At 39.2% G+C, this 70,549-nt stretch overlaps 1 protein-coding gene across 1 annotated transcript; it reads right to left on the minus strand.

Annotated features, from left to right (window-relative positions):
• Positions 1-3,150: 3,150 nt before the first annotated feature.
• Positions 3,151-53,685, minus strand: DSG2 (desmoglein 2). Its single transcript, XM_049620240.1, is given in 16 exon segments — positions 3,151-5,858; positions 7,724-8,062; positions 9,206-9,327; positions 11,078-11,305; positions 15,558-15,785; positions 16,087-16,229; positions 17,210-17,475; positions 23,169-23,357; positions 23,475-23,612; positions 25,553-25,719; positions 26,575-26,719; positions 26,863-27,024; positions 30,619-30,753; positions 32,444-32,479; positions 52,777-53,307; positions 53,309-53,685. Coding segments are annotated over 16 exon segments (4,026 nt in total). The 5' UTR covers positions 53,435-53,685; the 3' UTR covers positions 3,151-4,787.
• Between the last annotated feature and the right edge of the window lie 16,864 nt (positions 53,686-70,549).

The following is a 70,549-nucleotide window of genomic DNA, read 5'->3' on the forward strand; positions in this document are numbered from 1 at the left end:
TTAATAGAGGCACACCTTCCTCATCTCATTTTCTCTACTCGGCTCATGGGTTGGTGGAGTTCTGTAATCTGTGGAATAACGAGATATCCGTTTCCATTCACTAATGGACTTGATGCAGGTTTCAGAATATTCGTGCCAATAATGCACTGCAGCCAGTGGGGGGCAGGGGTGTGCAGGAAGGTGTGGGGGACAGGAAGCAATGATTGAAGTCCTCTCCATAAGCGTATGGGCGTGAAGGTCAGAGATCCATCGACATAGCAAGATCCACAGTGAAAGTTCAAGGTTTAAGTACCTTGTGGAGTAGAAGGATATTGGAAGGTCAACTGTGATAATTAAACATACATATTGCAATTTCTAGAAATATGTTGCCAAGAAACCCTTTCCACAATGAAAGAAATGGGCTAAATTTGTGCTGTCCAGTTGGTAGCCAGTTGCCACATGAAGCATAGCCCTAAAGTGTGAGGGTAAAAACAAACCTAAGAAAGAAAAGATTCTGTTTTTCTTGGTGCAAAAAGGGAGAGACTTTCCCTCCGCTCTCCTCTTTCTCAGAGTATTCACTTTAGAAAACTTACAATTGCTAATTCTTTCTCTGCCCCTTTCCGATACTATAGAAACCTTTTTAAAAATTTATTTTATTTTAGACAGGGAGGGGGAGCAGAGGGAGAGAGAGGGAGAGAGAGAACGTTCAGCATGTCGTCTGACGCGGGGCTTGATCCCACAGCCCTAGGATCAAGACTTGGGCCAAAATCGAGAGTCAGACCAGACGTGCAACAGACTGAGCCACCCAGGTGCCCCAGATACTATATAAATCTTTTAAAAACGAAACGAGCTTTTTGTCAGCTTTACAAGCAGCAATGTCTTTGTCTAAAACCTGGGAGCCTTCTCTCTGAACACCAAAGGTGCGAACATCAAGGAAGATAGCACCTCTATCTCCCTTTCTCCACGAGCATCTGGCTCTAGGCTGTCACTAGCTACCTGTCATAGAGATATTAGAAATCTTATTTGTTTGGATGCAGGCAATCAGCAATACGATGGCCACCCCAATCCAAGTGAATTTAAGATGAGCTGTATGTGACCAGTGATGCTGAAAGTTCTTGCTTGAAGACAAGTTCTCATTACCTTGTGAACATGCATGTAACGGGTTGTGACTGCCTGGCTATCTATGAGATTTCAGTTTCTTTGTGGGTTGCTTGTGATGCACCTCCCATTCTGGCATAATGCTTATTCAATAATAAAGCTGTTCTCTCTCTCTTCTACTCTTGTGGAGAATTTGTTTTGGTTGGCAGATTTTTTATTTAATGTCTATTTATTTATTTGAGAGAGCAAGAGAGAGCGAGAGCACAAGTGGGGGAGGGGCAGAGAGAGAGGGAGACACAGAATCTGAAGCAGGCTCCAGGCTTTGAGCTGTCAGTGCAGAGCCCGACATGGAGCTCGAACCCATGAACCGAGAGATCGTGACCTGAGCCGAAGTCGGATGCTTAACCGACTGAGCCACCCAGGTGCCCCTACTGGCAGGAGATATTTTTAATTGGATTTTCACAAGAGCAACTAGTTAAAAGATCAGTAGAAGGGCTACGGTGGAATCCTCCAATGTTCAACATGCAAAGGAAGGCAGGAAAGGAGCATAGAAACGAAAAAACCAGATAGGACCAAGAGAAAACAAATACCAAGATGGAAGGCTTAAGCTCGTCAATATTAAAAATTGAAGCAAGTAGACTTCCATTCATTCAAAGTGTTAAAATGGACAAAACAGCAAGACCCATGTCTATATTTATTTATAAGAAATACATTATAAAGTTGAAAGTAAAAAGTTAGAAGATATACCATGCATAAGAAAGACGGTGTGTCAATGTTAATGTTAGCAAAGCAGATTTTAAGACAAAGAATATAATCAAAGAGTGATGTTCCATAAAGATAAAAAAGGGTCAATTCTCTGAAGAGACACAATGCTAAATGTATTTATGTTATTAATGCAGGGAAAACAAGTTTAAAAATACAGGGAGCAAAACTAGAAAATATTAAATGAGGAATAAGTGAAGCCACAATCAGCCAGAGATTTTAATATCCGTCTCTCAGCAATTAATAGAAAAAGTAGACCAAAAAATCAGTAATGATAGAGGACTTGAATTACACTAAAATAGTGAAGCCAGGAAATTTTGGTATGTTAAAGAGGTAAGATTTATTTATTTTTTTTATTAAAAAAATTTTTTTTTAATGTTTATTTATTTTTGAAGAGAGAGCATGAGTCGGGGAGGAGCAGAATGGAAGACACAGAATCCAAAGCAGGGTCCAGGCTCTGAGCTGTCAGCACAGAGCCCAACGCGGGGCTCAAACCCACAAACCGTGAGATCATGACTTGAGCCAAAATCGGACACTTAACTGAGCCACCCAGATGCCCCAAAGAGGTAAGATTTAGTTATCTTAATATAGTTATTTGAAGCCCCTCATTTCTTGGTGTTACTTCATAAGCAACATTTTACTGAATACCTTTTGATGTGGTGGTGATGGGAATATGGTCTCTAGAGACTCATAAGATCAACCAAAAATTGCTCCCATGTGCCACTTGGGGTGGGAGCCCTGAGGTCACAGAAATGCAACATGGTCTTTATGCTTTAGGGTGTCTTGATGCACCAGTGTTGTGAAATATTTATTAATGTGACATTATAGTATACACAGAAACTCTGATCTTTTCCCTTGTAAACTGTAACAAGTAACTAAAACAGCTTTTTACCATTCATTGAATGGTCTCACCTCTTTGGGTTAGATGTGTAAGCATTCTTTGGCTGAGCCCAGTAGGTTCCCCAAATGTCACTTTGTGGGCAGAGGGCCAACTCCAGTCCCTTAGGAACAAGGTTGCCAGACTGGGCAAATAGAAAAGGGAGTGCCCGGCTAAAGTCGAATTTCAGGTAAACAACAGATCATTTTTTACTATGGGACACATTTACACTAAAATATACCTGAAATTAAAATTTACCTGGGCCTTCTGGAAATGATGCTCTTCTAAGGAGGCTGGCTGAGCTGAATGTAAGCAGTTCTAATTCAAGTGCCAAAGTCGAACAAACGCCTGCTTTCGGGGTGCTCTCTCCTCTAATGTACAATTATAGTCCTTGTAAAATATGATGGAACAGTAAAAAATATGGAAAAGGGTTGCTCAAAGGTCATCTTTTTATTTAAATATTTTATGATGATACACATACAAATATAATCTCCCAAGGAGCAAAGGTAAGACCTAATACAAATCACCGTTTCAGGTACAAAAAACCGTTTAGAAAATGTGATTATGCTGCATACAGGAGACAGGTTAGGTTTTCTAAGTCTGTCCGGGGAGGATGGTTAAGACCACCTTTGGTTTGTTTGGGATACATAGGTCATATTTACATTCCACGCAGTAATGATATTCCTGTTGCATACGTGGCAAAATATAACTACTAAGTCTGCAATGAAAAAAAAAGCTGCAAATACTAAGTAGAGAGTAAAAAATTTAGATCATGGAAGATTGACCTTCATCTTGGCCACAGACTTACGATATTTAAAAATATTTGTCTTTTACCCATACACAGTCAGTAGGAGCAAAACATATCAATCTTTTGTATAACATAATTCAAGTCAAAAATATTTCTGACTATATATGGCTATATATATACTTTGAAACCTTAAATGCTCTATTTCTTCAAGGAGCAATGAAAACACAACCTACTTAAAGGCCAAAATACCCAAATAACTTTTCACAATGAAAGGCGAGGATAACGTACAAATTCAGGCTTTGTTCAATAGTTCAACTGAATATTTAATATTCATGAAGTAAGTCATGACTGGCCAGTCAGTGACCTTGAGACATAGAATAAAATCATAATTTCAAACTCATAATTACTGATACCATAGGGTTTTCCAGTATTTTTCTTATAATTGTATATAAAAGAGAATGGTTTCCAAAATTTGGTTTAATTCCACAAATATTTATTTGGCACTCATGTTATGTACTAAGGATATATAGCAATCAAACGGGCAGGTTCTTATCACAGTGGAGAATCCAGTCTCGTGGTTAATTTAGCTGTACAAGATTAGAAGATAATGTATCCTGAGTTTTAAAAAAATAGTGTATTATTACTATAAAAAGTAGAGCGATTTTATATTTATGAATTTTGCCCTGGATCATTCAACTGAATTTGAAGTATTCATTATTTTCATGATTTTGGGGAGGCAAAGGGAAGCGATAATGCTATTTCTAAAGTCCTACTACACATATGCACAGAAATCTACGTGCGTTCTTTATCATGCCAACGTTCCATAATTCAGTCAGCCTAACAGATTAAAAGGCCCGGCTCCTAGTCTAGAAAGAAAACAAGCAAAACCAGTTGTCCAGGCTGTGCTCATATTTTTGGATAAACGTGTGGATAACCTGCCAGGTGCAGTAAAGCATGGAATAGAGAACGGCAGTGTGGACCGTGAATGCAAAGACTCCCAGTCAGTTTCAGGGATGGCTCTACTGGAGAGCTCATGCAGTGGACACTCTGTGTCAATGTGGCAAACTCTTAAAGCCAGATTTACTCTCTCTTTAACCTGCTTTCTGGCCATAACTGTCTGGACATAACTCATTAAAAGGCACTTAAGACACAGTCTCATCGTTATGCCCCCAGTGAGCCCTGGAGCATTTGTGAAGGACACACTTGGAGGCTGGGACAGCGAGGTCGGCTGTGTGCTAGTGACTGAGAAAAGTGTCAAGCCCCGTGTGTACGTGTCTTACGACCGGAGGCTCATCAAAAGAGAGGTCCGTTGGAAACAGGAAGTCAGTCACTGCTAGCTAAACTCTGGGTCAGACTGCGGTCGACAGGGGTTGAGGAGTAGGAATGCTGCAAGACGCTGTGCTTGGAGACTCTGGTGGAAGATGTGGTTACAGTAGAATTAGAATGACCAGACTCCTCTAAACTGAAATTTGGCAGAGGGCCAGGGCCTCTGGCTCCAGAAACCTCTGTCTTTCTGGCCATCACAGAGGTTTCAGCAGGAATCTGGTAACTGGATTGCAGCGTGGGGACAGCTGTTCGTACTCTTTCTGTCACTGTCACGTTCTGTCCTGCTGCCACACCAGGCACGGCCAGAGTGGGCTGCATGCCTGGGCTGGGGGCGAGGAAGCTCTCTCTCTCCCTCACCATCACATAATGTGCATCTGGCAGAGGCTGAGTGCCTTCCAGGGGACCAGGGATGCCCCCGTTAGGCTGTATTATTCTCTCGGTAACCACGACACTACCGTCATTAGCATAGTGCTGGTCTACCAAGGGAGGGGCTGGAGCATACACCCGCTCCGTCACGATGAGGGCCTGTGGCTGTCCAGGACCCAGGATCACGGTGCTTGGTGGCATCGTGGAGCCTGTGGCATAGGAAGTTTCTGTCACTACAACATTGCCAGAAGCCAATGGATCAGGGAGCAGTGTAGCTACCTTCTCACTCTGCCTAGAAGATACGGATCTTTCAGTGACTATTTCCTGAGTTACTTTCTCCGCATTTGCTTCATGCGAAGGTTTGGGAACTTGAAAGCTACTGCCCGAGGAGTAGGCATGCTCTGCGTGAATCCTAGTTTTCTCATCGAATGAATGTGAAGCTGCCTTCATACTTGATTCTCCCACAGGTTTTTGCCTCTGCTCAACTTTCCCATCCATGTCTATCTTTTGACCCAAGCAAACTTCGGCTAGTGTCCTGAATTTAAGCCCTAAATCATCTAGAAAGTGATCATCGAGCTCTCCTTCAATAAAACTGCAACAGCCGATGGAGCCGTGTAGAGATGCAGTGTCTTCCTGAGAATAAACCAGAAGGCAATCTTTGGCTATGTGAATGTCATCTTCCTCAGTATAAGAAGCAGCTTTCTAAAATAGAAATAAAAACAGAGGCACAAATTAGTGACACAACTTCACTTAAGAATGAGACTATATTCCTGCCCCAAAAGCGCAACCTGAGTCTAATTACAAGAAAACATCAGAGAAACACAAATTGGGCATTCTACAACACAACTGGCCTGTATTCTTAAAAAAATATTCATGTTCTGAAAGGTAAGAAAGGCAGGACTTCTGGATGGGGTCTTGGACAGGAAAAACAATGGCTATAAATGGCATTATTATGATCATTGGTAAAATCAAAATATGGAATATGTCACTGTTATGTCTCAAAATTTGTTCATTGTACTGTGTAAGAAAATGTGCATGTGTGTGTGTCATGTGCATGTGTGTGGGAGAGAGAAAGAGTGAGGGGGGTGGAGGGAGGAAGGGAGGGAGAGAAAAGCAAATAGCAAATGTGGGAAAGGGTTAATAATTGGGTAATCTGGGTTAAGAATATACAGGAGTTCAAAATTTCTACTGTTCATGAAAATTTTCTGGAAAGTTTGAAATGATTTCTGAATTAAAAACTGTTCACATACATACACAACGAAGACTGACTTGAGCAGGGTTAGAGTGGAGAGGGGAAACTATCCAAATGAAACCAACAGGGCACCAGAACGGAGCTCGGCAGCGAGACAGAAGGGGGATGAGAAGTGGTTCTCCTTGACCCTGACCACATCACCACCACCCTGTCAAGCTAATGGGGTGGGCAGGTGATCTGAAAGAAGGGAGGGTGGAGGGAGACAGGAAGTGGGAAAGCACTCCTGTAATTTGCAACCACGCAGAGAGGGGACAGAAATAAACTGGTCTCCACAGAAGCCCATCTCCTTCCTTGTCTCAAGTGTCCTTCAGATGCTCAGCACTCTGATTCTGCCCACTCCTGTGTGGGGCACAGGGACCTTGTTCTCAAGAAAGGTATCCAGCCTTGCTTCTGCTTTTTCTTTTTTTTAAATTCAGAATTTTAAGTGTTTATTTATTCTGAGAGAGAGATTTAGAGAGTGAGCAGAGGAGGGGCAGAGAAAGAGGGGGAGAGAGAGAATCTTAAGCAGGCTCCAAATTGTCAGCACAGAGCCGGATGTGGGGCTTGAACTCACCAACTGTGAGATCATGACCTGAGCTGACATCAAGAGTCAGATGCTTAACCGACTGACCCACCCAGGCGCTCCCCAAGCCCTGCTTCTAATTCCTAATTCCAGGCATGAGCTTTCTGACTGCATCCCATCATCTTTCTGGCAATTTTCCTCCTAATTTTTTTTTGTAAACTGCCTCAATAGTGAAGCTACATAGGCAAAATTTAAATGGACATAACAGACTGTGGTTTTTAGGTCACAGATTCCCTCTGCTCCTGGCGGGGTCAAGTCTGTCAAGTCTGCTCCTGCAGAGTTACTGAACTTTCTGACCCACTGACATCTGGCTTGGTCATGTGATTTGCTATGACCAATGAAATGTGAGCACAAAAAGGCAGCCGCTGTAGGATCCATCATTGCCTGGTTCCGTGTGACTCTTGCCTGTTTCCCAGATGGAGCTGCCCAGTGCCCTGGTACAATCTGCTCTCTCGGCATGCGGCTTGGAATGAAGACAACATGGAGAAGAGCAGAGCTGTGTCAACTGGCAAAGACACGAATGTGAGAAAAAAGCCTCTGCAAGAAGTCAGATTATGGGGTCGTTTGTTATCACTGAGTAACCGAGCTAACTCGTGCACTGGGCCACGTCACTCTTTCCTCACTGCCTAGAAACCTTTTCTTAAACGATGACAAAGTCCTATTTAGATCCAAGGCAATGATTACCCTAATAATACCACATTCACCTCTAAATGTCCCCTCCCCCACCTGGCATATATAAAAACCAACCCTTACCTCAGCGAAATAACTTCCTAAGAATTCCTCGCTCACTGCAACAGCAGCTGTTCGAGCTCCGGCCATGTCTCTGGAAGACCCCATGACTCTTGTGCTCCTTAAAGTTTCAGCACCCATGTCGGCTCCTGTTGTCCCTGTCACTTGGGCAACTGCAGCAGAAATGAAGTTTCTGTGTTCTTCCCACCTTCCATCCACCTCACACATCTCATGTTGCCCTTTGACGAAGGAAGCAGAGCTGCTTCCTTTCACGATGGTTTCTTTGGTTGTCATACCTCCTCCCACTCCACTGCCTGCTGCTACGCTCTCTCCATGATCTGCTGTCAGAAGCAGTGGCGCCACCTGTGGCAGCAAATACAGGTGGGAACTGAGAAGGATGGAGTGCAGTTGGTAGGAGGATCTGAGCCAAGTGGGCCTATCAAGGGAATAAGCTATTTCCACAGAGGCAAATTAGGAAAAATATTTTGGCTTGAGTAACTTCTATTTGAGCCTTCTGAAGATCTCCACTCCACCTTCTTGTTTTGTTAGCTGATTACAACCCAAGGAGGAAAAAAAATTATTTAAATATATTCTCAGCTCATTTACTCTATGGGCATCAACGGCATTTCAACTTTCCTCTAGAGTGTAATGTCTTCTTCAATGGTTATTAAACCTTTATTTGTTTATTTATTTATTTATTTATTTTCTAGCTGGAGATATACATGGCTGCTTCAAGGAAAATCTGTATTTCCAAGCCTCCATTGCTATTAGGAATAGTGACCTGACAAGTTCGGGTTAATATGATTTCAAGCAGAAATGGGGTATGCAACTTTTGGGAAATGTTTTTCAAGAGCAGTTTTCTGATCTGCTTGTTGGAATGTGGGGACAGCAGCTAGTGTCTGGAGCATGAAGGCCATATGGGAATGGAACTCATTCATGGAGGAACAACAAGAAAGGAGGCACCTGGGGCCAGTTGTACAGGAATCACCACATGGGACCTAGACTGCTCACATTTATATTTACGCCTCTGTTTTTCTGAGTTCTCTGGCACTTGATGCTAAATCATATCCTATTGAGCATGATGCTTATTGCAGATGGTGATGACAGACCCGGGGTGAAGTTGGGAGAGACAAGAGGAGAGGGGATTTGGCAACATTTTATAATTGTCACGGGGGTGGTGGGTTTACCTCTGCCAGCCCTATGCATCAAAGGGAATGGAAATGGAGAAGCACATCCTTCATTCCCTGCGTCATTACCCGACCTGACCCTGTTTCTAGATTTTCGGTAACATAGAACCTATCACAGTAGAGCAAAACCACTTCAACTCTGCCCCGGCAACAAGTGCAAAGTATGTTGTCATTTGAACCCTCTGTTTAACAAAGACATGTGAATGAAATCCATAATGGCCACTTTACTCTCTCATGACTTAAAATGTTAGAAACACCTCCCAAGGGCCCTTTAAAATCAGAAAAGAAGACATGTTCCATTGACATCTGATGATCTGACCTTGTCTTCGGGTGGCGCCCCTTCGTTATTCCAAGGATGCAGCATCTCTATAGTGCCCGGAATGGGGGTGAAGCCTTTGGCACCCTCTCCACAATGGCACATCAGCAGTAAAAGCGGTACAACTGGACAGAAACAAAATGCATCAGGACCAGGTTAGTCCCCAGATATTTCTAAACGTATCTTCAAATTTTGGAATTTGCATATCGCTTCTTAGAGTTCAGTCTTCACTTATGCACAGCCTTATTTTTGCATTTTTCTTTTCTTCACGCTGATCCAAAGTCCCCAAGACAAGCTTGTACCAAAGCCTAACAAGCAGGATGAGGAAGTATTGTAAATTCAGAGTCCTCATTCCTCACAAGCAGCCTATGTATTGTTGCTGGGTGGCATACCAAGTCTGGATTTGATAGCATATGAATCATCAAAACTAATTTAAAGATTTAAATCTCTTGTTGTTCTTTTAAACCGATTTTTTTTAATATGAGAAAATTCACTATCCCCCCAAAATATATTTGTTAAAAAGATCAAAAGCTCCCAGGGTAGGAAAATTTTAATATGTTCAAATATTCTAGAACACTGGAACTTCTATAATACTTCACCACTTTATCCTGGGGTAGAATTCAGCAGAAGGCATGACTCACTGAGGTTCAAATTAACATTTGAATTACCTGAGTATTATTTTCTAAAATGACTCTACATTAAAAACCCTTAAAATATATATAACATTTCATTTAGAATTCAGTAAAATTTCAGAGCTCCCTTCTTAAATTCTATTCCACTTCAGGGAGGAAGTGAAAGCCAATGTTGTCTTCTTGATCGATGTAGTAAAGAATTAACTACACCTGTAAGCAGTCCATCTCAAATTAGGTCTTATTGCCATTTCCATCTGGCAGCTTCCAAAGATGAACTGACTACTTCCTAGATTCCTTTTTGTGTTAAATAGTTGACAGCTCAGTAAATATAGCCACTGTGAGTAAAAAAATTGAAATTAGCCAGTGGCAAGCAACTCAATCATTTCAACAAATTTAACAAATGCTTATCAAGGGTCTATCATGCGCCGAGTACCACATTTGGTCCCGGGGAGTCTGAGATGAGAAGGCAATGCAAGGGTTCTCTGGGTAAAAAATGTAGTCCCAGCTCCAGTACCCACCTGCAGACTGGTGAGCTGAGACAAGTCACTTCTCGGTGACTATGTCTGTATTTTTACTCATAAAACAGAGACGATGGCATAAAAGCACACCGTAAACTGGCGAGTGCTGTGCATTTAATTGCACACCTACTACTGGCTTTGACAAGCTCCTCCCTCATCACTGAAATCGCTGAGGCTGCCTCGGAGGTGGTCCTCTGCCCTTGTTCAGTGGCCAAGTGGAGTGGTATTCCACACGACCCCAGGCTGCAGTACTTTGTTGTTTCGTGAAAGGAAACCTGAGGTCTTTGGAGGTCACGCAGGGAAGGCAGGACTGGTTGTCATTGCAGGGAAGCACGGAAGTGCTCAGAGGGTCTGGCTCCTGTTGGCGCAGGTGAAGGGGCAAGCAAAGCAGAGGGTATAAGGAGGTTGAGCCCTGACAAGTTGAATGTGCAAAGCAAGAACTGGTGGGAATAAGACGGATTTGTAAAATAACCTTTGTATCCATAATCCAAATTCACACAAGAGAGCTTGAGAGCCTACGATGTGCAAGGCACATCTGAAGAGGGCTAGAATAACCTTTGGTGAATTTATCAATGATCATTTATTGTTCCCCTAATCACCCTCACAAGTGTTCTAGTGTGGTTAAAGAATACGTGTAAAGAAATCAATGACCACTATGGTAAAAGAACACTGGGAGTGCATCGAAATTACTAGACGAACTAAAGAGTGGCTTTCAAAATACTTACGTAGCAACAGCAGAAGGGCAAAAATTATTAGCGCGATTGCTGCGGGTCCCAGGCCCACATAGGAGTCACGCAGAGCTTCCACACAATTGCTGCCGTCCAGACACTTACAAACTGTCAGTTTAAGGACCTGCTTTTCAGGGCAGACGAAGCCCTGACTATCTGAAATCAGGAACTGAATTTCACTTCTCCCGATCTTTTGCTCCTTTTGTTGCAGTAACACACTGGTACCTACAAGGGTAGGAGGCAAAAGGAAAGGAAAATGAGTGATTACCAAGGAAGGGGTGAGATTAAATCACAGAAACATTCTTTAACTGCTAATAATATTTAGCTCCAGTTAGAAGCTTTATTCTTGCTTAGCCTTTTTAAAAAAATTATTTAAAAAAATTTTAAGTTTATTTGTTTTGAGACAGAGAAAGCGCGAGTTGGGGAGGGACAGAGAGAGGGGGGGGAGAGAGAGAATTCCAAGCAGGCTCCACACTATCAGCATGGAGCCCAATGCCGGCTCGAACCCACGAACCATGAGATCATTACCTGAGCCGAGACTGGACATTTAACTGAGCCGCCCAGGTGCCCCATTGCTTAACTTTTCTATTGAATTCACACTGTTAAAATTAGTTAAAATTTGAATTGAATTTACACTTGTTAAAATTAGTCCAGATATTTCCAAGAGGAAGGTTAATAACAAAGGATTAGATGTGAATACATCTTTCTTTTATTACTTTAAACAATTGTGTGTGATGTCTACCAAATGCTAGGAACTGTTCTATGTACTGGGAATACAATAACAAACAAGTTAAAAGTTAAATGACATTTCCATTAAATGACCTTTATTTTACCATTTCTTAAAAAAACCTTATCAAGGCAATTATCAAACAGACAATAATAGAAGAGGGTAGTTAACCCTCATGGTACCCATCCCCAGCTTTAATAATTTTCAGCAATGGGCTAATCCCGTTTCATGTAGTTCCTTCCTTTTTATTCCTGACACTGTTATCACTATATATCCAAAATTTTGAAAAGTTTCAAATCTACAGAACAGTTCTAAGAATATTACAATAAATATCTATATACTCTTCATGACTTGTTTACATTCTATAACAATAGTTGGTCCATACACATTTTTCTGAGCTACTTGAAAGTAGGTTGCAGATATTATGATACATATCAGCATATACCTTCTAAGACCAAGGGACATTAGTGCTCTCAAAAAATTTGGTATTGATATAACCCACAGTCAAACATTTCAATTGTAATAATGCCCTTTATAGTTCTCTTTCTTTCTGTTTTTTTTCCCCCCTTGATCCTAGATTCAATAAAAAATTATGAACTGCTTTTAGTTATCATGCTAATCTCTATGAATAATCTAGATCAGTTCCACCTTTTTTTTTTTTTTTTGGCCTTCAAGACCCAGACATTTTTGAAGATGACTTATTTGAAAGGATGTTCCTCAGTTTGAATTTATTCGATTATTTCCTTATGACTGGATTCATTTTTCTCAAGAACATGACACAAAAAGTGCTGTATGAATGACCTTCTGTCATTTTTTAAAATGTGACTGATGATTATTTTCAAACTTTTCTTTCATATGAATAAAAATAATGACCAGTGTTCACATGAGTAAAAATAATGATCAGTTAGAAGAGCTCAAAAATTGTCCTGACATCTTCATAACACTTACTTAAAAAGAATATACTTGCAAGACATGTAAACCTGATTGAATACAAAGCTAAAAATGAAATGTTTAGGTTTTGTTTTGTTTTATTTTAATTATTTATTTTTGGAAATAAGAAATAGCTTCTCTTCATTTTGAGGTTAAATTTCATGGGATCTGATCTGCATAGCTAGAATATACTTATTAAATTATCCTCAAAGCTTTGGAGAAGTGAGAAAAGCATCTAATCGTTTAAAGGAACTTGAACTCAAGAAAAAAAAAAAAAATCCATGAAGACTTGGCCTGGAAGAATATAATTAAATTTGTGATTGGCTTTGAGGGGGCAAGTTGAGACGGGAGGAAAGTCACAAAGAGGACTTCTATTTTATCCATCATTATAAAAAAAGAGGTCTTATTCAAATATGAGAAACTGTTAATATTCCTTTCATTCTAAGTGGTAGGTACAAAGATGTGCCACATCGGTCTCTGGAATTTTCTGTACTTTAAAAATTTCCCAAATAAATAAAAATAGATAGGTACTGTTTATTATCATGACAGCTTGCCAATCATCTTATTTTGTAATCAAGGGGAAGAAAGCTTAGTTTATAGAATCCTCTCTCTCTAAACCATCTAGATATATAAAGTGTAAATCTCAGTGACTTCCTCTTATAACATTCCAACATGTATATCCTTAAGAATTTCATGTTCCTAAGACTACAAAAAATTCAAGAACCCATCAAATTCAAACATCTTGATATTTAGATAGAAAATTCATTTTTGTACCCAGAAAGACTCCAGAGGCAGATCACTTGGGTTCAAATCCTAGTTCCAGCTCTTAACTGTGACCTTGAGAATGTTAATAAAACTCTCTGCCCTTGTTTCTTCATCTGTGAAGAAACTTCATCTGTTCCAAACTACTAGGGTGGTTAACATTTGTTGAGTGTTTAGGACGGTGACTGGCATCTCCCAAACATCACGTGTTTCTTAAATAAAATAAATAAGACTTGGAAACCCAGCAAGTTCAATGTGAAACACATTTACACATCTTAGTCAAAGAAAGGCCAGCTCCAATCAAGCATTCAGCATAGGTGGGAGTCCCAGACTTTTGTGGGTACAGAATTAGACACTGTGAATAAGAAGACCAACCACTTGTTGGAGTTTGAAGCCTGTGATTTAATTACCATAAGAGGAATCATCTGGATGTCTGCCACCTTGGGCTCATGCTAGCTGCACTTGATCTTAAGAAGCATCAACTAATTAGGATGGTGACTGACTAAAAAAGTACTTCATCCTTAGAGGGGAGGCAAATTTAGTTAACCGAGGGCATAACTGTCTTTTGCCAGTGAATATATAAACCCCAAGAAGATTTAGAATTACGTATAGAATATTTATGCAATTTGAAGACATAGTTTTAATATTTGTGTATGATATGGAAATTATTTGTGTTTGTTACTGTGTTTTTATGTTGTTTGGAAAATTAGCCCTATTAATGCAACAGCTTTGTTAACTCCAATTTAAATGTGTGAATATGTTACAGTCATCGCTTTGTACCTGTAGGTTGAAATATCACTCGTTTGTTCTGTATTGAAACACTGAAGAGGATTTCTGGTTTAGGGTATTTATAAGTCAAATGTATTGGAACTTTAGAGTATATAGATCACATGAAGTAGATAATGCATTTTATTTGTTAATTCAGATCACTGAAATACATAGGAAAAAAATGAAATATACTTAATTTATAAATGTAGTCTGAGATGTTGAAGGTGTTTACTCTGTAAATTGGACCAAACATTATTCAAAGCCTCTTAAAACGATTGTAAAAATTTGTTAGATTTAAAATAACAATACACCTGTAAAGTAAGAAAAGCTTGGGTACTATATTTGACACTTTTCTAAAATGGCCACTAATTGTTTAAAACAAAATAGTCTTCTAGATAGTTTTTGGCATTCAAAACCACCCTGAAAAACACCCAAAAGCTCATGTCAACAAGGGGGTATGTCCAAGATATGGATATATGCACATGGCCATCTGGAATGGGGTGAGGGTCAGACAGACCCTTCTTTATCTTGTGTCCATCACTTACCAGCTTAATTCTAGTTAGGCCAAGATTCCTCAGCTGTAATCAGGGAATAACATTATAGATTAAAGGACTGAATGAGATAATGCATATGACAGGCCAGCAGAGTGCCTCGTGCATGTAAGTGATCCATAAATATTCTTTTAATGGAATTGTTATCATAGCTTAAGATTTTAGAAGACATCTACTCTGATGGCTGTGCCTAGACAGACGACGTACTCCTTAGCTTACGAGACAAAACAAGTACTTCAAGAGCAGTTTAGGGAATACCTAGCGATCTTTAAGACATCAAGTTATTTTTCGTCTCTCCCTCTTCTATTACTCCAAATCAAGTATTAACTATAGGCTGATGAAAGACACTATACCTGAGCTTCTGAACCTCATTTTATAAACTTCTTTAAAAAACTGTATTGGAGGGGCGCCTGGGTGGCTCAGTCAGCTGAGCCTCCAACTTTGGCTCAGGTCATGGTCTCATGGTCTGTGAGTTCGAGCCCCACGTCGGGCTCTGTACTGACAGCTCAGAACCTGGAGCCTGCTTCGGATTCGGATTCTGTGTCTCCCTCTCTCTCTGACTCTCCCCTGTTCACGCTCTGTCTCTCTCTGTCTCAAAAATAAATAAACATTAAAAAAAATTTAAAAAAATTGTATTGAAATATAATTTATGAAAAAAGAAAGCACAGTCTATATTTTAAAGATTTCAGAATTCTATCCTGTTTAATATTTAAATATGTAGTCTAGTGATTTTGCTTACTTTCTTGGTGCACTATTTGCCATTTTTCTGCCATCCCAGCTGGGTTGTCGATGATGGAGAAACTGAAAGGCTCACTGTTCTGGTGCCCATCCAGGTCCTCTGCAGTCACATTCACATACTGCACGTCCTCACAGATACTCTGCACTGGGTCAACCAGAGTGGGGCAATTGTCATTGATGTCTCCCACTGTGATAACAATGGTGCCAGTGATAGTTTTTCTTGGATAACCTGAAAAATAATAAAGAAGAAATATGGATATGCTGCCTATATTGTTGACAATGGATATAGTTTGAATTATCTTTCCGATTTGGTGAGAAGAAGGTACTAACAAATTACAGCACTTTCTATCCTAGATATGTTTTCATACTCAAATCAAGTCATGTTTTTTAATCCACTAAATAAGTAGAAATGTGAAGGTTTGTCCATTAGAGAGATCTGGTTTTCCTACAAGAACAAAATGAAGGTCTCTGATGTTAAAAAATATTATCTAAGTATCTATAACCAAGAAAAAAAATATTTAATAACTTACTTTCTGATATTGCCAAAATCTTTGCAGTGTATGTACCATTTTGGACATATCTGGATTCAAAATCAGGAATTTTTACAAGTTTAATTTCAGATGTAACAGAATCCACAGAGATCCAGTTGTCTATGTCTTCCAATTTGGCATATCTGTTATAACACAAACATAAAATTAATTTTCACTTCTGTATAAACATAATCTCTAACATCTACAACTCTTTCAAGTTTAATTTTTGGTTCATTATCTATGTTCTTGTTACAGGCATTAGTCTGAAATGCTTTGAACTGTTTGAAACTGTCCTAAAAGTCCCCTCTCTTTACTCTTTTAAATGTTCTTTTTTTGTTTGTTTGTTTTGAGAGAGAGAGAGAGAGAGAGAGAGAGAGAATGAGCAGATAAGGGGCAGAGAGAGAGGGAGACACAGAATCCGAAGCTGGCTCCAGGCTCTGAGCTGGCTCCAGGCACAGAGCCCGATGTGGGGCTAGAACTTGTGAACTGTGATGTGAGATCCATGACTTGAGCCAAAGTTGGATGCTTAACTGACTCAACCACCCAGGCGCCCCCACCTCTCTTTACTCTTTTCTGTGTATCACATTTATCTGGAACCTTCTGTATTTCTGTAACATACCCAAGACATATATGCAAGGGCGACCAATTCTTGCCTACAAACCCAGGAAGTTTGAAAGTTGTTTTGTAGTCTATCCTATAGCTTTTTTGGGGGGTAAACCTTTGGAGAATGACTTAGTCACCCAACAAGAACTGGTGGAGAAAATTTATTTGCTACTTTCTTACCTCTAAACTCTTTCAGGATGTAAGATTTAGACAGAATAAGACAGTAAGTTTCTTTCTTTCTTTGTTGCTTTTTAGCTTTCTCTAGCCAGAATTATTTTTGAGGTGAAGGACCCAGCCAGCCTCTGCCTCACACTCAGTTGGTGGAGGGAAGGTGGTCTGGGGTCGGGGGATATATCTCCCTGCTTCTCAGTTGCAGGTACAATTCTGGGAAATTCAATCTCCAGACCTTTGGGGAATTATAATGCTGGGAGGGAAGGAATGAAGTGTTCAAATTTCATTTTTGAAGACAGGAATTTAAAATAATTTAAAATAATGAAATATATTCATAACTATCTCTTACCTTACGTGGGCTACTTGTCCAGTGTCTTCGTCAAAAGCTTGAAATTTTCCAATTATTTGACTTAGGCTTGATTTATCCATGCTCTCACTAACATGAATGGAGATTGTGTTACTTTTAAAATGAATGCCTTCTTTCACATTTTTCACCTTTACTTTGATGGGAATGGATGTAGGCTTATATTGATTCTTAACTGACTTGTGAAAAGCTGCTTTATTAGTGACAATAATGCTGAAATCAAGACTCTTCGTTTCTTCATAATCTAATTCCTGGGAAGGCAACATCAAAGGGAATTCTTTTAAAAAAGAAAACAACTAGAACCTACATAAAACACACACACATACACACGCGTAGTTTTAATGTTAGATGTAACAACTTAACATATGGGGAAATGCAGCAGCACTCAGTATTCTAACTCATATTGATACCAAGCAATTAAAACCTCTGTCATTTTGGAAATTCACAGATGTTAAAGATTATTAGGGAGCATCCCCAATTCATTAAAAAATTTTTTTTTAACGTTTATTCATTTTTGAGAGACAGAGAGAGACAAAGCATGAGCGGGGAAGGGGCAGAGAGAGGGAGACACAGAATCTGAAACAGGCTCCAGGTTCTGAGCTGTCAGCACAGAGCCCGACGCGGGGCTCAAACTCACAAACTGCGAGATCCTGACCTGAGCCGAAGTTGGATGCCTAACTGACTGAGCCACCCAGGCGCCCCAGCCAATTTATTTTTTTAAAGTCCAAATTATTTATTTAAAAAAATTTTTTTTAAATATTTATTCATTTTTGAGGGGGGCGGGCAGACAGAGAGTGGGACAGAGGATCTGAAATGGGCTCTCGCTGACAGCAGTGAGCCTGATGTGGTACTCGAACTCATGAACCATGAGATCATGACGTGCACGGAAGTTGGACACTCAACTGACTGAGCCACCCAGGCGCCCCTAAATTCCAAATTATTTAAAATACACACACACACACATTTAACAATCTGAAGTCATTTTTTTACTGAAAGAAAGTTAATGGATGTTCAATATAATACTCCTTAAAATGTGTTCTATGGGTTTGTTTTGGTGAAAAGGGCCATATGCCTAATTGTAGCACTGCCAGCTGTCCCCCCAGTATAGAGACTTTCACTTCACATTAGCAGACAAAGAGCTGAGACTTCTGATTTAATTTTGCTAAACCCAAGGGTTTTCAAATTTATTTAAACAAACAACCTATCCACCCCTACCTTTTTAGCATAATGTCTATTACTACTTGGTTTGCTATTAATGCCATAAAAGATTAACCTTCCTCCAAATATTGTTCTTTGTGAATTGTGGAAATTATAAAGCACATTTGATAAAGTCAGTTTTTCACTGAATACATATATTTATGTTCCAATTTGCCCATTTTCTTTTTATAAACATTTGTATAGTATTCTGCTATTTAGATATACCTAATTTATGTAGCCATTTGATTACTAGGCATTTGGACTATATATAATTTTTAATATAATTAATACTGCTCTGAACATTTTTACACAAATTATTTTTCCTCTGTTGAGTTACATCCCATTACTAAAAGAAATGCCTAGTCATAGTTTATATAGGTCCTGTTGACTTTTATTTCTAGTGATCCTGACCATTCAGATGCATGGGCCATTTTTGCTTATTTCTTCAATGTAACATTAAATGTGTTACCTGTGGTTATAGCAAGTTCTGCAAAACTGCTCCCTTTATTTTTCAATGATTTATTAAGAAATCTGTTTTCCTTTCGGTAGGATTCTGGATGGATAACAACTTTTGGCCTCTTTTTAAAATGGGCCACTGTGGTGTTGAGACAAGGACTCAACAAAAATGAGTAGAAAAAATATACTCTTTGTGATTGTAGAATCCTTGTGAAAATTATTTTCTTTTTAAGTTGTTCTTGGACTTGACAGGCTTGTTTTGATGGCCTGATGTATGCTGGATGATAAATAAAATATTCCAGCCAGGGCCCCCTGGGTGACTCAGTTGGTTGAGTGGCCAACTCTTAATTTCTGCTCAGGTAGTGATCTCAAAGTTGTGGGATGGAGCCCTGAGTCGGGCTTCCTGCTGAACATGGAGGCTTCTTAAAATGATCTCTCTCGGGGTGCCTGGTGGTTCAGATCACTGAGTGTCAGACTCTTGATTTCAGCTCAGGTCATGATCTCGCAGTTCATGGGATTGACCCCCAAATCAGGCTCTGTGTTGACAGTGTGGAGCCTGCTTGGGATTCTCTCTCTGCCTGTCTCTCTCTCTCAAATAAGTAAACATTAAAAAAAAGATTCTATCTCTCTCCCTCTGCCTCTCTCCCTTGCTCGCATGCGCGCTCTCTCTCTCTCTCTGTCTCTCTAAAAATAAGATAAAATAAAATAAAATAAAATAAAATAAAATAAAAATATTCCAGCCAGATGTCATTAGTATTCAAAAGCCATGGAAGGCCACAGCAATGTTAAAAAAAAAATGAGGTAGGTACTAGGGCCATAAAAACTGTTTCATGGTGGTTGTTATAAATAGCCATAATACTCCACAGAGAATGAAAAACAATTTCAGCATTGTGAACAATGAATGAGGGCAAATACCTCTGTTTTTAAAACTGTCAACATATTTTACTATTTCTACTTTTGCTATTTTTAATAGCATTAAAGATTTTAAATATATTTGTTAATTTGCTAAAAGAGCTGTGGCTTTTTCTCATGTGATGATATATGATCTATATTTCCACAGTTTAAAGTACCTGTTGTCCTTTTGACAGCTTTACTGAGGTATAATTTACAAAGAATAAAATTCACCCATTGGAAGTGTACAACATGATTTTTAGCAAACCTGTATAGTTTTCCAAATGTCACTACCATCCAGTGTTAGAACACTTCCATCACCCCAAAAAGTTCCTTTTTGCCTGTTTGTAGTCAATCATCACTTGTATCTCTAGCCCTGAGCAACCACTGATCTTTCTATATCCATTGTTTTGCTTTTCTAGAAATTTCACGTAGATAAAATCATACAATATGTAGTATTTTGTGTCTGGTTTCTTTTTTTTTTAATTTTTAAAAATTAAATTTTTTTTTTTCAAGAGAGATAGCATGAGCTGGGGAGAGGGGCAGAGAATCTTTTGTTTTGTTTTGAGAGAGAGAGGGCACAAGTGAGCGAGGGGCAGAGAGACAGAGAATCCCACGAGGGGCAAAGAGAGAGACAGAGAGAGAGATTGAGAAGTGGGGCTCAAGCTCACCTGATGTGGGACTCGAACTGACGAACTATGAGATCATGACCTGAGCTGAAGTTGGACGCTCAACTGACTGAGCCACCCCAGTGCCCCTAGGGAGAGAGAATCTTAAGCAGGCTCCACACTCAGCATGGAGCTCAATGCAGGGACCCAACTCCACGACCTTGGGATCATGACCTGAGCTGAAATCAAGAGTCGAGGCTCAACCGAGTGAGCCACCCAGGCACCCTTGTGTCTGGCTTCATACACAAAGTATAACGATTTTGAGATTCATCCATGTTGTAGCATGTGTGAGTACTCCATTCCTTTTTCTTAACCAATGGTATTCCATTATATGGATATACTACATTTTATCTGCTCGCCAGCTGATGGGAATTTTTATTGTTACCAGCTTTTATTATGAATAAAAGCTGCTTGTAAGATTTGCATAGAAGTTTTGGTATGGATAGATTTCTTTCTTTCTGGACATACAAATGTTTTATTAGTCTCAAGTGTGCAGCATGGACGATTCTATGCATTATGCAATGTTCCCCATGATAAATGTAGTTACCACCTAACATCATACAAGGTATTACAATATATGCTTTTGTTTTTCCTGGGTGGATGCCTTGGACTTAATTTTTGCGTCACTGAGTAACTACTCTGTGTTTAACCTTTAACGGCCAAACTAGCTGTAGCACTTCGTTTTCCACCAGTCCGGATTCTGTATATTATTGCTGATGGTTGGTGTTGTCAGTCTTTTTGATTCTAGGAGGTGCATGGTGGCATCTCTGGTAGTTTTAATTTGCATCTTCCCTAATGACTAATGATGTTGAGTAATCCTTTCTGTGAATGTTTGCTGTTTGTATATCTTCTTTGTCTAACTTCCTTTGATGGAATCTGATTATTGCTCTCAAAATTTGGAAGCAATTCTTCTACAATTGAGACAGTAATTTATAATTTTCTCAATCTGCTGTTGTCACATTGATACTAATTTTACTAACATGTACTGATTATGTCCACTCGCCATTGACAATGGACTGAACGTAGCTAGCTAGCATCCTTCTGTCACTACATTTTTTTTTGAGCTTCCTCTTATGTTTTAAGAGGTGCCAGGGGTACACTTTTGTGCTGAAATCTAAAGATGTTTTAGAAACACTTTTCACAAAAATAGTCCTTTGTCATTACATTATTTACTCATGTGTTTGTACATTTTTCTATGCTAATTTATGAATGATTTTTTCAGTGAAAAATACATATTCGAGAACCAAAGAAAATACTAATTTTACTATTTTTTGCCATGCCTCCTTTGGTAGAAATAACTGTATCTCTTTTAGTGCTACCATGGTATGGTGAGAATACTTCTAGTACTTCTATCATTCATGACCATTCTATGACTATTCTATGACTAAGAAGTATGCTTACTTCTATATAAGCAGGCCAATCTATTTTTGTCTCTGATGCCATTATCCACTTCTTCCATAATCATAAGACATGTCTTCCCTTTAAACATGAGGTAATCTTGGGGTGCTTGGGTGGCAGAATCGGTTAAGTGTCTGACTTGATTTCAGCTCAGGCTGTGATCCCATGGTCGTGAGATCGAGCTCTGCATTGGGCTCTGCACCAGTGCACAGAGCCTGCTTAAGATTTTCTCTCTCTTTCCCTTGGCCCTTCCTTTGCTCACTCTCTCTTAAAAAATTATATTAAGTGTGAGGTAATTTTATTCTGGTTTCCTCTGCTTTACAAAGCAGTAGTCTCAGTGCATATAATAAATAGTGCACATAATTATTACCATGAAAATTCAAGTTAATTTTCTCTATTCTGTTATATATTTATTTTATCATTATTCCATGTATTTTTTGTAAAAGTTTAGAAACTTCCAGAATCAATTTTTGTCTGTGTGCGACTTAATGGAATAGTATTTTGAAAGCTGTAGCTTCGTATTTTATTTCAAAATCTGGTTAGGCAATTCTATCATAAGCCATTTAAAAATACATTGATATTCTTCCTTACTTATTCTATTAGATAAAAATCCATCTTACAATTTTTCTTTAAAAAATTATGTGGGGGTAATAAATTTCAAATGTATATCCACATGCTTAATAAGACGATTTTTCCTTCATTGATTCAATTCAGTAAGAAGTTAAATCACTGTGTTTCAAAATGTGACCTGCATACTACTTACATTAGAATCACAAGTGGATTTCTGTTATAAAAGGCAAGTTCCTGAGCTCTGCCATCATCAGACTTGATCATGGGGCCCATGAATCTGCATTTTGGGCACGTAGCTTTATAAGGTAACTCTTAGGCATATTTAAGTATGAGGGCGACTGAATTAGAGCTTTGTGAAGTTATTACAGCTTTTGTTTTTAGATATTATTAGTGAAGTCTGGTTTTATGTTAAGTTGATCAAATACACATAGTAAACTGGGGACACTTAGGAGAGGCAAGAGGTCATGATGTAAAGATGCTACAGTCAGGCATGGGCTGCAAGCAGGACGGGAAGTGTGCTGAGCAATAATGATGCTGGCATCATGTTGTCAGATTAGGATTCGAGTCCCCTTATTTGAATTTGGACTACAGTGTGACCAATTACTAATTACAGACCTTGGAAAAATAGGGAGGTCTCCAATCTCAAACAACTGTGGTGTTAGGTGAGTACATAAAGCGCTTTTAAATGTTCGGGGCTCAAAATACAATCGTTTCTTCCTCTGCATCAACTTTTCCCGTTCCAATTTTGAACACTAAGTACTTACCTTAATAAGGGTCACGATTCCTTCATTAGTTTGAGTATCGGTTTCTATGTGGAAATAACCCATTTCATTTCCTGATATGAATGTAAAATTTGCTAACCAATTATCAGAGCCTATTTCATCGGCATCAGACACTTTTATGCGTGTAACTTCTACATTGGCTTCATTTTCTTTAACTTCCACCCCTTCATTCTGCAAAACGCGAACACAGGGATTTTATTTTAATGTAGCACAAATGTAAGTGATATATTTTTAGTTAGGACTGAAATATCAGTATGTAGATACATTTGCTATAAAAAAAATAGTTACCATTGTATTTTTGACTACAGGTATATTGTCATTGACATCCAAAATACGAATCTGAACTTGAGCTTGTTTTACTGGTTTATCTGTTATTTGTCCATTGCTGTCTCTTGCTTCTACTGTCAAAGTATAGCTGCTGTGTTCCTGCAAGGCAATGAAAAATACCCGTCTGGGATGAAAATGAATCACTCCCAAATCTGTCTTTCTGGTCTTAGTTCATTTCATCATCAAGAGGAGGAACCACAGTATATTTTATTCATAAATAAGTTTTATGATCTAGTATTCATGTGAAGATGCTGTGTATTTGCTGTCAGAGCATTTCTAGAAGGCCGGAAAAGCCTAGAGAAGTTGTTGGTAGTCAAATTCTTAAATATGTCATTGGTGACATTATCAGGAAATGAGTTTCTCCTTCAAATAGTCTGTGCACAAAACAGTGCCATTCAAAATGTAGTTTGCTCTACGTGGAAGTAATGGTGGGACTATAGGAATTGGTTCCTTCTTTGTTTTAGCTAAAAATTAAGCAAGGAAAACCTAGTCCTCAAAAAACTTGGCCAGGGAGGACAAAATGTGGTTGACTTTGTCCAGACATTCTGAGAGGTACGATTGTTACGAGAACCTGTCCTAGAGAACGACGTCTCGGATGCTACTCCGAAGTGAGCCCTTATCTGCCACACGGTCCCCTTATGATGGCTCCATTCGGTGTAGCTAGAGTTTAAGAAAAAGCAGGAGGCAACCAGTGCCAATGCATGGGGGTTCTATGCAGGACAGAACTGTTCTATGTGACTGAGGCTCTAGGGCCAGTTGCTTGGATTCCAGTTCTGACTTTGTCATTTTCTGGTTGTGTTGGACATACACAATCCTTTTGACCCTTGGTTTCCTTTTGTGTAAAATGGGGATAATAGCTGGATCTGCCTCACAGGGTTTTTAGTTGGATTAAATGGATTAATCTATGTAAAAGGCTTAGGATAGCACCTGGCACATGGTAAATGCCCAATAAGTGACAGCCATTACCATTGGTTAAACTCGACATACTTCACAGATAGCAGCTTATTAAAAAATCAGAATAATTAAAAATAATACTTTTCCATTCTAATTTTATGTGAAAAAGTACAGAGTAGAATTGTAGGAGTAATAATATTATTTAATTTAATTTTACAGAGATCCTGTTAGCAATGTTGGACACAACTTCTCCCTCTCTGGACAGAATGGAATCATTTTCCCAAGTCATATAAAACATAATGACTGCACTTGGACAATGATTTATGTTTAATGACAGTACAGTGTTCTTAGGATCATCATTTTACTCATGCACACTGTTAAAACCTTCATGTATACAACATTTAAAAAGTCTTCTATTTCCTGTTTTCATCTAAAATTTTCCCTTTGGGTTAGAAAGAAAAAAGTGAACAGCCTGTCCAGGAATCCCACTGAAGTTTCCCTCCAATTTGGGAATTACAACAATTCATTTATTTACAAGTATTTCCATTATCCTAAGTAGGACTCCAATGTCAGTCTTTGTTCCTCCTTCTCTATCCGTATTAGCACAGAGGGCTAATTTCATTACAGAACCACAAATTACAGAACATGGCTTTAGGACGCTCTAGCAAACAGAATCCTGACTGGAGAGGCCCTAGAACATGCTGTCCTTATGTAGTTTTACATTTTCTAACAGCCAGGTTTTAAAAAGTTAAAAAAAAAAAAAGGTGATACTACCAATTTTAAATAAATTTTATTTAACCCATGGTATCTAAAATATCATGTCAGCATGCAATCAACAGAATATTACCAAGATGATATGTTACATTTTTTTCCATGCTAAGTCTTCCCAATCTGGTGACTTTTTTACATTTATAGCATATCTCAATTTGGATGGATCACATTTCAAGTGCTCAATGGCCACATATGGCTAATGACGACCATACTGGATTGCACATTCCTAGAAGAGGGTATTTATAGGAGTTGTTCTATAAATGAGGGAATACAAGAAAGTATGAAAATTACAAGAGGAGAGAAATAAAGAGAAAGGAAAACCTGAAAAGATAAAGAAGAATTTAAAAGATGAGCAACATAAAATACTAATTTACCTCTCTGTCCAAGGTAAAACTGGTCGTAAAAATCTCGCCTGTATCTTTATTTAGGTAGAACACCGGAGGATAAGCAGGCTCTTGAGATACAATTCTATAGGAAATTTTAGAATTCAGGGTATTGGGCTCATCTGCATCTGTTGCGCTGATTTTCATCACAAGTGTATCTGGCATTAGAAAAAAAAGTGTCTAAGATGAAACTAAACTGTAAGCATGCATATGTACGTTGTTATTTTCTTCATACCTTCAGCCTGTTCCCAAAAGGATTTCAAGTGCTTATCAAAATCACAGTTTACCAAAATCAAAAAATTTAATTGGATGAGAAAATAAGTGTGGATGGGGCACAGAATTAGGAAAGGTAAGAGGAGGGCGAGGTTGGCATCAGTACAGAGAATTCTTAGGGTGAAGTCCTGAACACTTGCTACAGGAAGGCTGCGGATTTGCTTATAATCGCTCTAATAATCAATACAAAGAAAGAAGAATGAACAGATACAAATACATGCTTACTAAAATACAAACAATTCAGGAGAAACGTAGCTATTCTTTATATTATGATCAAAGAGAAATGTCTCCCGCAAGTTTTCCCAGAGACCGCTGCATTGGACAATGCTGTCAATAAACCTGAGAAATAATATAAGTCAAAAGTCAGTGAACAACTGCCGGTGGGCCAGAGCTGCCAGCCACCTGTTTCTGTAAATACAACTTTATGGGAACACAGCCACACCCACCTGTTTACATGTTGTTTATGGCCGCTTTCTAGCTACAAGGCCGAACAGTTGCTACAGAGACCTAACCTGTCACATCGATCTGCCGTATCTGTTCTGACGGTAAAAAAAGACATCATGTAAAGCCTTTTGAACTCATCTCAGAAAAAGCAGTTCCAAACCTAGAGCGGCAGGTTTATTACTATCTGTCCTGTGGGTAGTACTTAGCCTCCATTAAGATACAGGATTTAGTGTTCAGTTACACAGTGGGGTTAAAGTGACTGGGGGTACTCAATCATAAAAATAACAAACTCTGACCTGCTGCACTCAACTCTTCAACAGACCCAACAAAGACGTCCTGCGTGAACACTGGTTCGTTGTCATTGACATCAAGAACTTTAATGCGCAGTTCTAATGGTTTCTCAAGGTTGTTTCCTTTTTCGTCCAAAGCATAACCAACGAGCTGAAATCATGACGTAAATAATAGAAGAGATGAAATGTAAGCTAAGGTAATTAAATTACCACAATATAAAAACAAAACAAATCATAACTATTATTTATCAAAGAAAAACTACAAACTAATAAATGTAAAGCTGTTCTTCTCACCAGAAAACTTGGCGTTTCTTCTCGATCAAGAATGCTGGTAATGTTCAATTCTCCAGTGTCTTTATTAAAGACAAACACACCAAAAGGTGGCTCTGTGATCCCTTTTCCGGTATATTTGTATGTGATTTTTAGTCCTCTTTCTTCTGCAATATCAGAATGTATCTAACATAAAAATAACAGAAGAATGCCTCAAGTTAAACTCTCTATAACTTACATATACATATTTTAAATGAAAAATTTCCCTCTGAAGTTTTCACAATCTTGATAGGAGGCCGGGAGGGGGGCGGTGGAGCACAAGCACTCAAGAGAAGATGTGCTTATGTAAGAGAACCTGCGTTCAAATCCTGTCTCAGCTACTTACCAGTTACATGATACTAAGAGTTACTTAATCTCTCTGCACCTCAGTGTTCCTGTCTGTAAAGTGGAGAGATACTACTGTCTACCCCTTAGGGTTGTTATGAAATTAAGATATCATTAGGGGTATATCTTGGGAGGACAGATTTTAAATTTAGCACATGAGGTAAAAATTGCAGAGTCAAAATCACCTTTATAAATCCATTCAATCATCTGGAAAGTCTGAAAATGTATCCTTTTATAGAAGGATTAAAGTTTTCAAGGTTTAAAAAAAAAAAAAAAAGTCAAGTCCCTTCCCTGCTTGGAATGCCTCAGGAAAGTCATCCATCTAACCCATTTCTAATGTCTTTCCTGGTTGTCATCTTCATTTTCTATAAACAATTTCATCTGTGTCTATAATTCTTCACTAGTAAATGTGTCTCTGTGGCCCCTATTGGTTCCTTAATTTTCTCCTTCAGACATCATAGAAGCCATTGCCACTCACCTCACTGGTCACTTCTTTGTCCTGAAATCTCAGGATAGGTACATTTCTTTGCCATAGATATCCCAACATGCACTGGGGCTGGGAAATTGCTGCTGAGAATAACCAAGGAAATAGCAGATGGGGGGTGGGGGGTGGGGACTCCAACCTCCAGTTCTACCAGCTCTGTTCCTGGAGTGGAATGATAACCTGGGGCACTACCATGATTACCTTTCACTGAGCTTCTGTCTTTCTGTCTTTCTCTGTGCTTCTCTCTTTTTTTTGCCAATTATATGCATATACACACACATACAGTATTTATAAAGAATATTCTAGATCTTTATGTACTAATGATATATTATTAATCATTCTACTCAGGTTAAAAATAAAACAAAACTGTGTGTAAACATAATTGTTGGTTTGTTTATATATGTGTGTGTACGTAAGAGTATGTAAATATACACATATTTATGCATTTCCTAAGATTTGGAAGATGCTACACTGTTCACACTATTACCTCTAGATAGAGAATGTAGAAAGTTGGGAAAATTCCACAAAACCCTTTGCTTTTTATGTAAATTTTACTCTTAACAACTTGCATAATTAAAAACAGTAAGAACAGCTAATGCCTGTTGAATCCCAAAGAATCAATGCATTTTGGGGAAACCTATTGAAAGAATGTGTGAATGACTCAGACATCTCAGAAAACCAAACAAAAAAGCTTAATTGCTTGTATACATACTAAAATTTTGGATTTTCGAAGGCTTTTGTGAAAACATGCTGCTAGACAGAGGAAATTTTTGTCTTCTCTTCTGGAGCCGCTCTTCTTTGAAGGAGCTCTTCCTGCACAATGTTTACGATGTTGGGAAGATAAAGACAACACCAGGATATGAACATGTATTCATTCACACAAATGTCTCCTGAGCACCTACTGGATGTTGGGATACAGGGCATGAGCTATTAGCCTAAGAACTAAGCCCTTGCCTTCAGGAAGCTTCCACTCTGCTAAGGGAGCCAGACAACAAGCAAGCAACGTACGGCGTGTCATGTAGTGGAATGCACCACAGCCGGGCTGAAATAGGAGTAAAGGGATAGAGAGAGACAGGGTGAGGCAGGGAAGGGAACTCTTTTAGGAGATGACACTTGGTCAGAGGCTTGATGCTGTGAGATACTGCAATTATCTGTGGGGAGGGGATTCCAGGCAGAAGGAGCAACAAGGGCAAAGAGTGAGGGGCCGGAAAGAGTTTGTCAGTTTGGGGATGTAGGAGAATGGGAGATGCGGGGTGATAGGAGCTGAGGTTAGAGAGGAGGTCTTGTATAAGACTTCTTGTAGACCAGAGTAAAGAATATTCCTTCCACTACAGCAGGAAGCCACTGAAAGGATTTCACTAAGGGGGTGAGCATGCTTGATTTGTCTTTTCAAAAGATCACTCTGGCTGCTTTCTGGAGAATGGACTGTAGCTGGGTCGGGGGTGGCATGAGTGAAGTAGGCAGACAAGTCAGGAGCTCTTCTGGTAAATCAGAGATGACCCTGACTCGGATGATGAGGGTGGCAATGCAGAGAAGTGAGTAGATCTGGAATATATTTTGGGGGTAGAACTGATAGTACCTGCTACATTTTAGCAAACTGGATAGAATTATAGTGCCACTGACCGAGATGGGTAGAACGGATAGAGAACAAACAGCTTTAGGGGAAAAATCAAGGGCTCAGGTTTGCACGTGTAAATCCGAGATTAAAAGTATCGGGATTACCATCTAATTTATCAAAAAATAGGACACTTTGAGGGGCGTTTGGGTAGCTCAGTCTGTTAAGCCACTGACTTGATTTCAGATCATGTCATGATCTCATGGTTCATGAGTTGGAGCCCTGCATACGGATTCTCTCTCTCTCTTTCTCCCTCTCCCCATCTCTGCTCCTCCCCTGCTTGCGGGCTCTCTCTCAAAATAAATAAATAAACTTAAAAAAAACATGACACTTGAGAGTGAAAGGAGAGTTATTAATTATTAGGCCAGGACAATGGGCATAAACCAAGACTGTCTCAAGCAGGATGCACGGTCACCCTCCGTATTAGATACCAGTTCTTTTCATTGTGAAAATAGATATAAAAATATACTTTTTATATATAGGGTGGCAGAATATTCCATTCTGGTGTACGATGATGATCTTGAGCTGATGACAACTGAAAAGCACATTCAGAAAAAGGTCTCTGCCTTTCCTCTGTGTGCCTAAAAGCACGACATAAATTTGTAACGCTGTGTTCCCTTCCTTCTCTAACAGGAAGGACAAAAGTGAATCATCGGAGATAACTTTAGACCCTTATCCGCTTAAAGATGGCACCAGGCACCCACATAACAAACTGTATTAACCAGTCTTTTCCACCACTGTTTTCCCACATACTTGCCTTCCCACAATTTGCCATCATCCCTAGAGATTCAAGGACTTTTTCTTTTTGTCTTGTCACTTCTCTAAAAGTTTACCGTTGCCTTGTTAAGATGCTTTATAAGCCCCAATTCTCACCAAACTTTTGAGTCCTTCATCTCTGAGTACCTCTATGTATTACAGGAGCAATACATACATTAATAAACTTGTTTGTTGTTTTCCTGTTAATCTGTATTTTGTCCATCCAATTTATAGGGTGCCAGTCAGAGAACCTGGGAGGGGTGGGTAGCAGGAAAAAGTATCTTTCCTCCCCTACACCGAATATCCTCTTTTGAGTATTGTAGCCCTCTCTGTTAAATAAAGGTTCATCTAGTGTCAGATCCCTAACTCTTAGTTGAATCAGAGCCCTAAATTACATACTACATTCAGAATATTTTCATATTCTGAGTCTTTAAGACTCAGTAAATACATTATATAATTTTCCTTAAATTTTAAAATGAGAGTCTTCTCCCACTGTATTTCAATCTTATACATATATTTCCTATTTCTCTGTAGAAGGTACCTTGGCAATTGGATTCCTTTTGGATAGATCCTCTCCCTCTCGAAGAGCTACAGGGGCAGTGATCCAGGCACGCTTTTGCCGCATTAAGTGAGTGTGTTTAGGAAGCAGATTATTTTCATTTCTTGTGTTTAAGGCCTACAACAATAAAATATTGTCAAAAATTATTAAGTATCCTAAGACATTGGTAAGGTATTCTGTAATTTATTAAAACTTTAAAAATAGTTCTGTAAATCTTAAGGAATAAATTTCGTATTTTTTAACAGGTTTGATTTTCAAGGAGGAAATATACACAATAATGATATATACACTATGGAGTTCTAGTGAACTCCATAGGCGTTCAGGAAATTGGCTCTAGACTGGTAGAACAGTATGGTTTTGTTTTTATCAGTAAGAAAAGATTTCCCAGAGTGAAGTGTCACAAAGTCTCATTAAAGTGTCCAGACTAAGGTCCAAGATGGAGTCACCTATGCCAAGCCTCACATCAACAAATTGGAACTTAACAAATTTCTGTGCTAGGCTCTCCCAGAAAAGGAAGGCATAGGCCAAGCAATCAAGAACTACCAGATCAGCACATTATCTGCCCCAGCTCCCAACTGACTGCTGTAACCAATCAGCAAATACCCAGTATAACTTCCTATTCTTGCTCACTTTGGTATATAAAACCCTTTCATTTTGCACAATTCTTGAAGATCCTTTCCATTTTCCAGCCTGGATATTTCCCTGTTCATGAATTACTGAATAAAGCCAACCATATCTTTTCAAGATCTGTGATTGTTGGATTTTTCTTTTAATAGGCTAAGTTAGTGACCATACACATTGGCAAATTAAAAATAATATATACTGTGTTAAAATTTTTTTTTTTTTTTTTTTTTTTACTGAAAATGAAGTTTAATTTTTCTGTGGTGGCTTACAGTTTAGAAATGAATTATTAAATGTTTTGAAACTAAATCTTAGTAACTAACCTGTGGTATCAATTTAACTAAAATAGAGTGAAAGTGTCAGTTAATGAATTTATTGTTTAAAGCATGAAGTAAAGAGTTAAATTGCCCATCTTTTGTTTTCAGAACCTTAAGTAGAAAAGATTTATTCTATATATTTTCAGTTGGGCTTTAATAGACAAATATTTTATCCAAGGAAAATTTCAACACAGCTGAGCTAGTATATTAAGATCAGATAGGATTATTGTACTAGGTTTATCATTTTATTTATTTTGTTGCTCTACATAACAAGTATTTTTTTCAGACACTGGTTATCACTAGGTCATTGATTTTTTTTGCCGTTGAAAAATTTTTCTGTAATTTAAAAAATTAAATTATGTAATAAAACAATAAATTAACATTAAAGTTCATAATGTAAAACTATTAAAACTTTATTCTATTTTTTCTCATACTTCAGAGTATTCACTGTTAATTGCTTAATGAATATCTTTTATGATTTTTTCTTATGACCATACAGTTGCACATCTATAAAGCTCTTCATCCTATAAAAATGGAATTATATTCTACATCTTACTCTGCCCCTTGATTTTTCATTCAGTACCTCATCATGGAGATTCTTCATGTACCGTAAATTGTTTTACCATTCTATTAACGAACAATTAGATTGTCACAAAAATGCTACATTGAACATCCCTGGATATACGTTCCTGTGCACATGATAGAGTGGGAATTGTTAGGTGTAAGGGACTGTGCATTTTTAATATATGTGCTGCCGAAGCGAGCACAGGGAGTGTGCATTTTTAATCTGGTACGGCATAGCCAAATTGTCTTCCATGAAATTAAGCCTCTGAGTCCAAAAGACAGAAATAATCCCCTCGGTTCCTTACCTCTAAATGGAGTCCATTTCCAAAGTTAAAGCAGATCTGGAAAATAAAATTATTTATTTATTGTTTAATATAATTTATCACTCAATTCAGTATAAATCCCTTGTTAATTAATAACTTACCACCTAACACATTATAGATATTTAAAACAGGTTTAACCACCACCATTACTATCCTCCTTTGTCAAAAGGAAACAAATTTTAATTTTCCCCTTTGCCTCCCTGCCACGACCAGGGCTAGAGAGAGGAATCTACATTCTTTTGATCCACACTGCCTCCTCCAGGAAACTCAGAACACAACTAATATCTGAAGAACCAAAACAGGAACTCTTCATCTCATGTTCTCAGGTACGCACATAACTTTCCTCAAGGCCTTTAGTATGAGATGCACCCTCTACTCGTGGCCCAGCTAACTCCCATCATCCCTAGGGTCACCCACACGACTGCCCATGTTTGGACTTCACACCTAGGTCCCCCAAACCCTTTTCTTTGGTTCTTATCAAGCACTGTCACACTTTGGGCTTCATCATCACACAGAAGTAAATATAGTTGCAGTTACTCTAAAATCTGCCCAATAAACTCCTATCCTTCTGACTTTTGCTGTCCTTTCTTTATAGTCCATTAATCTCTTGGTTTCATTTATCCCTTGGCTTACTCTAGACCAGTTCTTTCTCACGTGATAGCCACACGTGGCTATTTACACTTAAATTATTTGAAATTAATAATTCATTTGCTCACTATCCACATGAGGCTAGTGGATTGAGAACGTCCCCAACATTAGGCAATGCTAGTAGATTACTGCCAGCCATTCCAAAGATGTTGTCAATGACTCTGCGACCCCTCATTCTCTTGACTTTCTAACATTCCTGCATCACCTTTTCACTAACTCTGTAAGCTCATTATTCTCTTTGATTCTGACCCTGTACTGGCAAAACTGGTAGACAAGGCCATGGAGGCTGAATGGATCCATCACATCCATTCACTCTCTAATAGCTGCTCCCTCCTCAGGGGTGGAGGCTCCTTTCTAGGGTGACCATATGTTTCCATTTGCCCAGGAGAGTCTGAATGACACCTGCTGTACTGGCCCCCCGACTGTTATGACCCATTCACTCTCAAAGGTGTGCTCATTTAGACTATACATTTTACAGTTGCCTTATCTTTGTTTCTCTTATAGTGGCCCTATAATACCATTCTGAACCTCAGGAGACTGCCCCAACCACACGGACCCACACCTCTGAACGCATTCACTCTTAGATCACCCCACTTCTCATTTGATATTGTATCTTCAATTCTCCTTTCCTTCCCGGCCTTCTCCAAGACAGAGGTGTCCTGATGCCCTTCCAAAGTCAAACATTGTCTGTGTGATTTATCTTCACCTTTTCTACTTATTCTCCTACATTTATCTTCTCAAGAACCTCACTCCTTCCACTAATTTTTTTATCTTCACTCATCACTGGCTAATCAAACATGTTTATTTCCTTCCTGTTGACTAGCCAAATATATTAAGATCTTCTCTACCTGTCCCCGTCTCTGCTAACATTTAATCTGCTACATATTCTTTTTTGTACTATGACTCCAAGCTGAAATTGTCTATATTTATTGCCTTCACTTCCCCACCTTCCATTTGTGCATTAATTCATTATCATCTGCCTTCAATTTGGATTTTCTTGGTCTTGTTTGCCTTTTCTCATCTACATCTCAGGTCACATGGGTCCACAAAGGCCTTGGTGATAAATCATGGAAAATAAGGCTTTCTTCAAAATTTCTAGGTCTCTTTCACCTATTCACATCTCTTTGAAGGCTCCTTGCAGGGTCTGTTCTACATGTGGATCCTTCATCTTTCTTTCTTTCCTCTACCTTCGACATGTTCTTATCTCTACCCCTGCAAAGAGAAATTCCAGGATGCTCAGTCTCTAGTCTGAGCTTCTCTGGGGCAGACAAACAACCACGGCTAATTTTCGATTTTATGGCCAGATATATTATTTCTTCCTCACCTCATCCTCTCTATTATTGGCTAGGAATGCCACAGACATCTCTACTCAAAGTTATGCTCCCCAGGTTCATGTATTTTCAAAGGTGGCACGGTATGAAAAACAAGCAAAAGCAATGCTGAATGGATTATACTTCTCTGCATGTTTCTCTGGTGGGAATTTTTGAAAGGGAAGAATAGTGACTAGATCCAAAATTCCTCAGTGTCACATCATCAGGAGACACTCTTAAAATGTAATGTATTCCTTGCCTAACCATTGATTTCTTTACTTTGTACTGGCCATATTGAGGGATTGATAAAAAAGTTACCACTTTTATTCTTCCCTAAACTCTTATTTGGTCTAGCAAAAAAGGTATAATAGTTACATGTTATTTTATTAAATGTTATCATCCTAAATATCATTAGTACATAAATAAAAATAGTTCTCTATTCAAATGCAAACTCTTTATGAGAGTATTTCTTCATTGATATATTTTTTTTCCTGGAATGTACTTTTTAGATGTTTTTAGATGTTATTTGTAAGAAATGTAGACAATCATATGGTTATAAACAGTGTTTCTTAAACTTTAACATGCATTTTGCTCACCGGGGGTCTTGTTAAAAATAAAGATTTCAATTCAGCAGGTATGCAGTTCAGTCTTATACCCTGCATTTCTACTAACTCTTAGGTGATTCTGACATTGTCAGTTCTTGAGTAGCAAGAAGCGTAGAATGTTATAGGAGTAGCAGTTGTTCATTTAGGATCAAAGACATGAAGTTTGCCTTATTTACTACTGTCTCAGTAGTTAACACAAGAAACTTTGTCATTCCTGATTGCTGATATCTTGAATGCAGAGAATCTTTTATTTCATGAATTTAACATTAAGTTTTTAATTGAAAATATATGCAAAAGTACAGTGAATGGTACAATGAACACTCAAAGCAATACTTAGTTTCAATTAGCTAGCACACACTTAAAAATAGATTTTTTTAAGGGGTGCCTGGGTGGCTTAGTGGGTTAAGCATCCGACTTTGGCTCAGGTCATGATCTTGTGGGTTTGTGGGTTTGAGCCCCGCGTCGGGTTCTGTGCTGACAGCTCAGAGCCTGGAGCCTGCTTCGGATTCTGTGTCTCTCTCTCTCTCTCTGCCCCTCCCCTGCTCGTGCTGTCTCTCTCTCTCTCTCAAAAATAAACATTAAAAAAATTTAAAAATAGATTTTTTTTGAGATTTAGGAATGACTTTAGATTTGCATAAATGTTGCAAAGATAGTGCAGGGTTCCCTTACCCATTTTCCCCACTGACTTCTTAAATAGCTACTGTACACTTGTCAAAATTAAGATGCTGACATTGGTATATTTATAGAATGTAGAGTTAGCTAAATTCCAGACTTAATGTCCTTTTTCTGTTCCAGCATCCAGGTAGCATCCCATACTACAACTGGAATATCTCCTCTGGTCTGTGATTGTTTTTCAGTCTTTCCCTGTTTATGATCCTGACAGTTTTGATACTGGCCAAATATCCTGTAAGATGTCCTCCAATTTGGTTTTATCTGTTGATTTATTTCACGATCAGACCAGGGTGATGTGCTTTTGGAAAGAACACCATGGAGTGGTGAAGTGCCCTTTTCATCACCTTGTATCAGGGGTACAGGATAGCCACATGACGTTGTTGGCTAAGGTAGCCTTTGCAGGTTTCTCCACTGTGAAGTTCTACTTTTCCCTTTCTGTACTCTATTCCTTGCAAGTGAGTCACTAAGTCTAGCTCTCCTTTAGGGTGGGGACTGGGGGAGGAGAGAGATTAAGCCTCACTTCCTATGAGAGAGGCACGTATACATATTACATGGAATTCTTTGGCAGAAAAGCTTCATTTCCTCTTCCCTCGTTTGTTTATCCATTTAATCATTTATATCAGTATGGACTCATGCATATTTATTTTATTCTGTGGGTTATAAACCAATACTATTTTATTAATTTTGTGGTTCAAATCAAATAGTTCCAGCTTTGGGCACTGGAAGATCTTTCAGGTTAGATTCTGTTCCTATGTTTGACATGTTCCCACCTTTTTGTATTTTGAGCTCTCCCTTACTATCTAGCATCACAAGATGTTCCAGGGCCATCTTCTATTTCTCCTATTTCAGCTTTATAATGAGCCATTTCTCCAAATAGCCCTGAATTCTAATAGGGGGGAATGGTATTAAGAAGCCAAGATCTGGACAGAGATGTAGCACACCCATTATGAAATTGTTCCCAGTCTCCTCAGCCACTTTTTCAGGTGAATCATAAAAACAGAGTTTTTCTTAACTTTGTTATTACAGAAAAGACTCTGTTGTAATTATTTTTGACAAGCAGTATCAGCTGGTGCAAAGTGCATGACTTAGGAAACAGTCATACCTAGATTAAAATCCTGATTCTGCTCAATAAGTTGCTTTGTTTCCTTATGTGTAACATAAGAATTAATAATACGTCTGTGGCAGACATTTTCAATTGTATAGCTAATTGTCATTTCCTCTCATTTTAGCATTTACAAAACCCCATTTTGTTCAGGTAGCAGGTAGACGCTGCCCAGGTGATGGAGCTGAGTAATGATTGGTATATGCCAAAGCGTCATAGTCTCCTTCACTTCGATGGTGACTAGTTTATGCGTAAATGTGTGTATTAGGTCAGGCTGCCATAACAAAACACTATAGATTGGGTGGCTTAAACAACAGAAATTTATTTCTGAGAGTTATGGAGGCTGGAAAGTCCAACATAAGGTACTGGCTAAGTCAGTTCCCAATAAGGACTCCCTTCTTGGCTTGCAGACAGCAGCCTTCTTGCTATGTCCACACATGAAAAGGAAGAGCTTGAGCTTGGGCTCTCTTGTCTCTTCTTGTAAGGGCACTAATCCTATCACTTTGGGAGTTAGGGCATCTACACAGGAATTGGGGGTGGGGTGGGAGGAAACAAACATTCAACCTAGAACAATGTAGAAGAGAATTTTGGCCAATGAGATATCTGGAGAGCCTGGAAATGACTCTCCTCTTTGATAAGAAGAGAAGTATATGCACAGCCTCTCTTTTTACTTTCTTCTGGAGATTGCTGAGCAAGGACACGACATTTGGAATGGCTAGAGCCATCTGTGACCACGAGGAGAGAGCTAATAAAATGACAAGAGAAACCAAACTGAAACCATAACATCTCTGAGGTAAAAAATTGGTCAAAACTGGGACCACCCCATCTATGGACCATTTTTTAGAGATATTAAACATTATTTTTGTTTAATCTACTTTCAGTTGGGTTTTGTTACTTGAATCTGAAAGCACATATTGCAGGGTTATAGTGCATATTGAAAGATACAACATATAAGAGTGATTATTGCAGTGATTGGCATATAGCAGGCATTCAGTAAGTAGAACTATGATGGTATTTTCTTAATTCTATGATTTGCATTTTCTTCATCTTAAAATTTCTGAAATTTGGATTCATTCATGCCTTCAATTTCCTGAGCTTCTACAATATGCTATGGTATGTTCTTATCCTCTTGGATTCTTACTTGTTCGAGAGACAGACAAAAATAGGTTGTGATAGCTGTAAAGAAAATTAAAGCAGGGACAGGGTGGTAGAGAATGATTTAGGACTGTGAGGAGGCTCTCAGAAGAGATTCTATCTTCATAGAGACTGGAATGGAATGGGGGAGTAAGTCAGGCAGACCTTCTGGCAAATGGAAGGGTCAGGCATGGGGGAGGAATGGTATCAGTAATCCAGGTTGATGCTGCAAGAGGGAAGTGAGTCAGTGGAGATGATGTTAGGGTTTTTGGGTGCTGGTCGTCCTGTTTCTTAATCTGGTTGCTGATCCTATGCTATGTTCAGTTTGTGAAAATATAGCAGTTCAGTACACTTGTGATTTGTATATTTTTTCTTGTGTTATAAGAAAAAGGTACAAAAATTGATGTGTATCTTAAAGCTGAGGGTGTCACGGAATAGTTCTACAAATAGTTATGTAAATGCTATCTGCATTTTTATAGCACCTACAGCAGTAGCCTGTTCTCACAGACACTTAATAAAATATGATGGACTGAAATAATTGCTCCACACTTGCACAAAACAAAAACAAAAAACAACAAAAAAACCAAGAGAATTGTACTAACATTTTGTTAATTGTGAGACTGCTTATTTGATTAAGGAAATAGTTAAGATCTTAACTACTCCTTTCTACTTACTCCAAGTAAATAATCTGGATGTTTCCAGAGCACTTCCTTAATTTGTACAAGCAGTTCTCAGTGGGGGGGGGGGGGGGGGGGGGGGGTAGATTTCATATACAACTTCCTCCCCCACCCTGGAGCCATCTGGGACATTTGGTAACATCTGCAGACATTTTTGGTTTTGAAACGAGTGTGGAGGGCAGGGAGGTTGTCAAACCAGGGTGAGGTGCTACTGGCATCTAGTGGGTAGAGACCAGAGATGCTGCTCAATATCCTATTATGCACAGGATAGGCTCCCCCAACAAAGCATTATCTGGCTCCAAATGACAAAATGCTGGGGTTGAAATACCTTGATTTAGACCACGTGTCTTTGATAGGAAGCTACTATAATACCTAACCAAGAAGGTCATACAAATTTCAGGAGACCATGGATTTATGCAAATTTCCAAATTGCAGGCAATGTAAGTGGAATAACTGACATTCTGACTTCTGTCCTCCATTCCTACTTCTTCTCACTTGCCTTTGAACATTTCCAGCTCTGTAAGTTTAAGTGACATCCTGTGGGGATGTGGTAAAAGGGTTTCAAGCATCACAAGAATGCCTGGACGAGATGACCATTATGGCTTCTCCCAAGTATGAAATCTATAGTTTTTTTCTCACAGGAACTTGGCGACAGAAAAGTTTCATGTGCAAAATGCCTTTAATACTGAAGAGAGGGGAGCCTGGGTGTCTTAGTCGGTTAAGCATCTGGCTCTTGACTTAGGCTCAGGTCATGATCTCACGGTTCGAGGGTTTGAGCCCTGCTTCAGGCTCTAGCAGTGAAGAGCCTGCTGGGATTCTCTCTCTCTCCTTCTCTCTCTCTCTCTCTGCCCTTTCCCTGCTCACACGCACTCTCTCTCTCGAAATAAATGAATAAACTTAAAAAAAAAAAGACTGAAAAGGAAAAATAAACTTCTAGTCTTTGCACCCAAAGAAGTCGTATTTTTATATAAACCATAAAAATCCTTCAAAAGCGTTTCCAATTTACTAAAGTTAAAAAAAAAAGTTTTTATTTTTACCACTGGATCCTTCTCATCTTGTCAAACTGGACTTCCTGGTAACTGGCAAGAAAATAATTTTTCTTTTGGCAGAGGCATGAGGGCAAATCAAACATCACTGCAAAAAATGATTAGTCAATGTACTGTTTGTTCTCAAGGTCAGCACCTTTAAAAGACTTCCTATTATGAAGTCACCTTTATGAGTTTAACAAGCAGAATTCAGGAGGACTTATGAGTCACTAGATGACATCTCCTCCTGATTAATTCATTTTTGATCTGAAATAGATGATCTTGAAGATTTTTTCCATGCTTCTGAGTCCATAGTAAGGTGACTCCTTACACGTTAATATCTCAGACCAGTAGATATCTTATGAGAGATAAATGTAGAGGGATACAAAGTAGTTTAAACACCATTCCAAACTTGAGGCATTCTATTCTAATGGCTTATTTCTATTCTGGCAAGTCAGTAGTGTGGTCAATAGACAATCTTAAGGACTCAAACAGAGATGATCTAGCATGTACCTGTTGTTGTCAGTTAGTCAAACTCATGTCCATCCCCTGGATAATCACAGAAACACCTGTGTTATTCTCCATTCTCACCCACCCTTTCAAAGAAGAAGAAGGTGTTAAAATTCTTTGTTTCTCCATTTTACTGTGTGGAAGGCAAAACCAGAAACTGCTCCCAAGGATCCTTGGTTTATCCCCAATCCATTCCTAAGCTTTGTCTGCTTTGGCGAAAATAATCTAATAGAAATAAAATGACATTAGGGCCATGGATGCCACTTGTTTATTTCCATGATCTCATATCCTGATTTTTCTATTTGTATAGACAGAGCTGGACTAGCCTCTGTAGCCCCAAGAAGGTCGTGGCAGGACCGTAATGACATAAACTTAGGTTCAAGTGACCCAGTGCAGTAAGAGTGGACCAGTAATTTTGGTGAGCTACTCTGATCAACCTGATAGGGTCAGATTTATGTTAGAATTTCACTTACTATACTCTTTCTCTTAATCTTGCTTAATTTTTTTTTTTCTTGAGGGAGGGGACGTAGTTTTTACAAAATGTCTTTTTTTATGGCTAAACATTATAATTCATTTAGAAAATACCAACTTAAAAATGTCTATAATATTTTATTCAACTTATATGTGACCCATACATTAAAGACAATTCCTAGAGTAGCTTTATTAAAAAAACTAATCACGGGGGACCTGGGTGGCTCAGTCAGTTAAGCATCCGACTTTTGCCCAGGTCATGATTTCATGGCTCATGGGTTTGGGCCTTGCATTGTTCTCTGTGCTGACAGCTTAGAGCCTGGAGTCTGCTTCAGATTCTGTCTCTGTCTCTCTCTGCCCCTCCCCCACCTGCACTCTCTCAAATATAAACATTAAAAAAATGTAAAAAAACAAAAAAACTGAATTTATATATACACTTATATTTGTTTTCACAGTTGGTACTTAAAAAAAACCTCAATAGCCAAGAAAAGCAGTATTTTTAACTTTAATGTTTCAATTCTGAGCTTGAATTTTAGATAGTAAAACTACATACTTTAAGACTGAATGTAATAAATTATATGATTTGTCATAACCTTTCACCTGCTCTTATAATGTTTGGGCTAATCTTAATGTAACAAATAGGGCTTTGAGTGAGTCATATTGATGACTTTAAAGAAGCTTTAAAGAAGAAGATATTTTCTTTGGAATTATTAACTGCCCCCCAAAATTTTAAAATGTGGATTTGGTAATGCTGTGCTACCCTTGAGTTGTTAGGTCACATTGCGAATTCTTACTTCAAGTTGAGTTTTGTGTCATCATAGACCGCTCCTATATCTTCCTGGATATAGACATTTAAACTGAAGGTCCAGAAAAGTCCATGTTATTTTATTTGGTCCTTAAAACATTTTTTTTAAAATCAGAGTTGCTAACAAGTAATTAAATGTAAGCTTTTAAAATATTTAATCTTTTTTCTTCCCAATTATTTTCTAATAGGGATGTTAGCAGTGGTTCTCAAGCTTGAGTGGCATCAGAATCACCTTGTTAAAACACAGACTGCCAGGTTCCAGCAGAGAATTTCCAGTTATCAGTCTGTGAATCAAGGGGCATAAGAATCTGTAGTTTCCTGGTTATGTTGATGCTTCAGGTCTGATCACACTTTTGAAAACCATTGTATAAAACCAGAGTAGCAAAGGAAAGGGAAGAATGAGCCTGGATAATTCGTTGACTGGATAATAAATCCTCAACTACAAAGATGTGTGAAACGATAGATTCTAAACTAGGAAATATAGGAACTGAGTGATTTCTATCACAAGAAGATTTTTCATTTTAGAAGTAGCAATCAATATAACAGGATTACTTTAAATAGTGTTTCCTCCTCTCTTACATCTTTTTTAGTTTAAGTTTTGCTGATCTTGAGCATTTATTATTTTTGAAATATTTTACCATTTTATCGTTATTTGTTTTCTATAACTGCTATGAATGCTTTTGGAATCAGGAAAAATCTTAGTAAATCTATATAAATTATCTCACATAATTTGATAGACAAAAATGATGCTGTTTCCACCTTTTTGCTGTAATATATTGCTGAAAATTACACTAAAAAAATGAAGAAACCAGATTTCCATCCCCCCGAAGTTTAAGAAAATCAAGAGCTTCAGACTGTCCCTCTTCACCATTAGATGGCACTGGTCTGTCAGTAAGGCAACTGTACTCCAAGGTTCAAACTGGAAAACAGGCATTTTCAATTGGCCTCAAATAAGTGAAGGCAAAATTAAAAACTGTGAAAATCAAGGGCTTTAGAAAGTTGTATGAATCTTTTTGCAGGACTATTATCTGTGAAATTAGGCAAATCTTAATTTACATTTTTTGTCTCTTTTCTTTCCTTTGTAGAAAAATTCTAATTTGTAATGAAACTAAATCAATAATCTGGAAGTTCAGGTCAGACTGATGACTAATTGGACAGTAAATATGTTTTAAAAAATTTTTTTAATGCTTATTTATTTTTGAGAGAGAGAGAGAGAGAGAGAGAAACGGGGGGTGAGGGCAGAGACAGAGGGAAACACAGAATCCAAAAAAGCCTCCAGGTTCTGAGCTCTGAGCTGTCAGCACAGAGCCCAATGCATGGCTTGAACCCATGAACTGCCAGATCATGACCTGAGCCAAAGTTGGATACTTAACCAACTGAGCCATCCAGGTGCCCCAGTAAATATATTTTTTAAACAAAGGAAATTCACATTATTATTCCACCTTTCCCAAACATAGAAAGATGCTTTGACTCTTTTTTTTTTAACTTTATTTATTTTGAGAGAGAAAGAGAGCATGAGTTGGGAGGGGAAGAGACGTAGAGAGAAAGAATCCCAAGCGGGTTCCACATTTATCAGCATTAAGCCTAATGTGGGACTCAGACTCACCAACCGTGAGATCATAACCTGAGCTGAAGTCAAGAGCCTGATGCTTAATCGACTGAACCACCCAGATGCCCCAACTCTTGGGTTTTTAAAGACTACTTCTGTGTCCCAGACAATTAGCTAGTGTATAGACAAATGACATTTAGATTCTGCTCTGAAACTCACAGTGTAGTAGGAGAGATAAAGAATATATAAATAACTATAACATAGGGTAGAAAAAGTTAATTGTGCAAATGACAACTGCAAAAACAGTTCTGGGGAAATGCAGAAACCACTTTCTGCTAGGGGAATCAGGAGAGGTTTAGGAAAGGAGGTGGCAGTGGGCTTGGCCTTGAGAGGGAGCAGAATCTGTGCAGATTGCGGGAGGATGGAAACGATCCATTCAAAGGCAGCATGTGCCACTACATGGAGATGGAGGGCAAAGAACAAGAAGTTTGGCAGTTTGGCACCTAGACTGTGTTACAGTGGTACGTAGAAAATAAAGACAAAAAGTTGTGCTAAAATTCTTCACTGATCTTATAAGTGGGAGTCATCGACAACTTCTGATTAGGGATACTCTAACACTAGAGCTGCAGAGGTTTTCTGGCAGTACTGTGGAAGATGAAAGGCAGGTGACACTTTGAACATTAGAGTAATAAGCCAGAGGAGATAAAATGAGGAACAGCATAGAGGAATGGCACAAGGATGGATGGGTGAAGGCAAGTATTTATTTATTTTTAATGTTTATTTATTTATTTTTGAGAAAGAGAGACAGCATGAGCAGGGGAGGGGCAGAGAGAGAGGGAGACAGAATCCGAAGCAGGCTCCAGGCTCTGAGCTGTCAACACAGAGACTGATGTGGGGCTTGAACTCACAAACCATGAGGTCATGACCTGAGCCAAAGTTGGACACTCAACCGACTGAGCCAACCAGGTGCCCCAAGAGAAGGCAGGTCTTCATTAGGACACAGCTAATCCATGACAATGCTTCATACATGGAGGATACGGGAAGGGGTGAGAGGATCCTGAAAATCTGAATGGCTAGAAGGATGCAATTCTCAGAGCGCAGTTTGTAAACCTGTTAAGCTTAGATCTTGGGGAAACCTTTTGAGTAGGGAGGAAAGATACTAGACAAAAAAGTAGGGCACTGCAAGGGATGCAGTGGGTCAGTTGATATATGTGTGTGTATGTGTGTGTGTGTGTGTGTGTGTGTGTATCACATCCATTTATCGATGGGACATTTAGGCAAATTCCATGTGTTGGCCTGCAATGAACATATGGGCACACGTGTATTTTTCAGTTAGTGTTTTCATTTTCTTCGGAGAAATACCTAGAAGAGGAATTGTTGGGTCATACGGTAATTCTATTTTTAATTTTTTGAGGAACCTCCATACTGTTTTCTATAGTGGCTGTACCAATTTACATGATCAGTCTTGGATGACTGTATATTTCCAGGAATTTAACCATTTCTTCCTTGCTGCCAATTTGTTGGTATGTAAATTGTTCATAGCAGTCTCATGATCATTTGTATTTCTGTGGTATTGGTTTTAACTTCTCATTTCTGATTTTATTTATTTAGGCTCTGATATTTTTCTTGATGAGTCTGGCTGAAAGTTTATCAATTTTACCTTTTAAAAAACCAGCTCGTAGCTTCTTTTCTATTTAAGATGTTTCTGCTCTGATCTTTATTACTTCCTTCCTTCTACTAACTTCAGGCTTTATTCTTTTTCTAGTTCCTTCAGGTGAAAGGTTAAATTATCTATTTGAAATTTCTCGTTTCTTGAGGTGGGCCTGTATTATTATAAGATTCCCTCTTAAAGCTGCTTTTGCTATATCCCATAGACTTTTGGAACATTGTGTTTTCATTTTTGTTTCTCTCAAAGTACTTTTTAATTTTTTCTTTCTTTCTCTCTCTCTTTTTTTTTTTTTTTAAAGAGAGAGAGTGCACGAGCAGGGGAAAGGGGCAGAGGGAGAGAGAGAATCCCAAGCAGGCTCCATGATCAGTGTGGAGCCCGATGCAGGGCTTGATCCCATGACCTGGAATCATGACCTAAGCTAACATCAAGAGTCAGCTACTCAACTGACAGAGCCATCCAGGCACCCCTTTCCTCTTTGATTTCTTCATTGGCCCAACAGATGTTTAGTAACATGTTTTAATCTTAATGTGTTTGTGTTTTTTCCAGATTTCTTCTTGCAGTTGATTTCTAGTTTCAGACCATTGTGGTCAGAAAAAATGCTTAATATGATTTCAATCTTAAATTTATTGAGATTTGTTTTGTGGCCTAACATGTGATCTATCCTGGAGAATGTTCCACGTGCACTGGAGAAGAATGTGTATTCTTCTGTTTTTGGATGAAAACATTCTGTAATAATCTATTAAGTCCATTTGGTCTATTGTGTCATTCAAAGTCAATGTTTCCTTCTTAATTTTGGTTCTAGATGATCTATCCATTGATGTAAGTGAGGTGTTAAAGTCCTCTACTGTTACTGTTTTACCACCAATTTCTCCCTCTGTGTCTGTCAATATTCTTTATGTATTTAGGTGCTCCTGTGTTGGATGCATACATATTTACAAGTGGTGTATCTTTTTGTTGAATTGACCCCTTTATCATTATGTGATCCCCTTCTTTATCTCTTGTTACAGCCTTTGTTTTGAAGTCTATTTTGTCTAAGTATTGCTACCCCCAGATTGCTTTCTGTTTCCATGTATATGGAATATTTTTCTACATCTTCACTTTCAGTCTGTGTATGTATTTAGATATGAAGTGAGTTTCTTGTAGGCAGCATATAGATGGGTCTTAATGTTTTTTACCCATTTAGCCACTCTGTGTCTTTGGATTGGAGCAGGTAGCCCATTTACATTTAAATTAATTATTGATAGGTATGTATTTATTGCCATTTTGTTCATTGTTTTCTGGTTGTTTCTGTAGTTCTCTGTTCTTTTCTTCTTCTCTTATGATTTGTGACTTTCTTTGGTGCTGTTTGGAATCCTTTCACTTTATTTGTGTATCTATTATAGGTTTTTGGCTGTGGTTACTATGAGGTTCATATATAACAACCTATGTACATAGCCATCTATTTTAAGTTGGTGGTCACTTAAGTTTGAATGCTTTCTAAAAGGACTGCATTTCTGCCCCCCACCTCATGCTTTATGGTTTTGATGTGATATTTATATGTCTTATTTTGTGCATTCCTTAACTAATCATTGTAGATATGCAACCATATCTACTACTGTTGTCCTCTTCTACCTACCTTGTTGCTGTCCCCTGCTGTGGAGGCTCTGTTGACCCAATTTCTAGGTCCCCTTCACAGGGAATTATTCCATATATAGTTGTGGATTTATTGTGTCTGTGGGAAGAGGTGAGATCAGGATTTTTCTACATTGCCATCTGAACCCTCCTCCTAATTTTATTCTATTTTTTTAGTTTGCATTGTGGGGAACATGAAAGAGTAATGGGATGGAGGTACTTCAGAAGAGCGGATATCTGAACTCTCTTCTCATCTCATTTCCACCCAAATTTGCCCTCTTATTCTCCATTCAGCCAGGCAGCACCTGCTTAGCTGATGAAAATAACTGCCATGCAGGTGTGACTTTGATGTGAGACATAGACGTGTTTGGCATAGAGTAGATGCTCAGTAATATTTGCTGAATGAATGAATGTATCAAGTTTCAATTAACCAGAGATATTTGCATTTTCTTGTTTTTTTTTTCTTTTATTTTAGAGAGAGAGAGAGTGCTAGTGGGGGAGAGGGGCAGAGGGAAAGAGAGAATTCCAAGCAGGCTCCATGCTTAGCATGGAGGCAGATACAGGGCTAGATCCCACAAACCAGGGATCATGACCTGAGCCAAAGTCAAGAGTTGGACGCTCAAGTGACTGAGCAACCCAGTTGTCCTGATATTTGCATTTTCAAAAGAGAACAGAGATGAGATGAATTCCTGAATAGAATCTCTCACTATTTGTCTATCACCATTTCTCAGTGGGAGTGCTATAGGTATTCATAAGTAGCTAAATTCTTCTTGAAGGTTCTGAAGAATGCTGGAGGCTTAGCATCCCTGGATTGGAAGTATTAACTACCAGTAGCATCTTGGGCCTTATGACAACCAAAATGCCCCTTTCAAATCTTAGTCCCCCAATATTTCCTTGAGAACACTTGCTCCCAAAACAATCCTCCTACTGGGCTGCACCCTCCCTCCATTGTACTGTATGGGCTTTTCTGCCTGTCTTTGGTTACAACATCCTAAATTTTGGAAAAATCTCTTTTGAAAAAAAAAAAAGAGGCAAAATTGTTCCCAATTGGCCAACAACTCTCTCTTCTTTCTTGACCCTTTCCTGACCGACTCAACCAAAATTCATCTTTTTAATTTCTTAATAATTTGAACACCTCCCTAAAAATGCTTACTTGTTAATTAGTCTTTTGTGGCTTCCCTTGGTATCAGGAAGGCTGCACTCATCTTTCTGTATGGTGTTTTGCCTTACATTCCAGCTACAATGAACTCTTTCATTTCTTCCAAGCACGTGCCCTTGTCTTCAGGCCTTTGCAAATGCTCTTTTCTCTACCTGGAACATTCTTCCCCCTTCTTCTCTTCAGATTTCATTAATTTATAATTATTCTCAGATCTTGGCTGGGATGGTCAGTGCTGGAGCTCCTTCTGTAAGCTCCATAGTAGTGTCTATTCTTTTTATCATTGCTCTTCTTACTATAACCCAATTGGAAATTAGCCATTTACTTATTTACTAGACCATAAACACCATGATGACAGAACATGTCTGGTTTTTTCATGGTCTCCCAATGTCAGGTATGTTGTTTAAAATCAAGCAAGGTGTCACTAAACACCTTGGTTAGTTTCTACATAGTTTCTTTTCTTGTGAGTATTACCATATTACCATTAGACTATGGTATAAATACTGGTGTTCTAGATTCCTTGACTCTAATCCCTAAGCTTTGCATATAATAAAAATCTTAATAATTTTTAAATAATTTAAATAAAATAATTTAAATTAAATAATTTTTAAATCTTTATAATTTGAAATAAACAAAAATAGTACAATGTCATATGTGGTATACATTTGATACTTTAAGATAAACTTAACTGAGAAAACAATCTCTCATCATATATGTTTGAAAAGTGTTATTCAACTATTAAAATTTGTGGCACTTTGAAAAACAGGGGGAAAAAAGCTGTGACTAAGACATGCTCAAATTGATCTAAAGCTCATTTATGATTTCAATTAAGGCTTCTGATTTTTACTACAATTTGGCAGTTTAAAAAATACCAATTGCTGTTCAATGTATAATTTTTTCCATATAAATATGGGCATGCTTCATCCATGAATAAACTATTTTGCAAAATTGAGAGCAGTAATTCTTACTCTTTTATATGTCTGATAATTAGATTAACTGTAAAGTTTCTATCAATACATATTTCTGGACCTCAGCCTTAGGGATTTTAATTTAGTTCATCAGGTCTAATGATTGGGAAGAATTTAGCCCAAATGAATGCTCGTACTTTTTTTTTAAATCATAATTCCCTCTAAGTTCAGTATTAAAGAATTTTTTGTTAAGAGCTGACATTTTTCCATAACTTTTTAATTTTTAGAAACAAAAACAAATGTGAAATCATATGTTTCTAAAATCCCTGGATGTAACTGATTACTCTTACAGGCTTCAATACGTATCATCTAAATTATACTTGAATTTACTCTAAATTCTGTTATCCAGTCGTACATTAAAACGTTAAGCATAATGGCAATTTTTATAATTTATAGATAGTTGAACTTACTTGTTACATATTGAACTATGTATCTCTTAAAAGAACATATGGTGAAGTCCTAACCCCTAATATCTCATAATGTGACCTTATTTGGAACAGGGTCTTTGCAGATTTAACCCAGCTGAGGTCATTAATGTGAGCCCTAATCCAACACGATCAGTGTATTTATAAAAAGGGGAAATTTGGACGTAGACTCAGACGTGTGTAGAGTATGATGATAGGAAAAGACATAGGAAGGATGTTAAGTGAAGATGGAGGATAGAAGCAATGTATCTAAGAGGCCAGGAAAGCTAGAGATTGTGGGCGAACCACCAAACACCAGGAAAAGACAAGGAAGGAAACCTACAGATTTAAGAGGGAATGTAGCCCTTGATTTCGGACTTGTAACATCTAGAACTGTGAGATAAATTTCTGTTTGAAACCACCCAATTTTTGGTACTTTGTTATAGCAACCCTAACAAGCTAATACACCAGTAAATATAACTGTTCCTAACACAATTTGCAATCACGGAATCCTTAAAATGTTGTTTGATTTTTAAAAACTAAGCTTACTTAGTCAAAGGCAAAATTGAGGCAGCCACTGGAAAATCTCTCCCCCAAGTGCCCTCTTTAGCAGCCTGGTGAAGTCTATGGCCCTTTCTCCTAATACTGTTTTTAAATTTACATAATAAAAAGCATTGGATTACGAATGAATCCCGTATATTGAAATAGTTGTCAAAATTTAAGAAACACCAATCTGTGGTACAGTGATATCATGCACTGCATTATCAACACATTAATAATTAGATCTAAAAGAAAGTTTATTAGTGATGAGAATAAAGGGTACTTTCAAATAACTAGTATGATGTGACAATATTTATGAATTCTATTGTGACAAAGACACAGGTACTGCTAATTATTATTATTTTTTTTGTAAATCAAAGGGATTATTAACAAAAAATTTTTTTAATGTTTATTTTTGAAAGAGAGAGAGACAGAGCATGAGCAGGGGAGGGCAGAGAGAGAGGGAGACCCAGAATCCGAAGCAGGCTCCAGACTCTAAGCTGTCAGCACAGAGCCTGATGCGGAGCTCGAACTCAGAAGCTGTGAGATCATGACCTGAGCTGAAGTCGGACTCCCAACTGGCTAAGCCACCCACACATCCATGTACCACTAATTCTAAGGCAGTGTCTTTCTTACACTCATAATTTTAAAAAAATGCTAAATTCAGATAGAGATTAGTAAAAACAGATATGTAATTTATTCCCAGCCATGTCTAAGGACCCTCTGAATTCCACCTTTGGAGTATTTGGTAGTTGGTGGATCCCAGGTAAAAAAAACAAAAAACAAAAAACAAAACAAACAAACAAACAAAACCCTTGAAGAGGAGAGATTGGTTTTATTCGCAAATTATTTCTGCTTTCCATTTTGATAGAGTTGGCCTCAAATGACTATGTGATAGTTGTGTGGGTGCCACTCACTATCACCCTTCTGATGTGTCTCCCTGAACTGCAGAGGAAAGCTAACGACCACGTGTCATAGACTCCCTTGCAGCTGAAGTTCTAAACATGATTTAGGTTCAATCAGTGAGCATTTACATGAGATCTGAAAGGAGGTAGAAGCTATGTGTATTCTCTGCTTGCTGGCAAGCCGAGATATGGCTGTAGTTGGGTTTCTGCAGCCATCTTATTACTGCTCTAGTGTCTATCACTAGAGTAATGGGTGTCAAGAGGTAGGGTCCTGGTACATTTGGCTGGCATGCATCCTAGTAAATGTGGCACTGCTCTGGACTTGGCAGCAAAAGTAGCATCTAGATCTTGGCAATTTCCACACTGTGGGGGTGGCAGTGCTGGTTTCTGATCCCAGGAAAGGTACCAGCTCCCTAAGTGGTTGGGTTTGGCTGTGTGGCTTTGAAGTCGTTACTGACAACTCAAAATGAAGTCCCCTTCCTCAATCCTTCCTATACTTATGCAATCAACTTAATGCCCTGAAATAAATCCCTTCTTGCTTTAACTGGCTACAATGAATTGTTATCAGCACTGCAACTGAACTCTGACCCATACAGAATACAATTTATATTCCCTTCTATGAAAGGCCCATTTCCTCAAGAACTCCTTGAGGAAGTTGGCAGATGATTGCTTTCCATTCCAAATCCAAAGAGGACACTTTGAATTTCAAACACCCTGGGGGGCAAAATGCTGAACTGTCCACTGCTCACTGACCAAAAAGAAACATACTCAAATTTATATCACAAAAAGTATAATAGAAAATACAAAGAATACCCCAAAATCTGTTCCAGTTCAGTTAATTACAATCCCTTTATAAAGAACTCAGCTATTGGCTAAGAGAGTAAAAATACTGGATTGCTAACATAGAAAATATGTGTAAATTATTAACCTATTTCTCCATAAATGTACTTCAATTGGCCTGCCCGTTATACCATCTGAGGATAAAGGCAATTTCTTTTCCTACGTGAAAGGAATTTAATATTTAACCCTCTGAGTAGGCCAGGTGCTATATTAGCTTGGTATTCTCCTTAGCCAGGAGGTGTCACAATGAGGGTATTAGTTGCTCTATTATTCTGGAGGCCAAAAAGAAAATCCTAAATTACCGCAGAGAAGTTTTATTAACAACATGAGCTTGAGCTGAAAATTACCTCAATGACTTCGACAATACCCAATGGGTAAATAGAGTGAGAAAACAAAGTGGTGTGCCAGAGGTTTTAATTATCATATAATTCCAAGAGAGGGTTCACTGAAATCCCTAGATTGGATTAGTCATGTGTTTTTCCCTGTGATATACACATACACACACAAAACAGGAAAAAAATACCTATCAATATAATCAACTAGTATTAACAATATATAAATATATTAATATAAAAATAAATATATATTTTCCCCCTCCCCCACTGCAATTCTGGAATAGAGAAGGTAATCTTTTGGAAATTAGAACTTTTAATATAATGAATGAGCTTGTGTGGTTTATAAAACTTGTTAACCATTATATAAGAAAACTGAGTATGATTTTGTATCTCATCTCTCTGAACATATATTTTAAGTCTCAGGAAAATGAACCCACACTTAGGAGAACTGTCACTTTATCAGATCTCATTTAGCAAAACCCCCTAAGCCAGGCACATTTCTTAATCATGTGCAATTCCTTTAACAAACAGAAAACAAATATATTTAAAATCCAATCTGAGCACAGAAACCAAGCATAAGAAACGGAGCTCCGGAGACCGAACAGTATTTTCCAGTGGTTCAAGACCTTTTCTCTCGTAACTTCCAAAAAGTCAGTTGGACTGTGGCCCTGCACTTCGATTTTCTATCACATTTTAAAAAGGAAAAAAAAAAATCTTACCATTACATATGTTTCTTGTCTTTAACACCAGGACATTGCTTTAAAACACCAACTTTGTGAACTTGATGTTAAACCTGTGTGTGGGTGATTTTAACGGTACCGTGGCTTTACCAAACAAAAATTAAATAGTAAAATGCGGTTTCTGAAAACCCTATTTGTAGCCCTTCGCTGCCGTCTAAGAATACAGGTGTTTCCCCGGTGTGGCCGGTTCACTGAGGCGGACGCGAGGCGGCAGCCCCGGGGACCGGGGAGAACATCGCGAACCTCCTGGAAGGAGGCCCGGCTCCTGCCTCCATGTTGCCCGTCGGAGGGAGAAGACTGCAAACAAAGCCCCGATCTCCAGGAAAGCCGCTCCCGCCTCCTGGCCCGCTACACTCACAGATCACAGCCCGGGAAGGCGCTGGGGCCGGAGCGTGGCGGCCGGTGGAGCAGAACTTCAGACAGGTCTGCACACGAACGCGGAGTCGCGGTTGGTTTTCCCGAAGCCTCGAGGTCCGAGCTCGCCGCAGCTTGCCCGGCCCTTTGCCACCCTCCGGACACAAAGAGGGAGCGCCGGGCTCCAGGCTCTGCCCAGGCGGAGGCGGGCAAGTTGCCCGCCCGCGCCCTCGCCCTCGCCCTCGCCCTCGCCCGGGGCTCCGCGTCCCCGCTACCCGCACTCACCAGAAGAAGCAGCGCGGCGCCCTCCGCGCTCCGCGCCATCGCGTCTGCGCCGCCGCCGCGCCCTCGCCTGGGGCGGCTCGTCTCGCTCGGCGCCGCCGCCTCCCCCGCGTCCCCGCAGGCGCGACCCCGGCTCCGCCCCGGAGCCCCCGCTCCGACAGTCTTTCTCCACGACCGCCGCGCCGCCCTGCCCCGGGGCGCGGTGCCAGGTGCGGCCGCCGTGAAAAAATGGAACCGGGAGCCCGCCGGAGTCGTGGGCGCTGAGGTGGGGATTCCTCGGAGGAGGGAGGCGCGCGGTGGACTCCCGCCCCTCGTCGCACACGCACCTGGGACCGTGACGTCCCTGGGCTGGGGACTTTGGGTGGCAGGCCCCGCCCCGCCGTCCTCTCCTTCACGTCCCCTCCTCTCGGGAGAGTGGCCGGGACAACGGAGGCTCTGGGCCACCCGGCGGGACTCGGCCTGAGCAGCGTGAGCCGCTCGGCGCCAGCCCCAGGGCAAAGCTGGCTCTTCGGAGCGAGACCTGCCGGCCCCCGGGCGAGCGCGCCCGGCCACCCGAGGCCGCCCAGGGGTCCAGAACTTTGTGAATGTGCGCGGGCCCGGAGCTCAGGTGGAGTAGAGAAGACAGTGCTGCGGGCATCCGCGTCCCCACTGCAGCGGACATCCGCGTCCCCACTGCAGACGGGGTGCCTGCGGCCTGCCTTCTGGGAAAGGAGGTTCTGGAGCAGGATGTAGGTGGCTGGCTCTGTGAAGGCCTCTTGCCTCTCTCCCTGAGGCCTCTTCATTGCTTCCAGCAGGTTTGCAGCTTATCTGGGTAAAGGAGACACAAAAAAATCACAGATGATCTAAACGGACAGTTCTTTGACTCTTTGTTAACCAGAAACGGCTAGGAGAAAACTCCAGGGGTTGTTAAGGAAAAGATGGACTCTTTGATATGATTTACAAAATCTCTTACACAAAGCATAACTAGAGGTCAGAATCCTTGCTCCCCTAGCGGTGTGACCTGGACAACTTCTCTGTGTCTTAGTTCCAGATCTGTTAGATGGGATTAGCAACACCCAGCACAAAAGGGCTGTTGTGAAGATTAAATCGGAAAATGCATGTGAAGCCTTCTGCGGTGTTTATAGTACATCGGGTTCAATAAATGTAGTTGTTAGAACTCTAATTATTATTGCAGGTATAAATGTGAAGTTGAACTCTTCTTGAAAAACGGAGGCACTAGAATCAGCACCAGGTTAGGAAGCTTCTACGAAACGTGAACTATTGATGTTGGAGTAGTGGAAGTGCCTAGAAAAGTATAAAGTGTTGACATCCTACTAGAAAGAGAAGTTTGGCATTCACTGTGAACAAAATAGCAGAGTTCCTTCTGTAGTCAAAAGTGCCCTCTTTCTTGTCCCTTTCCCAGTTTTTTATACCCCTCTCTCCCTAGCTCCCCCCCTCTCAGATCCAGTAAGTTGGCATCTCCTCTTTAGTCCCTTTCTTCCCTAGCTGCCAAGCACCCCTCCCTCTTGGAGTGGAGAGAAACCACGTTCTCCTCTATTTGTTTAGGGCTTAACTGCTGAGTGACTTTTCTCATATCATTACTTAAGTGTTAGTGAGTAAGTTAGTTGAGGACTAAGTATATAGGAAGAGTGTCTGCTTAGTTTCCACTCTGTTTCCAGTGCCTAGAACAGTGCTGCGTACCAGGGAGGCTCTTAAGCATTGGATGCATAGTTGAGTCAAGAGAGAAGTATGTCTCCTAGTTTCCATTCCTTTGTCTTGAGCTAGACGTGGGTGGTAGCACCTTGGTGATAATTCCCATTCCCCATCACTCTGGGAAATCTAAATAAATAAGGCAGGCTTTACCAAAACACTTTCACAGATCATCCTTGAAGACTATATATCAATCCTACCTAAAATTAGTACTCTTGTACCTGAGTCCTATAGGCAAGTATTTATGCCCCATTATCAAGGGTTTGTTTTCTGTTTAGTAATGATGATAATTGTAGCTTCCAGAATGAGAAATAGCTACCGCAAACTGTATTTCTGTTGGATTTTTCGGTCTCCCCCCGAGGCTGACAAAGTCAGTTTCAGAATTGTATTCTTCTAGAAGACATTTATTCCAAGGCTTTGAGAGAGTGTCAACACATACACTATCCAGTGCCATAGTATGTCGTTCTCGAATTAGCTCCCCTTTAAAAGTTCTGAAATTTATGACTCAGTGACTTGAGGGAACTTGTTTCAAGTCAGATGAAACACTTCTCTAGCTCCTGACTTCCTTTTCCTGGCATGATAGTAAATCTATTTCATAAATCTCTGTACACAGGAAAAAATACCATTACTAACAAAGCTCTTGATTGCTTTATAATAAATTGAGTGTTAACAAGATGTCAATGACTTAACTTATGGGGTTTTTATTTTCCCCTAAATTAGTTGAACATTAAATGTACTTTTCTTAAAACATGTACTTATAATGCATCAGTTCAAATTATACTTTGTGCAAATAGTTAGCTCTTATATCTAGATACATTCAAAATATCTACCTGAGTTGTGTTTCCCAGAATACTTTGCTTCACACATACACACAGAGAAGAATAAGCTTTAAGTGATTAGTTTATTAGAATCATCTCTTACTATTATCTCAAACACAAAAATTTTGTAAAAACAAAAATTAACATCTCATTTTCCTACTATCACCACCTCTTTACCCCCAACACATTCTCAGCATCAAAGAACACTTTATACGTTGACAGTTCTTGGCAAATAGTTTGATAGATGACTGACCCTTTAAATCCATTAAAAATCCCAACGAGCATATGTATCAGAATTAATGTGAAAGAGATGAGAGCTAAATTGGGTGATTTCTGATTTCTAAATCATAATATGTGGCCGTTACAACATAGAAAATGGTCATTATGGTCAGGAGGCTTACTTATAGAGTGTCTATAGATAAAAGCTATGTAGATACAAGAAAAAATGTGAAATGCCACTACCTAATGTGGAAAAGGCAGTAAAAGAAGGAATCTGTTTTCTGACTTAAGCTCCGCTCATTTATTCCTTCATTTATTCAACATTTAGTTTGTCCCTGTTCAACAAACATTTCATTTGCATTTTATTGGGAGTGCAAAGATAAATAAGTATTTCCTCATCCAAAGAAACAAAAATAGGTACTTAGGAAATAATGTAACTGCAGAACTTACAAACTATTGTAAATGCAGTGGTAGAGCTATATGCAGGGTATAAAGCAAACCTAGGGAAGAGAATCCCTAATTCTCACTGAGTGCCATGATATTAGAGAATGCTTTAGGTGGGGACTGTAGGGGTGATGTGCTGAGCAGGTTCATAAAAGGTGAATAATTGTGAAGGACACATTGACCCTGCCAGGACAGAGAAACTCAAACAGAGTTGAGTGCTTGTTGGTGGAGAGTCAGGGGCTTCAGATTTCTGTGAAGAAAGCATTATTTTACTCACATTAACACAAACAAGAAAGTCAGAAGTAAAAGCTTTTTTTTTTTCCAGTGAAAATTGTACTGAGATAATTACAGCAATATCCAATTAGAAAAGTCTAGCAAGTAGTTTGAAATGAGAAGGAAAACACAACTGCAGATAGATTTATGAGGCAGAAACAATAACCTAATTTTCTTTCTCTATTTCTTATTGTCTGCCTACCTGTTAAATGCTTATGCCTTTTGAGTTTTTTCCTTTGCTTCTGTTTTTCTTAATTGGTACTATGATTCTGTAGGCACACTCCTTGTGCAAACCCATTACAGCTCTCTTTCCTAAGCTTCAAACATGGGAATATTATCATTTGGATATTTCATGGGGACCTCAAAGTACCATAATAATTTTGTAGGGATGTCAAACTAACATACTGACAAAAAAAGATTTCTGCAATCCCTTTAATTCAAGCTTACAACTTCCTCATATGCCTCTCACATGCCTTGTCAATTGGCCACCCAAGCCAAGAACCCGAGAGTCAGTCTCAATTCTCCTTTTTCCATACTCTCCATCTCTAATTAGTTACCTTTCCCTTTATTCTCTGTGGTTCCATTTAGAATGATTCATACAACCTTTGAAGCAGCAATCACATTGTGGCTAATGGTGATTTCATCTGTGTCTGCTACTCCACCCATTTTGCTTTCTCAAGGTTGTTAGTACTTAGAAAGCAGAGCCCATATCATATTCATAGTGGGGCCAGCCTCTCGTATCCAGCAAATATTTGATTTGTTGAACTAAGCTCATGTGCTGGAAGGAACTAATGATAAATAAACAGTATTATAAGGGAAGGTGTTTGAAATATCTACTGTAGATGAATTAATGGTGGATCTAGTCAGAAAATGTTGGTCTGGGATTGTGTATGTGTGTCGTGTACATGCATACACTGCAGGCACACACACATACGTGTTATTTTTGTGTATGTGTGTTTTCCCCAACCACACTGCAGCTCAAGAACAGGGGAAGGATAGCAGAGGGTGATGTGAGTTAGGGTTGCAGAGTGGCCTGGCTAATAGTTAAGAGGTGTGAGTGTCAGTATATACATGGAATTGAGTGTGGCAGGAGGGGAGGCACGGGGTGAAGTTGGAGGAGCTCAGGGGCCAGTTGAGAAGACAGGGTATTACTTTCCGTATGGGGAAGTGCGAGAGGATCGTCTTTCCCCTTAATCCTGGGGAAGGAGCCATGGTCATTTTCCAGAAAAGCCAAACCATGAGTGACATCACAGACACTAGAGAGTCAGGATGTTGAGATTTTCATGGACTTTCCAGTTTGAAGGATCACGAGCCACATCCACCTTGGGCAGTGAGAGAGGAGAACTGTTCTACTTGGGGTGGGGGCTGGCCTCTAATAACAGGGTGAAAAAAGCTTTATGGCCTTTCCGAGCTAGAACTTACAGAGTAATAATCAAAGTCTAGCAGCCTGCAAGCCCTGTGGTCTAGCCCAGAGGAGCCAGCATGTCTTAATGAACAGTCACCACACTGTGGGGCAGCAGTAGTCAGCCCGAGAGTATAGCTGCAGACAACACCCTTATGAGAGAGAGAGGCCTGCGCGTGAGTCACAGTGCTAACTGAGCTTTTCCCCACAGGCTCCTCCTTGTGAGTCAATATAGGAGAACTGGCCGCTTGGATGCAAAGCCCCTCAGCCAAATGGCTGAAGGAGATTGTTAACGTTGTTCACAGGGCAGAGGAGAATTAGTGGGGGATGCTACAATTGCAAAATAGTATTTGGCCTGGCAGAAAATCCCCCAAATTATCTCTACTTGGGTCTCAGTAGAGTACTTAAGACATCTTAAGAGATTTTTTTTTTTAAATGAATCACACTAGTTTTAAAATGTGATTTTATAATAATGCTGGATGGCAGTGTGCACAAAACAGCAGCTCAAGTTGTCTAGGAAACCTCAGCAAGTCTTTGGTGTCCCATCAGATGCTCCTCCCTCCCATTGACTAATGTCTGAAATCCTTTAATTGGAGGGTCCCTCGACTGTTACAGGCGGAGTACTGGGAGGGTGGCATGTCAATCTCTTATCATTTACATCACAGCAGGTATCACAGGTTGCCCAGGCATGCTCCACCTCCAAGTCTTTTTTTTTAAATTTTTTTTCAATGTTTATTTATTTTTGAGAGACAGAGAGAGGCAGAGTGTGAGTAGGGAAGGAGCAGAGAGAGACAGGGAGACACAGAATTCAAAGCAGGCTCCAGGCTCTGAGCTGTCAGCACAGAGCCCCACGCAGGGCTCGAACCCACGAACTGTGAGATCATGACCTGGGCCGAAGTCGGACGCCCAACCGACTGAGCCACCCAGGCTCCTCCACCTCCAAGACTTTATACTCTCCGTTCCTTTTTTCTAGAAGGTTCTGTTCCAGACATGTATAAGGTTTACTCCCTCACTCTTCACTTTTTGCCCCCCTCAAATAATACCTTGTTGGTGAGGCCTTCTCTGAACATTCATTTACAAATCAAATAATTCTACACCCCTAGAGCTCCCCATACCCCTTCCCTGCTTCCTTTTTCTTCCTGGCACATCTCAGTCTAAAAGACTGTGCATTTATGTGTTTTCTGTTACCATTTGCTAGAATGTAAACTTCATGAGGGTTTTCTCTGTGAACTGATATGTATCCAGCACCTAGAACATTGCGTAAGCCTTTGTAGGTCTTCAGTAAATATTAGTTGAAAGTGTAAATGAATGACTAAGTGAAGATACTCAAGGTTATTTTGGAGGATACGGTGTGTGCGTGTGTGTGTGTATGTGTGTGTGTGCATGTGTGCATGTGTGCCTTTAAAGTGAGAGTCAAGGGGGAAAGAACAAGAGACAATTATGTTCCTGGGAGGGTGTGAGTAAATGTTGCCAACTGAGGTGGGAAGCCTGCTTCACTGTGGACAAAATCCCTCTCCCTCACAATTTTGTCAAGGATGGGCCTTGCTAAGGTTGACTGCACAGCAGAAAGTGAAGAAGTTCAGAGACTAATGGAGAACATTTCTGTCTTCTTTAAGACTCCCTTCCTTGCAAGGGGGACAAAGTGCAAAACCATAAACAATATGGAAAATCTCCTTCCCTCTGGAGGTGAACAAAGGAAGCATTTATTAACAGGAGTGTGATGCTTGGGAATGTTGATTTTTATCTCTGTGTGACTACATTTTCTGAAAAAAATTTCAGAATAAGTTTCTGGCTTTGACTTTACCCCAGGATTTGCCTGTGGGAATTCTTGGAAAGATAAGGGAAATAGCGGTGGCTGGGGAAGAGAGGAGAGTGGTTGTTAACTGCAACCCTGGGCTGGAATCCATCCCCAGCATGACAGGACTTGCAGGGCTTACCGCAGGCATGAGAGTGTTTACTGAGGGTGTCAGGTAGAAACCATCCCGCTGACTCAATGTGACTAATGAGCCTAGGGAGATAAAAAAAAAAAAAAAAAAACCACCTCTCAGAAGACAGAAAGGAGTATTGGTTTCTTGGCAATTGTTTCATTCATTTGCACGTAGACAGGGATGTTCTTATGTGTATGAAAAACTTGAAACAGAAGTGATTCAGTAACTTTGGAGAGCAAACTTAGTAGTAAAACATTGGCTTTAAAGATCTTTTCCAAATAATCCAAAATGATAATTATAAATACTTTAGTAGAGAGGAGGAGAATCTCAAAAATAATGAACAATTGTGGATCGCCTGAGTGGCTCAGTTGGTTAAGCGTCTGCCTCTTGGTTTCAGCTCAGGTCATGATCTCACGGTTTGTGAGTTCAAGTCCCAAGTCAGGTTCTGCGCTGACAGCGCAGAGCATGCTTGGGATTCTCTCTCTCTCCCTCTCTTTCTACTCCACCCCTACTCATGCTCGCTCTCTGTCTGTCTCTCGCAAAATAAATAAACTTTAAAAAAATTAGAATTGTTAATTTTTTTTGAGTTTATTTATTTTTGGGGCGCCTGGGTGGCTCATTTGGTTAGGCGACCGACTTTGGCTCAGGTCACGATCTCACAGTTTGTGAGTTCGAGCCCCGCATCAGGCTCTATGCTGACAGCTCAGAGCCTGGAGCCTACTTCAGATTCTGTGTTTCCCCTCTCTCTAACCCTCTCCTGCTCATGCTCTGTGTCTCTCTGCCTCTCAATAATAAATAAACGTTAAAAAAATTTATTTTTGAGAGACAGAGAGAGTGCGAGTGGGTGATGGACAGAGAGAGAGGGAGACACAGGATCCGAAGCAGGCTCCAGGCTCTGAACTGTCAGCACTGAGCCCGACACAGGGCTTGAACTCATGAACCGTGAGGTCATGACCTGAGCCAAAGTTGGACGCTTAACTGACTGAGCCACCCAGGCATCCCAACAATTTTGATTTTAAAGAAAAGGATTTGAGAAAATTAAATTACTCATTTTGATTTACTTTCAGAACTAATCTTGGTGGTGGTGGCTTTTTATTTCAGTACCATATCAGTCGATGTGGTAATTTGTTAATAATCAAATTCCGTAATTTGTAAATGACTTGTTAAAATTATTAGAGCACATTTAAAGTTATTCAGTAACGATGTTACTTACTTCCATTTTGACATCCACCTCAGGTGGAGAAAGAGGCTTGATTCCAGTTGGGAAGGCCAGCGCAGCCTCAAGGTGATCTTGTCCAGAGACGGATATGAGCTTCCAAATGCCGTCTGTCACACATGTCATGCGGAAGAACAATATCAGGAACCACTAGGAGGACACATTTACATAAGCTGTGCTGATTTAAAGTTATAATGCTGTTATTCTTGAATCCCAAATTAGATACTATGAATGGCAGATTATTTCTGCATACTTTTGTGGCATAAGTAATTGAAAATCTGTTAACATGACAAATACTAATTTCATTAATTCAGTTACATTTATACACACCTAGGGAGTTGGAGAGTTGAAGCAATACCGATAATAAGAAAAGACATTCAAAATGTCTCCAGTGCCTGAGCATTTTAGGAAAATGTTTGTTTTTAAGCCTGTTTTGTTTGAACTGTACTTTTTTTTTTTGTTTGTTTTTTGTTTTTGCTTTGGCAGTGGACCTAATTTGAATTTCATCCCCCCCCCTCATCTAGTTCCCACTTAGAGATTTTATTAGACAGAAATATGTTCAATCATTAAGCAAACCAGTTAAGCAAAATGTTGATACAAAGAAGCCAATGGGAAAAAATTGCTCTTGATAATTTGGCTTTAAAGAAACTGTCTAAGGGCATTTGCAGTTAAAGATTTTTTTTTTTTTATTCATGATGATTATTATGAACATTATTATAGACCTCTTGTTTGACTAGTTAGTTGTCTGCTAATTTACTTGCCATCTTTTTTTTCAGGTGTACCTCTCAACTTTTACTGAAACAATATCTGAATGATGTCATACCTTTGGGGACAGTCACACCCATTTCATGCAGAATCAGCTACAGTAGAGGTAAGTCAGTCAACAAAGACTTCTTGTGACTAATTCTTCTAGGGGTATGAAAGAGGAGGAGAGTGTATTATCATACTTCTTTCTTGACTTTAGGATTAGAGTATTCATCTGGTAATCAGCAAATTTGATGACAACTCAACAAATTAAGCAGAGTAGTATTACAGGGAAGACTTACCGGTGAGCAAAGTAAAACCCAAGTGAAAGCTGATGTAAAGAATTGCTTTATGGGTCATAAAAGTGCCGTTGTGAGTTTCCATTGTGTGGCACTGTGGGAGAATGAGTCTACACTTCGCAATTTTCAATAATTGGGATTTTAAGTCTCTAGAGTATGTTTTATTGTTCTTTTTATGTTGGATTTTCACTTCAGAAGTATGGATAAACCATCTGAAACAAAAAAAATGGAGGAAGATTATGGCTTCTAGGTTTTAGGCATAACAAGATGATGGCACTTCTATAGAACATTTTATTTACTTTTATTTCTTAGAGACCAGATACATTAAGTCAGTTGCTCAAAACGTGAAACCTGATTCCTAGGTGTGCTCTGTGGTCCTAAATGGACAGATGCCAGATATATGATTTGAGGGACACTGGAAAGTGTCTCACCTCCTGATCTATAACCTAATGAAAATGGAATATCACTTTGCTTGCTTTCTAAGTCAACAGATATTCTATGTATTAAAGATATATACTCCAAGGAGGAATAACAAAGTGATTCTGTGGTTTATACTTCATCATGAATTAACTTATCAAACAATTTAAAAATTTATCAACTAGTTACGGTCATCTTTTTAAAGGAAGCAGGAAGTAGTGATTATCAAAACTTTAGGCATATCATGTTTTAGAAACATGTAAAGGGAAAGATAAATTTCATTTTCTTCCATTTTATGTTGGGTCAGCTAACTTTTGCAAACACAACTCTTTTTCACATGGCTAGCAACTTGGCACCATAACTCATATAGAAACTGAATGTAAAGTGTGGTCTCGTGTGTGTGTGCAGTAATTATTATTCTATTGATATTACCTACCATATGGATCCTGCTGGAGGTTGGATTAAGAACACTATTCCTGGGGCGCCTGGGTGGCTCAGTCGGTTACGTGTCTGACTTTGGCTCAGGTCATGATCTCGCGGTCCATGAGTTCTAGCCCCGCGTCGGTCTCTGTGCTGACAGCTCAGAGCCTGGAGCCTGTTTCAGATTCTGTGTCTCCCTCTCTCTCTGACCCTACCCCGTTCGTGCTGTGTCTCTCTCTGTCTTAAAAATAAATAAACGTTAAAAAAATTTAAAAAAAAAAAAAAGAACACTATTCCTTTCAGGGAGCCTGGGTGGCTCAGTCGGTTATGTGTCCAACTTCAGCTTAGGTCATGATCTCACAGTTCGTGAGTTTGAGCCCCTTGTCGGGCTCCGTGCTGACAGCTGAGCCCAGAGCCTGCTTCAGATTCTGTGTCTCCCTCTCTCTCTCTCTGCCCCTCCCCCCACTCATGCTCTGTCTCTGTCTCTCTCTCTCTCGAAAATGAATAAATGTAAAAAAAAAAGTATTAAAAAAAAAGAACACTGTTCCTTTCATGTTAATTTTCAAGTGACTTCCCCCGCCCCAAAGCCACCTAGTTGCCCTATTATACTTGGTGGAAATGATGGAATTAGAACTCTTAGGGAAAAAGCCCTCCATTCTGCCCTTTTCCAAGGAAGCACAATCATCTGGTGATTCTCATCATTTCAGCTACATGAGATAACAATTTGATGTGAATGAATTTGTTTCTCTTTGCTTGTGTGTTCCGAGGAATTTCCACTGTGGAGTAGCCTAGGCAGGACAAGCCTTGTGACTAAGGCAAAAGATTAGTGAAAAAGAATTATTACAGTGGCAGTTTGAAGTCTCAGAAAGAGAAATAACCTAGTCAATTCCCAACTCTATCTTTGAGAAACAAGTTACTTTTCAGCCTGTTTGAACATCTGTAAAACAAGGCTTTGGATCAGATGATATAGATGTTTTGAGTTTGTATGGTATCATTAGTTTGTATGTCAGTACTCCTAACTTTGAATTGAGTTCATTTTGAAGGTTTAAATTATAATAATAAAAGTAATAAAAATGGTAATCTTCCTGAGCACTATGTCCTAAATGCATTCTTGTAACTTCTTTACAGAAACCTCATGATGTAGGGACTGTTATTTCCATAATAATAGTCCAGAGAGGTGCAAAGAGGTTAAGTGACTTGCCCAAGGAAGCAGTGAAGCTGGGATTTGAACTCAAGGAGTTGTCTCCAAAGCTTGAACTCTTTTTTAAAAATTTTTTTTAATGTTTATTTATTCTTGAGAGAGAGAGAGCGTGAGAGCACGCGCATGAGTGGAGGATGGGCAGAGTGGGAGAGGGACACAGAATCTGAAGCAGGCTCCAGGCTCTGAGCTGTTGGCACAGAGCCCGACGTGGGGCTGAAACTCACTAGCTGTGAGATCATGACCTGAGCTGAAGTCGGACGCTTTTAACCAACTGAGCCACCCAGGCGCCCCTCCAAAGCTTAAACTCTTAGCCACTAACTTAAAACACACAATTAAAAAATAAACCGAATCAAAAAGTTTTCAAATTTATCTTTTGTTAGTCATTCAACCTAATACGCAGTCATTTTGATTAATAGATGGAATGAAATTTTAGAACTTTCTCATAGGTCCTAGAATGGTAGCTTTGATTTTGTGCAAATTTTCGCAGGTTTTCTTTGCCCAAAAACTCAGTGTTTCCTATCAAAATACCCAGCAACATGTCCTGACTTGTTCTTTCAGTGGAGACATCCTTTCCTAGCCAGGATTGGCAGAAGTAGCAATAGCATGCGTTGGCTTGTTCTGGAGGCTCTGCTGTGAAACTGAGCTGCATAGAGTAGAAGAAGAGCTTCTGTCATCTTGGCAGCATTTGTTGTTGGTTTGCCTCTTTGAAAGAATCTTCAGAGAGGAGCACAAAAGAGGATGTTGCAGGGTCCAAGAAAGTGTATGCAGGAAGAGTGGCAAGTTAGAAAATCCATTTATATTTCTACTGTAGCAGCCATAACTTATGAGGAAAAATTCATAGCAATTTATAACAGGTGAGAGGAAAAGGGAAGACGCAGAAAGAAATACTGTCAGAACTTATTAGATGTAAGTGTTTGTCACACACTGAAGATTTTTTTGTCATACAAGAAGTTGTACATAATTAATGTGTATAACTTGATGAGTTTGGAGCTAAGTATACACTCATGAAACCATCACCACAGTCTATGCCGTAAACCTATTCATCACCTCTAAAAGTTTTCTCCCTTTCTTTTATTTATTATTATTTTTGTTGTTGACAAGAACATTTGGTATAAGCTTTACCCTCTTAGCAAAATTTTAAGTATACAATACAGTATTGTTAACTATAGATTTTGTGCTGTACTGTAGACCTCTAGGACTTATTCATCTTGTATAAAAAAAAACTGTACTCGTTGACTAATACCTCCATTTCCTATGACACATTTTTCTACTAATCTAAAGTTGTGGATGTCAGCCCTGGATAAGAATAATTAAGAGTTTGGCCAAACAAGGTCTTCTCATTATGCCTTACCTCAAGAAAATTAGGTGGAAAACTTGGTGATTCTTTTCTTTTTAATAATAAATCTATTATTTATTTAATAATAAATTCTGTATGCAGAAACTTTTATCTGCAAGACAAACCAAGCATCAGTGTCTGGTCCATGGGTCTGATGATGGAAAGACACTCCTTCAGCTGTGCCAAGCTATGTGCTTACTTGAGTGGTGTGTGTGTGTGTGTGTGTGTGTGTGTGTGTGCGCGTGTGTGCTTGTGTGCGTGTGTGTGTGTGTGTTTTACCTCCAGGTTAGGACCATATAAATCTTATAAATGTTACTATCAACACTAGTCAGTTGGATATGGGAAGACATGACTGAAGTTAATCCTGTATTTTGTGTTTAAATACTCATTTTTGGCTTAGTAGCAATGACTTGTTGCAGGAGTGGAAACCTGTCATTATCCCTTTACATAAATACAAGATTACCTGATTCTGTGCTGCTTTCTAATTAAGAGAGTTCTTTGCAATCCTCTCTTGATTATGAAGGAACGTAAATACTTCCTTTGCCTTCTGAGGAAATGAGGACATACTTATTCTTTCAATGTCACTGTTTTGCTTATATTATCATAATTTGATGCTCTGTGTTTCCACATAGAATTTTCTGTTGGCTAATTTAATAATGAGAAATTCAGCACAAAGAAAACATCAGAGATGTTCCAAGGCATAAATTTTGAAATATGATGGTCTCACACACTTCATGGGAATGAAGGTGGAAATCGAGATAGTGTTGAGGAGTAAAAAAGTTGTGGTTGTTCAGATGTGTTGTTCTCCACAAATCATGGAAACAACTGAGGTGGAAGGATCCATTTAACGTTATGATTTAAAACAAATGAAACAAAATAAAGCAGAAATCAGGCTCTTAGATGCAGAGAACAGATTGGTGATTGCCAGAGGTGGGGGGTGGGAGGTAGAACAAATGGGTAAAAGAGGTCAAGAGGTACAAACTTACGGTTATAAATAAGTCATGGGTATATCATATCCAGTTCAGTCACTGCAGTTAATACTGAATTGCATAGTTGAAAATTGTAGAGTAGACCTTAAAAGCCCTTATCACAAGAAAAAAATGTTTTGTAACTACGTATGGTGACAGGTGTTACCTAGACTAATCATGGCGATCGTTTCATAATATAAAATATTGAATCAAAATCTCTCTCCATAAAGTTATTTTTGTATCTCGCTACATGTCACGTAACTTCTAAATAGTGTGCTATCAAAGTCCTTTTTGAGGAGTTCACGAAAAAGGAGATTCCATGACTTTCAGGTAGCTTGTTTTCCTTGTTAAATGTGGAAGAGATGTCATTGTGCCCTGAAAAAGAACCTCACAAATGCCTCAAAATAGTAGCCAATCATGTATTTGCATTCTTTCTATCTATTCCTTTGTCTCTACCTTTTTATCGCTCTATCTCCCAATCTTAGCTATATAGAGATGGATATAGATTGCTCTGTCCTCTATGTCCAAATAGATGTATTTGCCTACAACGTACTACATTTTTCATCTTAAGAATTACGTCTAGATTTCTAGCCTTTTAAAAATTATTTTCACTGTTTTCTTTGTATTCTTTCCAACTTTTCATGCTCTCCCCAAGTCTTAGAGCTGAACGCAAGCAGAGTATTTTGACAGAGTAATAATTACGTACTATTACTACCGAATTGCTATAGATAAACCTTTACATTATGTCACTTTATTGAATGACCCTAAGGAAGTAAGTTGCTTCTCTGGGTCTCTGTTTGCCTGACTACAATCAGGGTTTCTGTAAGAATTAAATTAGAATGTGTAGTTCTCCTGGCCACCTGGTTGTTCTTACCAGTGTCTAGTTTCTTCCTACTCTGGTCACTGAATCCATTTGCACTTGTTCTTTTAGACGTCATTCCCTTGAGTTTTAACCATGTCTGTGTTGTGTTTAGATTTTTCTGTTTTACATTTTTGTTAAAGAAAAAAAAAAAGCAAAGACACCAACCTAGAATGGCCCATGTCTTGTCACAGAGGGATCAGGCAGAACAGAAGGAATCTCGGTCTTCACTTGTGGAAAACGTGGTTTCTGGCACCTGGAATTCAAAACAATTATCTTCTTATCAGTGATTCCCCTTAATTAAAAATGATCTCAGACTGTGTTGTTGAACAAGTGTTAAAACATATCATCTCTGGGGGCGCCTGGGTGGCTCAGTCGGTTAAGCGTCCAACTTCGTCTCAGGTCATGATCTCGCTGTTCGTGAGTTTGAGCCCCGCGTCGGTCTCTGTGCTGACAGCTCAGGGCCTGGAGCCTGCTTCTGATTCTGTGTCTCCCTCTCTCTCTCTGCCCCTCCCCTGCTCATGCTCTGTCTCTCAATAATAAATAAACGTTAAAAAAAATTAAAAAACCCAAAAAACATATCATCTCTGGTTCAGAGTTACTCATTTTTAGACCCAGTGAAGACGTGGAGAAAGTGCTGAATTGCCAATAACCAGAAGGAAATATCTTTAACTTTTATTTGTTTCTTAATTGTTAGATACATTGAAGCTTGTCAGTTGAGTGTGTTTTTTTTTTTTTTCACACTCTCACCTGACTTTTGAAAGTTAAGGTAAATTGACCTTGCTGTTCTTATTCTTCAAACTTTGTATAAATAGGAGGATCTGGAGATATTTTTGGAATTTACCTATATGGCCTTCTGGGGGTTGATCTGGAACGTCTGAGTCGAACCATCCACTTTTCTTCACTGAACATCCACTCTAATCCAGTTTCTGCTCCGCAAGTCTGCACCTGTGCAAGTCTGCACCCAAGGTGAATTGTACAGTTAAAGGATGAGGAAGGTCAGCCAAAGCAAGATCTAAAGTTCTGAAGATACTTATTCTGTGGCATCCCTTTAAAGGAAGACATAAAAATAACAGGCGTGTCCTGGGAGACAAACCCAGGCTTCTGGGACTGATGGCCTGATGGTCACCAGAGCCGTGGTACCTTTTTCATTATGTTAGGTTGGAGACCTTACCTTCTCTTTACTCCAGCTTTTCTCTCTGAAGCATTGTAGAATGTCAAAACATTTGTCTAAAGGACCGTTGCAAATTACCAAACAAATAATAAACGAGTGACAGCCCCACCTCATCCAGCACCTCTGCTAGCCCCATTCCTGCATGAAGAAGAGATCCAGAGTCCCCAGGTATTTCCTTTCTGACTGGGAGGATGGAAAAAACGTATCAACTAGAAAAAGATGTAAATTAGTGATACAAATACATATGTAAGTCAGTTATTTACATTATATTTCTTAATAACTATTAATTATAGAGAGTAGTTCCCCTTTTACTAAATGGTTAAGGAATACCCATAAATTTGTTGCCAAACAGTTTTATTGTAACAGTGTTACACTGTTAAAGTTTTAGGGTGTACTGTTTAAAATTTATAATACATCAAATAAAAAGACAGTTTGAAATTTTTTTTTTTTTTTTTTTGCTTAAAACAATTTTTATTTTTGGTGAAAAAATACAGATACATTTTTGCTTTGAGTTTACTTTTACATAGCAAATCAATGTTAGGACCTCTTAGACAAGATTAATCTATTTTTATTAGAAAACACATTTATTTCCACTTCCCCCTCACATAGCCTTTGCTGCCATGACATAGATTCCTCTGCAGTTTGGCAATGCAGCAACGTTTCCAACTCACCTAAGTTGGGTTTTAAGAGGCAACATTAAAATACTTTGAGGATTCCGAAAATACTTTTGAACTTGGGATAAGGATAATTATGATTATTATTTAATTCCCACGCATAATAGAGGCACAAATCAACCATGTGTGATCTAGACCCCAGAGCGAGCTTCCCAGTGGTACCAGCAAGGCAACTTGCTTAGGACCTGGCAGCTGCTCCGCAGAGTCTAGTTCCCTCCACAGAGTCTAGTTCCCTCCACAGTGTCTTGTTCCCTCCACAGAGTCTAGTTCCCTCCACAGAGTCTAGTTCCCTCCACAGAGTCTAGTTCCCCCTACAGAGTCTAGTTCCCTCCACAGAGTCTAGTTCCCCGCCCCCCCCCAGAGTCTAGTTCCCTCCACAGAGTCTAGTTCCCTCCACAGAGTCTAGTTCCCTCTATAGAGTCTAGTTCCCTCCACAGAGTCTAGTTCCCTCCACAGAGTCTAGTTCCCTCCACAGAGTCTTGTTCCCTCCACGAGTCTAGTTCCTCCACAGAGTCTAGTTCCCGCCACAGAGACTAGTTCCCTCCACGGAGTCAAGTTCCCCCCACAGAGTCTAGTTCCCCCCACAGAGTCTAGTTCCCTCTACAGAGTCTAGTTCCCCTCCACAGAGTCAAGTTCCCTCCATAGAGTCTAATTCCCTCCACAGAGTCCCCTCACTTCAAGATGGGCACACTGCAGCTGTTGTTGAAGCAGCAGGATTGTCTTGACAGAACAGATCGCCCACACTTCTTTCCTAGCACATAACCTTCCTGTCAGTCATGGTGCCAGGGAGAGGGAAGAATGTTAGATGTAGGGACATTTAGGAGGCCTCTACCCACCCAGGTAGCCTCAGGACTGTATCCTTCTGTGTTAAAACACACTTTATTACTTTGCATTCCATCTGGAAAAACAAATACGTTTTGAATATGGCAAACAAACAAACAAACCCAGAGAAGAGTATTTTATGTACAATTAGAGATAATGGAGCTCAACAATGACCTTGTAAAGACTCAGCTAAGACAAAAATGTTGATGAGCAGACAGAGTGTTCTCTCTGGGCTAAAGGCTGAAGATCTTGAATGACCAGAAATGATTTGAAGAACTGCATTGCCATCATGGCCATGTGCATGAAGTCATAACTTCTAAATCTAACATTGTTATGCTAGAGAATTAAATTTCTGAAGCTGTTTAAAAGGAGTGAGGCTTAATAGAGGTTACTGACAATCTCTTTCCATATCCATTTTTGACTTGAAATGGTGCTTATCACACATATTCAAAAATTTCACCATATGCTATTCTGGTCAGACGCCTCTTTTGCTTATGAGAAGAAACATGTTTTGTATTCTCACAAAGTCTGTGGACATTGTTAATGTAATAAACATCGCTATATGTCATACGTAAGCTACATCTACCTACTGACATTAAAAAAAATAGAGTAAAGTTCAAGAACTATTAACACAAGATTTGTACCGAGAAGGGTGTAGGAAGGAGCTCGATGTAAATTATTTTCTTTGGATGGATCATTTCAAAGTAGTTTACAAGAACACAAAATATTATTTACACAATACTAAACTTTTCCTAAATGTTCTATGATATTTCTATTTCAAAACTGTCTTATTTTGAGAATCGAGGAATATACATACAGCAAGTTTAACGCATAAGCCAATAGCCCTTAGCTTGAGCGAAAGATGCATTTAGA

The sequence above is a fragment of the Panthera uncia genome, assembly GCF_023721935.1.
Source record: "Panthera uncia isolate 11264 chromosome D3 unlocalized genomic scaffold, Puncia_PCG_1.0 HiC_scaffold_8, whole genome shotgun sequence".
NCBI lineage: Eukaryota > Metazoa > Chordata > Mammalia > Carnivora > Felidae > Panthera > Panthera uncia.